Here is a 72089-nt window from a genome sequence, read left to right as displayed (position 1 = left end):
TATTTAAGATATTTTTACACAAAATAGAAAGTAACTCTAATACAACTTAAATTTAATAGGAAAATCAATATATTAGGACATCATAATATAGCTTAACCCTCTAATACAAACATAAAGAAAGAAATGGAGAATAGGCTATGTTTGCATTCTGAAGATAAACAGCCTTATCCAAGTGTATCTTTTATATCTCAGTTTAATACCATCATGAACTGGTTATAATATTCATTCTGAATTACCAATTCTGTAGACATAGGTGTTTCAAGCCTGAAATGTAAACAAAAGTACTGCAACTTTATCTTCTCAATTAGTTTTATTTTTAGGTCCATGGCAGATGTAAATGCTGATGTTTTATTAACATTAATACACATTCAAGACGTTTTCCACAGTTCGTGGAAATCAAATTTTCTAGTATATTTTATGTTCTATTATCAGTACTCGACAGTACAGTCAAAACTGGATAAATGTAATTTCCTATTTGAAAAACAAAATATTGGTGATTATACAAGTTCACCAGCTGATTGACTGAACAGAAATAATCTATTCAGGTTTCTGTGGGAGATACATGCATTTGACAAGTATAACACAGTACACTGTCACATTGTGTGTGTTTACCAGAACTGGACAATTAGTGGTATTTTCTAACCAATTAATTAATAGTTTCATTGCATTTGATCAATTAATTAGTATAATCTTCTTAAAACAATAATACACAGAAACACAAAAAAGATTTACAGCAGTTGCGATCCCTATAGTCAGCAGTGTGAAACAAATGAAAAAAAAAAAAGATGGCTGTACATGCTGCTGACAAATTGTCTTCATTTAGTCAAAGGTTCAAGAAAGAAAAATGGAGTTGATGCTGACAGACAGTTGCATTCTCTCTCCCTCTCTCTCTCTTTGAAAGACAAAAAAACTTAAGGTCTCAGGTGCTACCTTCCCCCTAGTCAGCAGTTCAAGATAAGTGACAGTGGCTGGTTTGTTTTGTTTTGAATTTTGCATAGCTATTTGTGGGCTATCTGTGCTAACCGTCCCTAATTTAGCAATGTAAAACTAGAGGGAAATCAATTAGTCATCACCACCCATTGCCAACTCTTAGGATACTCTTTTACCAATGAATAGTGGGACTGACCATCACATTATAACGCCCCAAGGCTGAAAGGGCGAACATGTTTAGTGTGACGGGGATTCAAACCCAAGACCCTGAATTACGAGTCGAGTGCCTTAACCATCTGGCCATGTAGAGCCTGAGTGTAACAGCGGCACACAGTCATAGTAGCTCAGCCATAAGAAAGTCTAGTGACAACAGAAACTGAACCTGAGATGTTCAAATTACACAACACTAAACACTTTGATTACCTGTAAAACTGAAATAACCAAAAGCAAAAAAAACTGGAAATCTTAATTTTGATTACTCTTGTGACAATCTATATACATCAAAATTTAACCAAACCAACTGTATAAATAATTGAAACCATGGTAATTAGGAACACTCCATTCAATTAATAAGTTAGTTTACACCATGTTAAGTGATATAATTACTGGTCACAGATAACACAGGCCTACAAATTTAAACCTCATTAAAGTTCTGAATTTAATAATAGGTTTTTCATAATTCATCTATGTAGATTTCAAAAACAATACTTGTTTTCTACCATGTTATGATTTTTAACTGCAAAGGAAAACTCTTACTTAGATCAAATTATTATATTTACCACAATGAATGTTTTTTTATTGTCACATTTGGTTTCATGTCATGATAAGTCTTGAGGAATCTATAGCCTGTGATTGTTAACCTTTTAAGCATAACAATGTGACCCGATTTCAATGAAAATGATTCACTTATATAAAAAAGTGCATATAACACTTTGAGAAAAATCTGTACGTGATGAACAAAATTGGATATTTTCAGATTTAGCATATAAGAATTACTGTAGAAAATGTAAAAATTTCAAGAAAATAAAACCATCACAAGTCTGCATAATTGATTAATAAATTAAACTGTCCAGCTCTAATGTTTATATTATGAAAGTTGATACAGTAAAGTAACTGTACATTTTTTACTCTGCTACATAAAAAATTGTACCATTATGTCCACAATAAAAAATAGTATATCTTCATCTCGAGTAATTATCAAAGTACTTCATAACTTGTATAAAATCACTTGCACAAAATGTACAGAAACTATTGAATGTGAAACATTTTTACGTATAGTAGCCCTGCATTAGAATCAGCAGGTTTTAAAACACTCATTTAATGGGACAAACAATAACAATTACAATGAACTTTAAGTTTGTATACAAGTTAAACATTCAAACTTGGATCTGAGGGGGTGAGAAGTATTAATACATATCTCTCAAAAACTGAAAGGTGAATGAGTTTGATTGCCTAATACCAAGCCAGCTACTACTTGAATTACAGTTAAAGGTTAAGCATTAGTGATAAGTTTGCAAAGAACAGAAAATGTAAAAAAACTACATATTTTGAAAATGAGGAAATTCCAACTGTGACAAAAGCATTGGAAAATATATTAACTTGTTTCACTGCAAACATTTGTTTACCACAAGTTTCATTGGTCCTGATATCAAATGAAACATAACATGAAATTGCCTTTAACATCACTTGCACGTAATTTGTGTTTAGTGTTCATGGAAATAACCACAGAGTTATGTTTTCGAACAGACAAATCTGAATTATTTTCAGAAAAATAACACAGGATATAATACAAGCCACCAACAACTTAAACTATGAAGAGAATAACTGCCATTAGAAATTTTCTGCACACTATACTTGTATTAACACAGTTGCTATTACAGTAAATATCAACCCTATAGCATTAAGTATATGGTACCCTGTGGAAAAATATATACTGGACTACCATTCTGGAAACTTCATGAAAATGGTATTTATATAAGGTCTGAGTAAACACATGATGTCTTAAGGCTATTATAGGTACAGAAGATCTTAAAATTATACATCTTTTCAGGGTCACAGTAGGGCATTTTCAAACATGTTTGCAATTCAGTAATGTATAAGGCAAAATCATGGCTCTTTCAGAAATTTCCAATACAGTAGCATCAGATGTAGGTATGACTATCAGATATAGGTTATTTGGTTACACAGACTGGTCAGTTCACTAACTCTATTGAAACAAAATGTTTCAAACGTTCCAGGTACTGTCCGTACAGTTCTACATCATTATGACCTGCACCCTCTACCCACAGAGGCTCCACTGCTCGGGGGCATCGTTCGTACATTGCAAGACCGTGAGAAAACTCTATCACTTCATCTTCTGTTCCATGGATTACAAGCACTGGAGAAGTCACTTTGTGAATCTTTTCAATACTGAAATCAAAAAATGTTACAATTTGGAGTAAATAACTTTCAGATGAACACCAACTTACTATTTCCCAAATATTCAAGTCAATGAACATGTTGTATGGCAAGACAGAAAACTTATTTTTGATGCCATGAAAGTGGCTTAAAAACAAGAGATGTTATATATTTATATGTCCTTTACCATTCACATTTTTTCTCGTCTCAGTTTTTTTTGGAAGCCTCATCTTGCTAGAAGTTAGTAAAATTGTAAATGACAAATTCAATTACATTGTTAGTTTAGGAAGCAGAAAACAAATGATAAATAATTTTATCACAAACTACAGAAAATGAGCACCTAGGATATAACATCTTTAGAGTTTATTTTACACAAAGAATTTAGTGCAAGAACATGAACAGTACATATATAGAACAATAAAGATGTTTTATAACAGCTGTATCAACCACGAAACACTTCCATAATATAACTTACTATTCTGTAAATTCTATGTTAAATAGCAATAATTCTGACAACTAACCAAAACCTTATAGAGAGGGCACAGAAACAATCTGACAAGGGGTTCTTATCTGTTGTCTTTATTAATGGACAAGATTTAAACATTTATAATTATGATAATTATTTATTTTAAATAAAAATCTAGCAACATCAACATTCCCCATGTGATTTCAGAATTAAGAGTGAAATACCCTTGAATGTTAAATTCTGGGGGTGAAGCTTTGAAACCTGAGGACAAAATTATTAATGATAAAAGTGATTCCACTTGTTTGTAGACTAATAGTATGAGATACTCTTAAATATTCACCCTGAAAGTGGTAAAACTCATCAGTTCATGCCACTGAGTGTGTGTCATAATTATGTAATTACAAATGTGAATAGGTATCCTTTAGTCCAACAACCTGTCTCATTCTTGATTTGAAATTTAAGACATGTAACAACTCATGGGAGATTAACTTCCTTACAAATGAGCAGCTTCATAAACTGACTCAAGTCAGTTTCTCTGGATTAGAGACTGAAGGCTGGACTAATCAGACACTGGACCCATTTCCTTCCCTTCACCTCAAAATCATGCTGTTTGTCAGCATCTATTGGAGGAGGTGCAGGACCTCCTTGATCATGTTATTAAACCTGTTACCCATAATTCACCAAGGTATTATTTCCACCTCTTCATAGTTCCCAAGAAAACCAGGCACTAGAGGCCTGTCAACAATTTGTTCCACCTCAATTGCTTTGTTCACCTCACCCATTTCACTGTGGAGTCTTATCCACCCTTCAGCTTGCCAGCAAACATGATAACTGGATGACAAAGGTCTCTGCATGCACAGGAAACAACATATCCCCGAGTTTACTTACTGTAAACTTAGTTCAAGCCAAGTTGTAATATGTAATCTAATATCTGTCTCCAAATGAACAATGTTTGATATTGTATGATATATTCTAGGTACCAGTCTAAGTTAATCAAAATATACCTGCTGAAAAATATATACTAGAATATAAATTTCTACCCTTTGTTCAGATGAATAAATTAAGCTCCTAGTAAGAACTGTTGATTAGGGTTTAGTTTCACTGGTTTATTCATAGTGATTTTTATGTGAACCGATTGTTTAATTAACTTTCTTCTATCATTATAACCACTTTGTTGGTAAGATCTAGTAGTTGAAAATAAATGTTGCTCTGTAGTAGAAAATGAGACTTGTCTTCCTGTGAGAAGGTTCAAAAACAATATGAAAAACTTTTTCCTACTCTTAAAACCAATACATACTCCACTTACACTCATGACTCTCCAAATGCAGGAAGTGACATCATTCATGACATCACTATTGTATTTTCCACTATTTATATAAAAAGCAATACACTTAAAACCCTTGTCCATACTTCCACTGAACACAACATTTTCAAAGACAGAGAGCTGTAAACTAAAGTTAACTTTCTCACTCATTACTAACCAAATGATTAGTACAACATCAAAGCAGTACTTCTGAACTGGGTGAATGGATGTCAAGTCACAAAATCAAGCATTATCATTATAATACATTTCAGAAAGATTGCTTCATGTTAGAGACATAAACCTAATAATCTTCCTGTGTACTTCTTTGAAATAACATGAAAACATTGGATATATTCTAAGGACAAGACATATCACATTGTTTTCTCTTGTTTCTAAAACTAGAAGTCCTGACTTTAACAAATTTTATTCTAGAATAAAAACCCATTACATTTCAAAAGGTTAAGTATGTATCATAAAGTATGTTGGTAGGATTTGACATAGGCCAAAATGTTTACTTACAATTTAAGTCATAGCTTTATTCAACTTAGACACCATGTTGTAACACAGTAACACTTCACTTAATTTTCATTGTTAATTTGATGCTAACTTATTTAGATTATTGTTGGAAACAATACCATTACTTTTATGACATTGGTTCCCAATATCAATGCTTGAGTACATCGGACAACCATAAGAAAACTTATGGTAGAATATTTATCTTATAATAGTTTACTGTTATGAATAGTCATCAAAATTGACTTATTTTATCTATTATTAATCTTCCTTTTATATGCTCTTGCACAAAAGAATACTTTTCAATTTTCATTAATAGTGAAAAACTGCACATACTGTGGCCTCCTAATAGACCTGTGAGGATATACCTTGAATTCTTGACTATATTTTGCAAAAGTGTTTGACATACTATATGAAGCTCCAAGAAAACATAACCTAGAAAAAGTCTAAATGTTCAAAAATTGAAAGTGAGAGATTACTAACTGATCAACTTAAGTGAATCTCAATTTTGAGATTAGTTGGTTAGTTGATTTAGTGTTTTATGGCACAAAGCAGCTAGGCTATCTGTGCCTAGCCTATGGGGAGTAGTCCTCATTCCATCCTGAATGATCCCATTCATAACACAACAAAAACAAGCTGCTAAGACATGGTGATATGTCAAGTCTCATGAGAAAGTTGACACCCTTCAAAGTAAATGGAAGAGAAAGCTTGTCTAATGAGCCTGACAAGTCCAACCAATAAGGGTGATGAGGAAGAAGTAATGTGACACAGAGGGGTTCCATGAAAGAAGTAAATGGAAACCACGAAAAGTAAGCCACACAGCACCACAGATCATGCACAGAAAGCAATCTTGATCCAAGTTGAAAGAAATGTGGGAAATGAATATGGGTGTAAATACAAAAATTCTCTCATGGGTTGCTGCTGTCCTGATAAGGAAGGAAAAATCCATGCATAGCACAATATAAGTACTATAATAAAGAGTGTAGGAAACACCTATCAAGAAAAGGTCAAGTGCTGACAACTTCAACCCAGGAGAAGGAAACAGGTTCTCATGGGAAAATGATGAAAAATGAACATGAAGCCAAAGATTCAAAGGAAGATTAGGAAAGAGAAAAAGGATGGCACTGAGATCCCAAATGGTAAGGACCTGAAAGGACTAGAACAGGAGAGAAAGGTAGGAGGAGATAAGACCTGGCAGAATCTGATAAAATGATGCATATTCAACAAGGATATTATATACATAAAAAATCCTGATCAAACAGCAGGAGAAGAACTGTGAAGGTTGAGGCATAGAAGGGTGTGAGGGACAAAACATCATCCAACACTATTGGTCAACTGTCAATGTGGAAGGCCAGACCGAAATGGAAAGGAGAGAAACAACACACAGTGACACACTATGTCTCCTAGCAAGGGACCAAACAAAAGCCATGTGTGATGCTGGAGAGCGAGAACATCCAAGGTTGATGAAGGAGAGAAGGGCATAGGGATGAGAAGCTAAAAGTGATGACAACAGGAGAGGAAAAGAGAATGAGACAGCTAAAATGGAGCTGTCAAGAGAACACCAAGTGGTGTGAATGAGGGAGAATACTTGTGGGAGGAGATTTATAGGCCCTACCATTTCTTACAGAAAGCATCTACCCCTGAAACTTGAGGATGAGAAACCAGAGACCAGATAAGAAGGGCTGCAGCTTGTTGTTCAGAGGGCTAGCAAATACAACTATGTGCTTGGTATCTGGACAAGAGAATTACTACAAGAAAATTTGAGGGCCTGGAGGCTACACAACAGGTATGATCATGTATGGACTTTATAATAGATCCTCATCAAGATTCAAAGTACCAGGAATATGGAAAGCCAAGAGCTGTATTTGAAGCATGCAAGCTCAGAACAGGAGCTCCAAAGTATAAAAACAAAAGATTCTGAATTTGGAACCTCTGCTTGGTGATGTGCAAGATTACTGCAAAGTTGTTAGAATGCACCACAACCACTCCCCCCTTAGAAACTGGAGTAAATGAGACATTTAAAAAAACAGCTAAGAGCTGACATGAAGCCCAATTTCAAACAATGAATGGCTCCCAAAAATCTCCTGGGTATCAAGATATGCTTCCCAAACCACAAAAGAAGCATTTATAGACAAGGACACAGAAGAGTAGTAGTGTCTCTGTCTAACCACCAAGCTACATTGGTTCAAAGGGAAGGAAAGATAAGTGTGATGAAAGAAATCAAAGATGAAGGTTCATCAATCATGAATTCCAATAGGAAAGAACACAATTCTGATTGAGGAATAGTCTCCAGGGAAGCTCACATTCTCAATATATAGTCTGATTTGCTGGCCAACAATCTGATTAACAGCCCATAAAAAGACAATCTACTGCCTAGACATGTGTTTGTTATTGCTATTTGATAAGTGTTAAGTTACTGCTGATGTTGGAATTGCATTAACCCTATGTTCAAATGTAACAAACATTGTACATGCCTTGAACTTCAACAGTCATTCAACATCACATTATGCATTTGATGTCATCTCTACTTCATGTTACCCTAGACTGCTGACTGTACAAATTTTCAATTTTGAGTAGAGAAAATACAAGAGGAAACTAAAAAGACTATACATAAGCATTCATAGTCAGAGGTTATACAAACACAACTTGCAAAATGATGTACAAAAGTTACAAAAGTATACTTTATACATGAGTATCACTCTTATACAGGATGTTCGGAAAGTCACTGTACACCTATATGTGTATATGATTACAAAACTATACAGTGACTTTCCAAACACCCTGTACTTTGATTATGGCATCTTGAAATAGCTTTAGTAACCCATCTGATATTTTGTGTACAACAGACTTGTACTGCTGAACTAAAAGTTTGTTACATTTCATGAAAATATACAACAAATATTTAAAATTATAGTCAGTAATATTTCTTTAATACAGGGTCAGTCTTAATGGACTAGGCCTATGTATGTTCAATTAATTATTTCTAACATTTGAAATACCACCATTTCATGAACCAAGGTACCGCTACCCCACCATTTTAAGAACCAAGATACCGCTGCACCACCATTTTAAGAACCAAGATACCGCTGCACCACCATTTTAAGAACCAAGATACCGCTGCACCACCATTTCAAGAACCAAGATACCGCTGCACCACCATTTCAAGAACCAAGGTACCGCTGCACCACTATTTCAAGAACCAAGGTACCGCTGCACCACTATTTTAAGAACCAAGATACCACTGCACCACTATTTTAAGAACCAAGGTACCACTGCACCAATATTTTAAAGCTGTTTTCACTCAAGGTAGTTTCTATTCTTCTTATTTTTCTTTATATAATTATTATAGTGCATAACTTCATACTGTTACCCAAATAATTTAAAAGGTTTTTGATGGATATCTCATCATTTCAACTTGAGCCCCGATTGTCATACCATCAAAATAACAAATTAAACTCTTTAAATGCGACACTTATTCCTGAAACTGTCATTTACTATGTACAAAAATATATTCAAATCTGCTCATTACACAATCTAATCTATTTTCTACAATTTTTCACATTCTCTAACTACTATACAAGTTCAGTTTCTTCTCTAAACAGGCTAGATGTCAAGATTCAACCCACAGCATATAATTTACCCTTACCTTGAAACTATCCCACAGGTCCAACTAATGCTTTAAGTATACTTTATATTCTTCTGTGATGTTAAAAAAAACAAAACATGTAGGTTCAAGAATGATAGAGATGAAATAAAAAACCTATAACTCAAAAACTTTACATTTTTGAAAGATGGAACTTTCTTCTTCAAAGTCAGTTATAAGCTTGTTGGGTCATTTGCTTGGCAGTATGGTTTGTACACATTTTAAATGAGTTACAAATGTTAGTGTGAAAGTGTATGAAGAGCTATTCTAAAATTGAAACCAGCCTCCTGTTATTTCACCTTCTATTTTTAACTTGTTCTCTCCCTCAGACAAGTGGTTCTCCTTTGCTCTGAATTTTTGGATTAGTACATGTATTTTATGGACTATCACACCTAGTCTACAGGTAACAGACTTCAGTCTTATCCTTGACACATACCTCATGGCAGTCATGATCCAGTTAACTGTCTGAAATTTATGGTTAATAATTTCACTTACTTCATGCATGACATGCCATTTCATGGTGTCTAGAAATCACATTATTATAATCATACTAAATTTCTCCCACAAGGTACTCGAATGAAAAATTCACATACACAATAACTGTATAAAGGGAAGTAACAGTAATAAAACATTTTATATTTTGGAATGAACTATTAATATGACAACCTAAATTTTAAGAATAATAATGGACATGTTGGTCTATCTCAAGTTTATATTAATGGATAGGACAGCCACATCTTCAAAGTTGGTATTTAAGCATTTTTCAAGCCTTCTCCTGAACTTACTTTATGGAATATACAAATATACTGCATTCAATATGACTGAAGGAAACACATTCCAAAAGGTTAGAAAATAAATGTTTTATCTAAAGATGACTGCCACCCTTTGAAAACATGTATATCTACTACTTCTAACCATTGAGTACGACAAAATATGATGCATGGACGATACAAGTTTACTTATAAACACCTCAGTTAGATCCTCTAACTTGTTTTTAAGAAAGAACAGCTCCACAGATCTTAACTTGTCTTTGCTATTACAATATTTGCATCCTAGTAACCCTCCTCTGAACCCTTTCCAACAATTCAATATCCTACTTAAGGCAGAGAGCCCAAGACTTAACATAATATTCCATATTAAGCCTAACAGTAACTTTAGGCTTACATTCAATATTTCTGTAAATACAAGATTCTATTTGCCCTGCACCAGCAACAGCACACTGCTTGGAAGGTTTAACACACTGATCAACCAGAACAACAAAACATTCTTGTCTATAAAACTGTTATTGATATCAAAAGTATAACAACCCAGATTCAGGACAGTGTAACACCCTCATGACTATTGACTCTCGATTTAAAGCAAATTAACTTTTGATTTTGCAATCATATCCATAAATATAGAACTTCACAAAACTTTGACACTACTTTGATAAATCATAAGATGTTTTCTTCATGAAAAGTTACAAAACTTGAATGCTGTAATCAGATGACAGTGACCACCAAAATTTCCCAATTTGTTTATAAATATACATCAAAATGTTTGATGTTTCAATTATGGACAACTGTTCTAAGTTCTACTTTACATTAATTAAATGGTCATATTTGTTGTTTTTTGTAGTCTTTTGTATTCTTCAATCATTTCTTTGAAACTCTTTACTCTCATGAATTCGACTGAAAAATGTTTGACAAATGTTTTATTGAAATAGAACCATTTATTTCTAATGATATTCCAGTTTTATACAAAGTGATGAAGTTTTAAATCACCATATGTAAATTTTCATCTTGAAGAATACAAGTTTGAGTTACCAAAGTACCCACTTAATTAGATTCTCACTTGGAAACAAACACTTTTGAAGTAACTTTCCTGACACACAATTTTCACTTTGAAACAAACAAACCTAAAACTGCAAACTCTTAAGATGTCTTAAAAGAATAAATAAAAAGGTACACCACGTAAAAAAATATTTGGGTGAAACAAGTCTGTATCTCTAATAACCCACATGCATCATCTTGCATTTATTACAATTAAAACATTACTTACTTACCCAACTCATCAAATTCTCCTAGTCTTTTTTGTAAAGAATCAGAAATCTCTTCACAGTTAGTAACACAAGAAACACTTAATATCATTAGCACATCTAAACAACTCATTGAATATTTCTTCATTTGTGTCATTGATATAAACCAAAATGAACAAACTTATCACGGAGCAATGAGGTGCTTCATTGATAACACTAACCCAGTATAATTGAATTCCATTTGCAATAACTATTTTCTTAAATCCAGGATCCCTCTATCTACTGATCCACCTCATTCCTAATACCTATATGTACATTCTAAATAACAAGCCAGTAATGTTATACATTATTGCATGATTTCTTAAAATATATACACACATATCAAACACTCATCTTTAACTACAAAAGCAGTAATGTTCTCAAAGAATGTCCAGATTAGTATAGCAAAATTTTATCCTTATGAAACCACAACTAACCATTTTATATATTGTTAAATGACTTTGAAAAGCATATTTTAAGATTTTCAAAAAACTTTTCCCACAACTGATGTGAGACAGTCCCAAAATTACTGGAACAAGCTTTATCACCTCTCTTCAAAAAACAACAACCATAAAATTAGTGAACTTTCAGAAGGCACCCACTATTCACTGACTTGTTAAAAATAGTAGCAACTCGTCTACTAAACCAATTATTAACCTCCTCCAGAACCCTTTAAGAGCTATTATCTAACCCAGAGGACTTTTGTTTGTTTGTCCTTCTCGTTTCTTTTTAAGGCTCAGTATTAATACGATCATCGTTTCCATCTAGCAACTGTTCATGACAATGAATAGTGGTTAAATCTTCCTATGTAAAGTAAAGAAAAGTAGGTTTTATACATCAGTCATTTCATAACGACAAGATACAAGACTCATTTCTCAAATCCTTAACACACTAACATTTTGCTACTGTTTATACAGATTATGGTACTAGTGTGGATTTTCAGAAAATATTTGACACGGTACTTCATAAAAGCACAATAAAAAAAAAAATGTCCATAATATACAGGTAAGTAATCATATATGTATGATTATTTATTTTCAGGCACTATTTCAACCTGTACAAACCTTATTCAGGATTATACAGTTATTAAACTTTGGCCTACAGTCAGGGTAACCTGCCAATATCACTTATTTCAGAGAATTCTTAGCAACCTTGCTTTGTAAATCCACAAATTAATGTATGTTTCATTGAATTAAGTTATGGTCCCCCCCCCTTTATCAACCCCTATACTTATCCTTTCCCACACACACACACACACACACACACACACACACACACACACACACTAACAAAAAAAAGCATCTCAATATTAGAACCCTTTATTATGTTACTTGCTCAATAAAGACGTATCTTCCACCCTCGCCAATGTATAGCAAAATGAGATTCTAGCTCCATTTTACCCCACAGTGTTGTATCCATATCCATTCCCAAAGAATCACCTACACTGCAACATCCGTTTCTTTTGTTTCCTTCTCATATTTCTTTATCTGCACAAGCTAGAGTCTGTTAATGTTACTTAACAGAACTTGCTCATTACAGTTAAATTCACTATTAATCTTTCCATCTTCCTTAAAGGTATTATTACCTACTTTAAACCTCGTCTATAAAACCTTCAGTTCCTCTTTAGCCCAAGAAGTGAAAAAAACTACATATAAATTTAGCATCTCCGCCCTCTTCCTATTTTTCAGCCACCTCTCTCACACTTTTTTTTCCTTTACTGTATTGTAAGTTCTCAATCATTGAAATAAAACTTCAGTAAAAATAAGATGAGCATGACTGATTCACTTCTTTTCGTTATTTGTGGTAAATTCTGCATCATTTTGATGACAAAATGAAACAAAAACGTTCACTTGATAGGGACCTTTTGAAAACAAGAAACAACCATGAAAGGTGTGCCAACCTTCTTTCAAAAAGGCTGTTATAAAAAAAAACCTGCACCTTCTTGAAAATACTGGACCCTCAAACATTTTGTTTTCTTACTGGTTTAAAACTCTGGTGCCATTTCCCACAGTTGACACTTCTCTCTCTTCTGAACAGTTTTTATTTTCTCCTTTTATCTGCAAACATCTATAAATAAATTAAGCATATGACAATCCCAAGTTTTCAAATAAAACACATTCCTTATATCCACAACATCTTACAAACAAAGTGCAAGCCCCTCGACCCTACATTACTCTTAACTCTAGAAATCAATAATAAAAGTTGCCTATTAACAACACTGTTAAACATAATGTTTAAAAACTAAATATCAAAGACAAATACTGATGATACAAATCAGTCCACTGTTCTTGAAGATGTATGGTTAGCTCTAGGTTTGACTTCAAAGTTATTTGTTTCAACTAATGACTACATGGTCAGCCTAGAGGTAACCTATAATTTTTTTGTTAAAGTAGAAGGTTTAACTTTATGTTTCACCACCACTATATAGAGAAACAGTTTCAAAGTTGGAGTGATTCCTGGATTAACTATAGCTGACTTGTTCTCAAACATCAACAAAATCCATTATGGACTGCCCTTCTATAATGTATTCTCACAGTCATACAATATCAGGAAAATAGGCACATGGTATTTTCCAACAGCTGATTATATCATAAGCTATACAATCAAACAATGTTAGTAAAGCTCCCAATACATTTTAAAGTAATGGTCAAACCCGTGTAACACATCTTACTTCACAAGAAACGTACACTTCACAGTTACACCAAAGCAAAGTATCACAGTATTCCAAGATAACCCTTTAAGTTTTACATAAATGTTCAAATGCACAATACAGTGTATTTTATCAGCACATTACAGTTTAACATTATTATTAAATTAATATACTTTACCTTGGAAAAGCATCAAAAAACCATGTTCTCTTGGTACTAGGAAAGGCCACTCTCATTCCAGAGGTTAAAGGTGAGTGTAGAATCACTCCACCTACTTCATACCTTGAAGCAAGATCTACAGTTGGTACTGTACCTATGCTCTGCCCATAGAGAATGATATTTTCTGGACTAACACCATATTTTGTTCTCAGTGCATGCCATGCTGCATTAATGTCACTGTACAAATTCTTTTCGTATGGCTTATTGGTACTAATTCCATAACCTGAATAATCATAACTAAAAATATTACAGCTTATTCGAGACCCCAATCCTAAATAAAAGCTACTCATTTGGCCTAAATCAACTGCATTCCCATGACTGAAAAGTATTGTGTATCTTGCATTAGGTGAACAACGTACATACATACATGCTATACGATTTCCCCTTGACGTTCTGGTATAAAATACTTCAAAATTATCTAATTCTTTTTGTGAATACTGCCACTCGGCTCTATCGGAGAGTTTAAGAGCGAACTTTGTTCCACTTTCATCAGGTATAAACGAATACGTTGGTTCTGGTGGAAGAAATGCCAATTTGGCAGCAATACGAGATGGAAAAGGTGGACAACAAAAGAGACAACAGATGTCACTGAAGGACAGCCCATTCATTCTGACTTCTTTTGGATTCACCTAACTCTCAGTCTCTATTTGTAACTTCTTAGCCTACTAGTACTGTTATAATAACAGTTATTCTACAACTTTTCTTCAATTCCAATCCTAAGTTACTGTGCACTGTTATGCATTTTAACATTGTATTACAAAATAATTATAAAGTAACCATACTTCGACTTAACCTCTTTTTTGTATTAAATTTAAATTTTCCACGCACCTTCTCTACCCATAAACCACACGCCCTACTGAAAGTAAAACATACGTATCACGTCATAATAGAAAAACGCACTACAGCGTCGCTCGCCTGTAATTGGCCAATAAAATGTTTGTATGGTAATTTATAACATCTTCTAAATGTCAATCATGTTGTTGTAGGATACGTAATTTCACATAAATCTTTTTTCAGATTAGTTTTTCGAGAGAAACCTTTTAGCCACGTGATGAGCATGCCATGAAAACTACGTTTACTAGTAAACGAGTTGAAGTTTCGAATGATATACAAACGAGTATCACTGTTACTCAGTGTTAGGCGTGACAAAAGAAAATTGTTGATTGATTATGGTGTTAGTTCGACGCTGTACATTTTGATTCTTTTTTCTATGGAGTAATAAAGGAACGAGAAAATTAGCAAGTAGGTGAAATTTCCATTGAGTCAGAGTGACCCAATGAGTCAGTGGAAACTGCGAATTTATATCACAGAACATTTAGATTCCCACAGTAAACGGAGCGCAGTAGCACATTGTGTATTTTCGCACTAAACGCTAAAAGTGAAGCAAATTGAGAAGTTATACGTTTGTGAAATTAGGACTATTATTAGTTTTTGTGGAATTTTCTAAATTTGTATTGCATAGTAGAGGGAGTTAGAATTTAAATAAAGATGTAAAAAAATGGCCTTTACTCTCCAGATAAAAATAACATACTTTTATTTCAACCAACGTTTTACCATTGCGAAATCAACTGATTGATAGGAAAAAATCGAGACGTTAAGTTGTTAAACTGCTAAGTAGAATTAAGATTTGATTAACTTACAATAGTTTAGAAAATTTTACTAAACCACAGAAGAATAACGTAAACTACATAATACGTTGCAAAATACTAATTGTAAAGTACGTGTGTAATTCTACATTTAAATTTACCTACGTTACGAGTCTTAAAAACAATTATTGAACTTCGTTTGATATTTTACTTCTCGAGTCTGTCGCAATGTCCTCTCAGCGACATTTGGAATCTAGTTTTGACTCGCAACTGTTTAAACAAAGAGATGCCCATTAATATTATTATCTGAAACAGTTCTCAGCTGATGGACTACAAAACAAATTTGATGTAGGTGCGAAAAGGCTTAAGACTAGATGCCAATATTTTAGAAAACATTACAAAACAGCAAATATATAATGCAAAATACATAAAACATTACAAAGTGCTAACTATAAAGTAAGATCACGCATATAGACCCAGCATACCAACAATGGAACGGGCTGCGGTACAAGTAAACTTGAAGTTTAGGGGGCTGAGAAACCCTGATCTGAAGAGTGAGATAGAGCTTGGACAATGTATACAACTTGTAGTCGAAGAAATAAAACTTGATTAGTTATCATCGTTAACACTGATTTTTTTTTAATCGAATAACCCAAAAAAGCCTGTCGAGAAGAGATAATACTATTACAATACAACTTTGGAGGTGGAATTATTTTGGTACTAACAAAATAAAGCACATCTGCCAAATATCTTCAGATGTTGTAAACAAAATTTTAAATTTCAATGAAGTGTTAATATGATTGAAAGACAAGCAAGAACAAACAAACAAAAAAGATATAGAAAATTAAACTCTCCAAAGAAAATGTATATACACACACACACACACATATTGAACTGGCAAGTCCAATAACAAACTATCCACACCTCTTTCCACATACACGTAAAAGATTTTTACGTTAAAGCCATTAATGAGGGAATAGGAGAATTGAACATTTTAACACTACTGACATGTCACCTATGAGTGTCTTGCTGCAGGCATCATTTTTTTCCTGCTTTTATCAGTATAAGGATTTTTTTTTGTTTAGTTAGTTTCTGTGTATTCTTAGCATAATTATATGGTACAGAACACCTTTGAAGTTTCCTTTTGTCTTAATTTATTCTCTATAGCAGATCTTATAGCCCAATGAGTATTGTTGTTCATCTTTATTGAAAGGGTCAAAAAATGAAATGCCTTTTGCTGGTTAATGGATGATGTCTGTATATCACAGTTGACATACACTGTAATCAAATGATCAATCATGGTGATGCCATCACAAGAGAAAGGATTTGAAACTTTCTTGCAAGATTAAAACTTTTATTCTTTCAAGTCTGTACAGTTTCTTCATGACTAGCCTGTTAGAGATTCATTTTGAGATGCAACAATCTAATGATAAATTGGATGATTCAATGGAGAAAATCATCCAGTTGTCTATGGAAATATGTTCACTGTTTTGTGTGTGTATTTAAATGAAGATTATTTTCACAGTACATAACCCATTCTCACTCTGCAGGACCATTCTAAGCTACTTTAACTTCACCACTACCTCATAAAGTTAAGAGAATTTATCAGGCCAGATCATTATCATCAACCAATTGAAAAATACTATAAAGGAAGTATTATAAAGTTCAGTTTGATGTAATTTCCAAAATGAATATATGGAGTAATTAACAACAACCTATTCATCTTACTGCACATTTAAGTGGACTAGTTTTAACAACCTCAAGAAAATTTTCCAACAATGAGTTGAAGCAACTATCAGCCATTAATGTCTGTCTTATCAAATATACTTGAGAGTCTCGTGTACTGCAGAAGGATGTTTCTGAAACAAAGTGTAGGAACAGAGTAAAGAGACTTGTTATATAAATCCTCTAGATGTTGGATTAATTGAAATATAATAAATTAGTAGATGCCATACTGAATAAGGACATGTAAATTAGACTGAAGCAAAGTAGATCTACATCTTTAAGGAAATATGTTCACTTGACAATTGAAAATTAATTGATTGCAGCTGTAGATAAATAAGTATATTTCTCATACAAGAATTATTATTATATCAAATGGTAAAGAATCATAAGTTCTCTCTGATGAAGGTTTAAATGGTGAATTAATTATCTGGTTATTAAAGATGAAGAAAATAAACCTCATAGCAGATGATAATTAAAATATTTAAATTGATATATTGCCTGAAACAACAGATAAAAAACCGTTAAGAAAAAAAATGTCTTCCAAAAGTTTGTTACTGTTAAGCAAAAAGTTAAACAATGGGCTATCTGTGCTATGTGCATTACAAGTATCAAATACCGATTTTTAATGTTATGGGGTTGAGGGGAGGTAAGGCTGCTTCCAAAGGATGTAAAAAAGGGCAAGTACCAAACGTGTGGAAAAAATAAATTTTACGTTCAAGATTGTGCTGAATCAATCACTGTTAATAAAACAAGAAGATCATATTCTGAGGATGAGAATATTCCTTTTGTTCCAATTGACATACAGATTGCATTATTTAAAGGAACCAGTCAACAGGTTCTTTGATGGAAAATGTTACAAAATTTAAAGTGACACTAGCCTTATAGCTACCATTATTCTGTCTGATTTGTAGTGAAAGTTGGGAAATATGCTACATAAATGAAGCAAGAAGTGATGTTGCTTTTAAATTAGAAGTTGTGATAATGTTTTAGCAGTAAAAAGTGGTGATGAAACTAGAAATCATCCTCACTGTGGTAAGTTTTTCATCACAACATCATCCTCACTGTGGTAAGCTATTCTACACAACATCATCCTCACTGTGGTAAGTTATTTTACACATCATCCTCACTGTGGTAAGTTATTCTACACAACATCATCCTCACTGTGGTAAGCTATTCTACACATCATCATCCTCACTGTTGTAAGCTATTCTACACATCATCATCCTCACTGTGGTAAGCTATTCTACACAATATCATCTTCACTGTGGTAAGCTTTTCTACACAACATCATCCTCACTGTGGTAAGCTATTCTACACAACATCATCCTCACTGTGGTAAGCTATTCTACACAACATCATCCTCACTGTGGTAAGCTATTCTACACAACATCATCCTCACTGTGGTAAGCTTTTCTACACAACATCATCCTCACTGTGGTAAGCTATTCTACACAACATCATCCTCACTGTGGTAAGCTATTCTACACAACATCATCCTCACTGTGGTAAGCTTTTCTACACAACATCATCCTCACTGTGGTAAGCTTTTCTACACAACATCATCCTCACTGTGGTAAGCTATTCTACACAACATCATCCTCACTGTGGTAAGCTTTTCTACACAACATCATCCTCACTGTGGTAAGCTATTCTACACAACATCATCCTCACTGTGGTAAGCTTTTCTACACAACATCATCATCACTGTGGTAAGCTATTCTACACATCATCATCCTCACTGTGGTAAGCTTTTCTACACAACATCATCCTCACTGTGGTAAGCTTTTCTACACAACATCATCCTCACTGTGCTAAGCTTATCTACACATCATCATCCTCACTGTGGTAAGCTATTCTACACAACATCATCCTCACTGTGGTAAGCTATTCTACACAACATCATCCTCACTGTGCTAAGCTTTTCTACACAACATCATCCTCACTGTGGTAAGCTATTCTACACAACATCATCCTCACTGTGGTAAGTTTTTCTGCACAACATCATCCTCACTGTGGTAAGTTTTTCTACACAACATCATCCTCACTGTGGCAAGCTATTCTACACAACATCATCCTCACTGTGGTAAGCTATTCTACACATCATCATCCTCACTGTGGTAAGTTTTTCTACACATCATCATCCTCACTGTGGTAAGCTTTTTCTACACATCATCATCCTCACTGTGGTAAGCTTTTCTACACAACATCATCCTCACTGTGGTAAGCTATTCTACACAACATCATCCTCACTGTGCTAAGCTTTTCTACACAACATCATCCTCACTGTGGTAAGCTATTGTACACAACATCATCCTCACTGTGGTAAGTTTTTCTACACAACATCATCCTCACTGTGGTAAGTTTTTCTACACATCATCATCCTCACTGTGGTAAGTTTTTCTACACAACATCATCCTCACTGTGGTAAGTTTTTCTACACAACATCATCCTCACTGTGGTAAGTTTTTCTACACAACATCATCCTCACTGCTGCAAGCTATTCTACACAACATCATCCTCACTGTGGTAAGCTTTTCTACACAACATCATCCTCACTGTGGTAAGTTTTTCTACACAACATCATCCTCATTGTGGCAAGCTATTCTACACAACATCATCCTCACTGTGGTAAGCTTTTCTACACAACATCATCCTCGCTGTGGTAAGCTATTCTACACATCATCATCCTCACTGTGGTAAGTTTTTCTACACATCATCATCCTCACTGTGGTAAGCTTTTCTACACAACATCATCCTCACTGTGGCAAGCTATTCTACACATCATCATCCTCACTGTGGTAAGCTATTCTACACAACATCATCCTCACTGTGCTAAGCTTTTCTACACAACATCATCCTCACTGTGGTAAGCTATTCTACACAACATCATCCTCACTGTGGTTAGTTTTTCTACACATCATCCTCACTGTGGTAAGTTTTTCTACACAACATCATCCTCATTGTGGCAAGCTATTCTACACAACATCATCCTCACTGTGGTAAGCTTTTCTACACATCATCATCCTCACTGTGGTAAGCTATTCTACACAACATCATCCTCACTGTGGTAAGTTTTTCTACACATCATCATCCTCACTGTGGTAAGCTTTTCTACACATCATCATCCTCACTGTGGTAAGCTATTCTACACAACATCATCCTCACTGTGCTAAGCTTTTCTACACAACATCATCCTCACTGTGGTAAGTTTTTCTACACATCATCATCCTCACTGTGCTAAGCTATTCTACACATCATCCTCACTGTGGTAAGTTTTTCTACACATCATCATCCTCACTGTGGTATGCTATTCTACACATCATCATCCTCACTGTGGTAAGCTATTCTACACAACATCATCCTCACTGTGGTAAGTTTTTCTACACAACATCATCCTCACTGTTGTACGTTTGTTTGTTTTGGAATTTCGCACAAAGCTACTCGAGGGCTATCTGTGCTAGCCGTCCCTAATTTAGTAGTGTAAGACTAGAGGGAAGGCAGCTAGTCATCACCACCCACCGCCAACTATTGGGCTACTCTTTTACCAACGAAAAGTGGGATTGACCGAACATTATAACGCCCCCACGGCTGGGAGGGCGAGCATGTTTTGGCACGACTAGGGCGCGAACCCGCGACCCTCAGATTACAAAGTGCACACCTTAACGCGCTAGGCCATGCCAGGCCCCCCTCACTGTTGTAAGCTATTCTACACATCATCATCCTCACTGTGGTAAGCTATTCTACACAACATCATCCTCACTGTGGTAAGCTTTTCTACACAACATCATCCTCACTGTGGTAAGCTATTCTACACAACATCATCCTCGCTGTGGTAAGCTATTCTACACAACATCATCCTCACTGTGGTAAGCTTTTCTACACATCATCATCCTCACTGTGGTAAGCTATTCTACACAATATCATCCTCACTGTGGTAAGCTATTCTACACAATATCATCCTCACTGTGGTAAGTTTTTCTACACAACATCATCCTCACTGAGATAAGCTATTCTACACATCATCCTCACTGTGGTAAGCTTTTCTACACATCATCATCCTCACTGTGGTAAGCTATTCTACATAAATATATATATATCACATTGTCTAACCAGATGAAGTTATGTCACATGATAAACACAAAGCATAATGACTAATATTTTCTTGAAAGTTCAAGAAAAGATTTCTTTGATACAAAATATATGTTTGGTGATATTAAAGAAAATTATTGATTGATTTGTGAATCAACCAGTTAAGCACTGTACATCATGACTTTAATAGGAATATTAAAAGTAACATTATGTATATAAGAGAAAATTATCATGCGAGTAGAATTTAAATTAAAATGTGATTGTTTGCAACTAAGCAGAAAGCTAAACAACAGACTATCTCTGCTGTAACCACCATGGATATCAAAACCCTGTTTCTATTGTTGTAAGTTCACAGACGTACCTGTACATTTATGAATTTGTACTTATGATTGGGTAAACTTGTATTAGTTCTAGAATTAAAACTTATAATTGAGTATTAAACTTTTAACTCACATTTTCTACCAAATAACTTAAATTGAACACAATAAGTTTTTCTTTTTTTTATGCACAGCATGCTCTTAAAGTTACAACTCTTCAGTTATTCGTGATCTTTTAATTTTTTCTTCCTCTGAGGGTATATGACAAATTGTTTTGTGATGCTTATGTTGTACATTAATGGACAACATCCTTGTAAGCCAGGTTTACAGGTATCATACACTTCCACTAATTCTGTTACATAGAAAAAGGTCAAATTCCACAAAGCTTGTTTAATGAGGTTTAATCTTTTTTCTAATATCGTACTCATTTCAAGAGAATTAGTATGGACAAGTGTATGATCAGAGTGTATCTCATTTCAAGATATATATATCTGAAGAAAATACTCATTAAGATGAGTAAGGTAAGGATATTTTATAGGATACTGCACTAGGACTTCACAGTATCATATCTTCATTACTGTTGATTTTATCTTTAACGTGTAGACATTTTGCTTGTAACCAATGCTCTTGCCTTAAGCCATATCAAATAGTACTAACAGTTATTACAGTAAACTAACAAGCCAATTAGAATAAGCAAAAGGCAGTAGTATAATACTGCATGTAACAAGTATTTTTGTTGTTCAGTCACTTTTATTTCTACTTTGATGTCCATATTCAAACTTATTTTCTCTTTATAACATCTCCAGAATCTGCTGTCTTGTAAAAAACTTACAATTATATGTTAGAAATCAGTGTGTCTGTATATGAGTCTGAAGTAGGGAGTATAAAGCTAGCTTTCTGTATATGAGTCTGAAGTAGGGAGTATAAAGCTAGCTTTCTGTATATTAGTCTGAAGTAGGGAGTATAAAGCTAGCTTTCTGTATATGAGTCTGAAGTAGGGAGTATAAAGCTAGCTTTCTGTATATGAGTCTGAAGTAGGGAGTATAAAGCTAGCTTTCTGTATAAGAGTCTGAAGTAGGGAGTATAAAGCTAGCTTTCTGTATAAGAGTCTGAAGTAGGGAGTATAAAGCTAGCTTTCTGTATATGAGTTTGAAGTAGGGAGTATAAAGCTAGCTTTCTGTATATTAGTCTGAAGTAGGGAGTATAAAGCTAGCTTTCTGTATATGAGTTTGAAGTAGGGAGTATAAAGCTAGCTTTCTGTATATTAGTCTGAAGTAGGGAGTATAAAGCTAGCTTTCTGTATATTAGTCTGAAGTAGGGAGTATAAAGCTAGCTTTCTGTATATGAGTTTGAAGTAGGGAGTATAAAGCTAGCTTTCTGTATATGAGTTTGAAGTAGGGAGTATAAAGCTAGCTTTCTGTATAAGAGTTTGAAGTAGGGAGTATAAAGCTAGCTTTCTGTATATTAGTCTGAAGTAGGGAGTATAAAGCTAGCTTTCTGTATATGAGTCTGAAGTAGGGAGTATAAAGCTAGCTTTCTATGAGTATAAGAGTTTGAAGCTTTCTGTATTAGTTGAAGTAGTATAAAGCTAGCTTTCTGTATATTAGTCTGAAGTAGGGAGTATAAAGCTAGCTTTCTGTATATGAGTTTGAAGTAGGGGTATAAAGCTAGCTTTCTGTATATTAGTCTGAAGTAGGAGTATAAAGCTAGCTTTCTGTATATTAGTCTAAAGCTAGCTTTCTGATAGTAGGGAGTATAAAGCTAGCTTTCTGTATATTAGTCTGAAGTAGGGAGTATAAAGCTAGCTTTCTGTATATGAGTTTGAAGTAGGGAGTATAAAGCTAGCTTTCTGTATATGAGTTTGAAGTAGGGAGTATAAAGCTAGCTTTCTGTATAAGAGTTTGAAGTAGGGAGTATAAAGCTAGCTTTCTGTATATTAGTCTGAAGTAGGGAGTATAAAGCTAGCTTTCTGTATAAGAGTTTGAAGTAGGGAGTATAAAGCTAGCTTTCTGTATAAGAGTTTGAAGTAGGGAGTATAAAGCTAGCTTTCTGTATATGAGTCTGAAGTAGGGAGTATAAAGCTAGCTTTCTGTATATGAGTCTGAAGTAGGGAGTATAAAGCTAGCTTTCTGTATATGAGTCTGAAGTAGGGAGTATAAAGCTAGCTTTCTGTATATGAGTTTGAAGTAGGGAGTATAAAGCTAGCTTTCTGTATATGAGTTTGAAGTAGGGAGTATAAAGCTAGCTTTCTGTATAAGAGTCTGAAGTAGGGAGTATAAAGCTAGCTTTCTGTATATGAGTTTGAAGTAGGGAGTATAAAGCTAGGTTCATTCTGTTTCATCTTTCTAGTTATCTCTAACAACTTTTGTCACACTGCTGTGATGACATTGTTTGTAGTATTCCTCTTGTTGTTACATACAATGCTAAACAATGAGCTATATGTTTTGTGCTGACCCTGGATATAAAAACCCACTTTTTTGAAGTGTGAGCTATCAGGCTTATCACTGGAAGAGGGCTCAGTTGCTTGTTTTACTATTGGTAATGCTTTCTCACTCTCTTATTAGAAATGTCACATTAATACAGTATGCTAATATTTTATATTTTATGAAGATAAACAGTGTTTGAAAGACGAAAACTAAAAATTCATACAAATGGTGCAAATCCATGTTCATGCTGTTGAAGAAACACCAATTATTTCTATGTTTGGGGAACTGAACCATGGCCTTTACTGCATTACAAAAATTGTTATACATTAATATTAGCATCGACTTAAGTCAAAGACCAACATGACAGCATGTTAAACAAAAGCATTGCACATCCTACATAAACCTGGCATGAATGATTCTTTGTTATTACTGGTCTTCAGCTAAGTACATGATACAGTATTGCTACTTCATGTAGTACATCATTGGCTCTGTTGAAGTAAAGAATCTGTCTGTGGGATGTGAATATTTCTCATGTTTCACTTTCTTTTAGTTTAAAAAACAAACTTTTTTTTCATTAATCTTTTCCACACACTGATGCAAATGTTGAACATAAAGTGTGAAAACACTCGATCATGTAAATGTTATTAAATACCTGAAGACTGTAGTATTTATTTTTGCTAATGAGTGACTAGAGGATGTGGTTGACAGATGCATTCTGGGTGATTTTACTCCAATTTAATAAGTTTATATTGATTGATTCTCTCAGTCTTATCCAAATTCCCATCTGTTATAGATTCCTTGGACACTTAGAGTCGACTTACTTGTCTTATGTTTATATATATATATATATATATTGTTCAACAAAGTTTTTGTTTCAGAATTAAAGTTGTATTCAATCTCTTTCCTAAATTCTGTCAGTTCCGAATTCACTTTAACTCTTGTTATAAATTTTCTGCCTAATCTTTTTGTCAGAGCAGTGGTTATTATTTCTTGTAAGATTGAAGTTTTGGTTGCATAATGACAGAATTTGGATTTACTGAATTTTTCTGTATTTTGTAAATTCCTTTTGCTTCTTAGGATAAAAGAAAACAGTTTCATTGTTAGAACTGCATATTAATTGTATGTAATTATCACCATTATTTTACAGATTTACATCTGTAAATGAAAAACTAACTTACTAAAGGATTAATGGGAACGGGCCCGGCATGGCCAAGCGTGTTAAGGCGTGCAACTTGTAATCTGAGGGTCATGGGTTCGCATCCCCGTCACGCCAAACATGCTTTCCCTTTCAGCCATGGGGGCGTTATAATGTGATGATCAATTCCACTATTCGTTGGTAAGAAAGTAGCCCAAGAGTTGGCAGTGGATGGTGATGACTAGCTGCCTTCCCTCTAGTCTTATAGTGCTAAATTAAGGACGGCTAGCACAGATAGCCCTCGAGTAGCTTTGTGCGAAATTCAAAACACAAACATTAATGGGAACATTTAAGCAAATATGAAACTGGTGTTCTTCCCGACACAGTTATATATCCATGGACATTTCAGTTATATAATAATAACTTAAGTGCTACTACAACTATTATAATGTCTGTAGACATTTATTAGCCAATTATGTTAACACAAAGCTCTTCTATGGGTCTAGTACAATCACAACAATAAATGTATTTGAAAAACATGACTAGAAAATTACCAGCACTGGTGTTTTCATTTAAAGTTCACTAATAACATATACACATTGCAATATTTTTCTTATATATTTTTAAAATGCCTTCATTTTCAAAATAAAAATAAAATGATGCATAAAACATTACAACCATAGAATATTGGGGCAGCTAGAAATACAGAAACATTTCATTCAGGAGGTGAAATAATACAATTTATGATTTTCAGCTCAAGAAGCTATTCATATAGTTGTTACTTGTTTTTCTCAGTTTCTGTTTTCCAGAGGATGTTGGATTTTCTTATAAACTTAAAGGATGCTACTAAGTAATGTTCATTGACAATGCACAACCAGAGATTTTAACTTAATCTATTGGGTTGAGAAATAATTCGTGAGCGTTTTTTCAAGTTAAAAAATATATTCATAAATGAAACGCTTTCGCAAAATATTTCATGTCATTTGGTAGATAATTTTTTGCTCTAATAGATGGTGTGTTTGATTTTCATATGTCTTTAATTTTTGCTTTCATTTTCAGCTCATTAAATGGAATGTCAAGTGGACAAAATTGAGCATTTTCGACACCATTGCTTTTCGCATTTAATTTCTTGCAATTTTGTTTACAACAATGCATACTATATACCTAGGTATTACATGAAATAAAGTATCATAATAAATGTTTTGGGTGTAATGTGTTCATGCATTGAAGTATTGTATAGTCTTGCATGTAATGCTTGAATGAAATTATTTAAAAACGCTCACGAATTATTCCTCAACCTAATAATAGCATGAGTTGTAATGATAATGTTTGAATTTTTGATGAGTGTGACAACTCAGAAGCTTCCAACCCTTGTGATAAAGTCACATGCAGCTATAATGAGAGTTGTGATACAGTGTGCTTGGCTCTCAGGCTGTCTCTTTCCTCAGAGGCTGTTTTTCTCTTCATGCTATCCTTCAACACTTCTTTTCTCAGTGTACGTTACATATTGGTGAAATGCACTACAGACATTCAGCAACAACCAACATGCTTCGTGTGATTGATGGTGACTTATTTGGCTTCTTGAACTTCACTCCTCATTCGTTTTCGTTCCCACAATTGACCAACAAAACATGCCACTGATGTCGAGAAAACCCACTTGTCGAGAAGGTCAAAACGTTGTTCGCTCCTCTATGTAAAAAATTTTCTCAACCCAAACGAGCCGTTTTTACATATAAAACATGTCCGTCTTCTTTCACATTTTCTGTCAAAAGGCAGCAGAAGTAAAATGATGGAAAAAAGTTGAACAAATAAGCACTTCTGTTTTTGAATATATTGTGTAAAAAATTGATGTGATTTTTTTATATCAGTCTCCAAGTCAGTTTTTTAACTGTAAACTTCCTCAAGTTGGTGACTTGTGTACTCCACTCCTGAAGGAACATCTAGTTTTAAAATAAATGTATTTGTAACTGAATTAAATAGCCGAAACATCATTCACTTTAGAAATTGGCACCCCATGTGGCTTTGCTATAAGAAAAATGACACACAAATTGGCACAATCTTCTAGGATTTTTATGAGCAACTAAGGATAAGTTGGTTAGAATGAGAAAAAGCAGAAGTAAGTTAGAGTAAGTAATAACTAATAAATAAACTGATGACACAAGATAACTCAAAGTCAGGTTATGAGTGAATAAAATCAGCAACATAATGTGCTCAAATGTAAATGAAGCAAACGTGCCTGACTCAACTTTACCAGATCTGATTGAAGTAACTATGTGGGAAGAATTATGAGAAACACAGATATATAAACCACAGCACTCTACTATAAATATAGTGAGTAGCAATAAAAGAAACGAAGAAGTGAGCTGGCTGTATAAACAAAATAAGCCCAACAGCTTTAAGTGCTTCAACTGTTGCAAGACAGGCCAAATGGCAAAAAATTGCTATGGAAAAGAAATGAGCAGCTAGCATATTTCAGTTATGGTATTAAAGGCAGAAAACAGAAGAGTTAGAAGAACTTCTAACAGAATGTTCTCAAAATTAAGAGGAACCCAGCATGCAGAGAGCCAAAACACACAATGAATTTTGAAACAGAATTAGAGGTCGTTCCAGCAGTATGAAATAAGGGACTGAGTGACTGTAATGTTAATGAAGTATCAACAGTACTGTGTAGAAATAGAGGTTACAGCATGTTGGTTATTGGTTGACACAAGTACATTCTATTCCTTGCTGAGAAGTGGTTAATAAAAATCTGACAGTGTTAACTAATGCTTGTAAGGAAGTGTCTGAGAGTATTTTAACTCCCATAAGAAGACATCCTAAGTATAGTGTTCAGATTAAAATAGGAAACTTAACGATAGAACACCCATCTTACAGCTGTGGGTAGAAACAAATGGTATAATTGAACAGTATTTGTAAGGGCTTATGATACTAAAAGACCTCTTTTCTGTGAACAGAAATGGAGTTCTTAAGTTTTGAAATGATCTTACTTTCAAACTTCATGTCAAAGCTGAGACAAATTATATTTTATCACTAACTACAGATAAAAGTCAGATCATGAAAGCTAGCATTAGCAAGGCAAAATACTTAAAATATAAAAAACACTGATTCTCCTAACCATAGTGATACACAACAAATTGCAGACAGTGTAAAACCCAATGATAAAAAGATAAAAGTTTGTAAATATTATCCAGTGCCATAAACAGTGAAAGACATTCATGTATTTCTGGGATACTACAGCAGATATATTCTGCATTGTTAGGAAAACCATTAAGAAAGAAGAAACATTTGAGCTGACTGACTAAAAACAGGAGGCATTTGTAAAATTAATAGATGCTTTATTAAAGGCACCATTTCTACATTACATAGATTTCAATAGAGTTTATTCTAAACACAGATGCTTGAGGATTTGCAATAGGAGCAATATTTTCAGAGTTAGGTGAAAATAGGAAAGAACACTATAGTTTATCACAGCATTCTTTTCCATAGTTAAGAAAAGCTAAAATAAACTGTTCAGTTACAGAAAAGCTTTGCCATGGTGCATGGGATTGAAAGTTTCTCATGTTATCTGTATGGTAGGTAGTTCACTATCACAGATGGCTAATAAAATTAAAGGGCCCATCATCTAGTTTAGCAAGATGGTCATAACTGTTACAGGATTACGATTTTGAAGTAACACAATAATCAGGACAAAAGCATTCTTATGTTGGTGCACTAAGTAGGATTAGAACATAAATTACGGAAACTGAATAAATCTAGGGTGTTAACAAAATAAACGAGATAAAATAGAAAATGAAAATGACTTAGAAGCAATATGGGATTTAGATCATGTGTTTAACAAACAAAAGTGAACTAATAAATACATTAAGAGACAGGTATTACAGGGAGATGATACAGAATTAGTGTTATACTCAGATATATTGTGTAGAAAGACCAGTGGTAATCACAGAACATTGCAGATAGCTGTACCACAGAGTTTGAAAACTAAAGTCATGAAAACTGATCATGACATATCATTCACAAAAAGTATAACAAAATAGTAAAAGGTTGTTCTGGTTAAACATGAGAAAATATATTAAAGATTATTGTGAATCATGCAAAGAATGCCAGAAATGAAACACCAGCCTACACTTCTAGAATACCAAGGTTAACTGTGCCTTTCCAGTTAGTGGCTCTGGGTATATTAGGCCCATAATACTGAAACACTTGTGTATTAGTAGATACAGACTACCTGATTAAATTTTCCAAGGCAATCTTCTTACCAAGTCAAAAAGCAGAAACAACTACCAAAGAGTTTGTGTACAACATATTGACTAAATATGGTATACCTGAATACTTACTTATAAATAGATGCATCAACTTTATTTCTGAATCAGTGAGAGAAGTTTGTGAATTCTTAAACGTTAAGCAAATGGAGATCACTGCTTATTACCCAGTTGCTAAGAGTCTGGTGAAAAGGCTTAACAGGACTTTGTCAGGCATGATTGTTCAGTATCATGAGAAAGACCAGAAAACCTTGGATGTGCATATTTCCTTGTTATTATTAGTATAATGAAGTGCTGAAAATGAGTCTACTCAGAAAAGTCTGTTTTTTTTTTTTTAACCTGATAGAGATGTCATGTTACGTATATAGGAGATATTAGCTCCTAGAACATTAAACTACACTATAATTACAAGGCAAAGTTATCATAGTGAATGCAATTATCAAATGGGTTAGTTAACAAATATTCTATTAAAGATGCTGAACACATAGAAAACCAAACTGATAGAAAGATGCAGATTTGTGAAATAATGGTTAGGACACAAAGTACTGTTATACACTCCCATAGTTATAAAAGGAAACATTAAAAAAAAGTGTCAAAATTATAAAGTGGGTTTTTCTAACTTCTTACTTCATTTTGGTCATTGTTTCGTCAACTACACATTAAATTCACAAAGTTTAACTCCATTACTTTCCGTAATTTGTTAACATGCCCTAGCTGTTTACTTTTCCTGTAAATCCTGTATCACTGATGTGTTTAATAACCTTATTAGTTACAGGTACGCTACTCATGTCACTAACTGAAATATTCTTTGTTGTTATAACTTCATCATGCAACATCATCTTCTAGTCTGGTCACATGAACCTTACAACTAGGAGGAGACAAGAGAGGCTTGAACCCCAAGAATGATGAGCAGATAGACAGTAACTTCCATGAAGTGAAAGACAGTGTATTAGAAGCTCTCATCAACATGGTACATCTTTAAGTTGTAACTGAATTAAGTAAGAGAAGATGGTATATGTGTGTTACCACTTACTTTAATTATGTGTATTACTAGTGGAATCATTGTGGTACTGATAACAGGAACTGTAGCTGGACAGAATGTATCATTTCAGTAAGAAATAAGGAGGGTACGGCATTTTATATTTTCTGGAGATAGATGGATAATTGTTGAGAACATGCCATTATTGTAATATGTTCATTTGTTAATCCAATTACAAAAGGAATTAGTAACATTGACACTCCTATGATGAACATGATGTTATATGTGACATATCACGGAACAGTTACCTTGAAAATAATAAAAGTAATACAGATGGATTAATAAAATAAGTATAAGAAACTCGTTGGACAACATCATGATAAGATAGGTGATCTATTTATTAAAACTAAAAGATATAAAATTTAGCATATGGATATTGGAAGAAAACAAAAACATGGTTTGATAAATGCAGGTGAAAGTATTTTTAAATTTATATTTGGAACCATAACTACAGTCGATTTACACGATTCAAATAAGAAAGTGCATCACCAGAGACAAACATCTGGAGAAGTGATTCATCTGATAGGTGAACAAGTGACTATAATGATTTCATTAAATCAGACAATTGAATTTCATGACCAAGAGATAATTAAAGTATCTGAAACATTAGTATATATCACAAACACATGAATCCACACTGTGACTGAATAAAGTGAGCTTCACAAGTAGGGGCCAACATCTTACTTTATAACACTAGAATTAAGAATAATTTACAACAATTAATATTAGTGTTTACTGCACAAAGCAGCGGACCTGAGTTAGCTATGTTAGAACATGCACTTTACATAGCTACAGTTAACTTCATAGTTTCTACCCCCAAGCAAATTAAAATAAGTGTTACATGAAATTGAAAGATCACCCTCACACTTAGTGTCAATATGCTCCCACATAGTGATTTGATTTACATATATTATACACATGATAATGTAAAGACAGCTGCAGAAAGTGATACCTTAAGAATGTTTACAGAGAAAATCCTGGAAAGCAACAGATAGAATGAGTGTTATATGGAACTGTACCTTTATCATTAGCTCTGAGCAATTCTTTAACTGCAGAGAATGAAAACATAGACATATATTTTTTTTTCGAGTGATTAACGCACTTAGAACTACCATAAAACCTATGTTAAGATGTATAGTGGTCCCCATTTGAGTATGTGACCCTAATTCAGGAATTTATTCGGTACCCTTAGTCACTTGTACTCACATGATATTTACAGGGATAAGACATAGGACAGCAGAACTTTGTGAAAAGAGAGTAATTTACCTTGAATCCTTTTATATTCATAAGGCAAGAACCCTAAAAAACATCAGTATTTAATTGTAAGAACTGAATTAGCCTTATCAGTAGTGTGTCCTTAACCTGATATGTATCAGTTTGATTATTAGACAAGAGTAATTAAGCTAAGAATTAGTGTATACCTGAAATTAGCTTGAAATTGCTTTGCACGTGGTCAAGGAATAACCTTACCGTCTATTTCTAATAGTAAAGCTAAGTATACGGGAACTTATTTAAATATAAAAATATCAGATCTGAAGGCTTTTCGGGGTTTTTTTTTTAACTTCGCACAAAGAGCTGTATTTCACAAAGCAGACCTAACATCCTGTGGCTGTAGGCCTACAATCACTAGCAGCAATGAATATTCAGTCTAAAACTCATCAGAGTGTTTGCATGACTTTTAATACAAAATTAATATAATGAGTAGTTGCCATACCTGTTTACCAATGCTGACATCATTACAAATGTAATTTCCAATGTCCCAGACTGGACTTGAGGTGGTAGTGACAGCACTGGTAGAAGGCCACGGTGATGGCTCTGACAATTCTAATTCAACCTGATTGGCTGCAGCAGATTTATCAGGTTCAGCATCATGAATGGGTTTAAAGAACCCATGGAGTGTCTTTTCCTTTTTCAGACTTGACATAGTAAATGATTGTTGATCGCAACTTCTGTTTGTCAACGTCACATTCACAGTACCATTAGTGCCATCTATAGTGAATCATTCACTATAGATGGCGCCAATGGTACAAGGTTAGTGCCATGGTGCTGCCAGCTAGCCATGGTGCCATCCACTGTTTATTTGTAAAGTTAATTCTTGAAATGCAGGTAATCTGAACATACACTGTCCATGATATTTGAATACAGATTATACGCACTATACATATATTTTGCTCTCTCCTGAGTGACTCTATTTTATATGTTGATGACAGGTCTGTAGGCCTACTTTGCTGGGCCTGATAACTTTAAGTTATATATTATATATATAGGCCTATATATTTATTAATGATTAAAAAATAAGAAACACCTCAATGTGCCATTCTGAAATTTGTCAAAAAGGTGGTCTCAAAATGCATAATTCAGCCTTTTCTTTTATAGTTCTATTGAAGCACTCAAACTAAATCCTCCCAATGGCCATTTCTGGCTATGCCCCTCTTGACAGTAGTTTGACTTGTGTTGATTGTGTGGGATTTACCAGCATGAAAGTTCATAAGAATTTCAAAACATGTTTACATATACATCTGATGTGGATATTTTTCAAGAACAAGGAAACCTTGGAGAAAGGTTATTAACAAGAGTCTAGCTAGGTTAAAGTATTCACCGTGTATAACATGCGAGTTTTACTATACTGTACAGTACTTCATCATTCTGCTGTTGCCTGCATGCTGTCTTAAAAAAAAATCATTTTCTTACAACATATGGTTTTTCATCTTTGCATGCATTAGCTGGTATGAGATGTTACTGTTACATATAACCGTTACACCAGTCATACAATGAAACATGTTAATATGTTTATATCATATATTACTGTCACACCAGTCACATGTTAATATGTTTATAAAAATCAATTTTATTGCATAAAATTAAATACACCTCAAAATGTTTCAATAACTTTTTCATATTTCAGTCATTACTCCAGTTTTTGTACTAAAATTGGTTACTGCACACAATTGAAAGTTTCTAAATCTATAGCAACAGATATGTCAGTCATTCAGTTATATTTTTAAAGATGTTTAAATCTTTAAATGTTTACTTTAAATCTGGATGTGTAAATTCATATGCTCAATCAATTCTCACACATTTCTGTGCCATAAAATGTATATACACATAAATGTTCAAATTTAAACAAATTCCACTTAAAGTTGCTACAAAACATTTGCCAGTTTCTTATAATAACTAAATTATCACTGGACTAGCTTTTAAGACTACTCATCTTTTGAAAATTTAGTCTAAAGTGAATCACTTAAAATAAAACCTTTTATTTTCGAAAGTTTTGAAAAATCACAACCTTCAATATTATTATTGCAAAAATGTAACTAATTCTTCCTTTAGTTTTGTTGCCTAGTAAGTTTATCCATTAAAACACCATCAAAGCAAATAACACCATTTAAATACAAAACAAAAGTTCCAAAAACATCAAAATTACTTTTAATAACCTACATTTGGGATGTTTTTGTCATTTAACACATACTACATTTTAGTATTTATGTCAAAACAGAAAATAAGATATTTTATAAATACCGTTTTCTCATTAAAACTCGTGGTTTTAGAATTTCTAAAATATTTTGAAGAGAATGGATTATTGTTGGTTCACCACTACCTGTATAAATAATGCATGTTCAATTTTCTTGAGTTATGACAATTCAAAAATTAAATCATCATCTCAGTTTTTGTGCAAATCTGGTTGACCAGGTATATCCACTCAGTCTACTTCAGGAAATCAAATCATAGATTTTTGCATGACAAGCTCACAAACTTACCAGTGAACCACCTAGGTAATAAAGTCACTCAGTATATGAGCTTTATACAAATTGATAAAAATCGTTATTGCTCACATACTTTGATATCTATATAGTTTTACTTTACATTTAAAAAGAGGACACATATACTATCTTTACCAAATTTTTTTTTTTAAAATGTATTAAAATAAAACTGGTAAACAGTATAAACATGATAAGAATTTGATACTAAAATAAAATTTGGCACAAAGCAGCTCGAGGATTACATCTCATTAAATACAACCAATGCCAAAACACACATCTGTTCATGATACTATAGAATAAAAGAGCCATACCATATTTTAAGATCACTATGCATTTCTCTAAGGACAGTTACATAGAAATTCCATGCATTTCAGATTTCATTTTTCTTCAATAATGGAAATTACTTCTGTCTTTCACAGTGTTAACACAATGGAATCTAGGTACGATTCCCTTTATTCTAAGAATATTTTTACCTTAAAAAACTATTCATTAGCCCCAGAACTTCTCACAATAGAAATGAGGTAGGCTTGGTACACATTTTATTTCTCTTTATAAAAAGTATAAATTTCAATTTTACAAATCTTGCCTCTTAGAAGCCTTTTCTTTTTACGTGATGCAACCAGTTCATTGCGAGTCTGACCTGAGGGCTTGAAACTGAAGTTTCCTGGTGTATACTAATATGATTCATATGTCAGTTTCAACATAAGATATATTCATTAACTTAAATATATGTGAGGCAATACAATAGAACTCTGGCATTAAGGGCACCCTACTGATTGTGTCCAAATGTCTTCTGTAGCAATGTGCCCTAAGATATAAAAAAATGAGCCATGCAAAAGGAAGATTCCATACTGACTGTATTAAATTTCTGCTGTAATTCAGCTAGCTGTAGTAATGACTTGTCACTGTGCAGTAACAGCTATTAACCACTTCAGCAAAGTGGAAAGTCAGTGTGCTTGGCAGCATTATAATGCACTGGACTAAATGTGCTCAACTAATAAAAAAATGTGGCTGGTTCTGCACTACAGGAAGGTTTAAAATAAAATGTTAAAGGTACGAAGTTTGCTTTACACATCGATGAACCAACTGACCTCACTATCCAAAAAATTTGTGCATAGTAGTAAGATTGTTTTTGGTATTAGAACAGCATTTGTAGGATTAGTTCCAGTACCATCTACAACAGTACAATCCATTTATTATACACTGAAAACTGAGTTGAGTAAATAAGATATATTTACAAAACTGTATTAGATTCGTGAGCAATGGGACTGCTTCTATGGTTGGAAGCAAAAACTTTTGTCTGAACCCAAATAAAAGTAGCAGCACCCAACTGTCTGCAAATGAAGTGCATTTGCCTTTCATTAACACTGTGCATTCAACATGCCTTTGGAAAACTTCCATCCAGAATTGGATTCCTCATAACTGGGATTCCACTCTGGTTCTCTAATAGTGGTTTACATAAACAAGAGTATAAATCTACATTTGAAGCACTTAATGTGGAAAATGAATCTGAAAATTGTTATAGAGGACCCCTGCCATTTCAAAAGGCTTCTAAGACTAGATGACTAATCAGAGGGAAAGTCATGCTTAATATTTTACTTAACTGACATGAACATTAAGCTTGTTTTTCAGCATTAAAACCCTGATACAAAGATATCAACTATTAAAATACTGTAGCTACCCTGATACAAAGCACAAAGCCAGAATTTTGAAAGAAATCCTGTATAATAGTATCAACTATTAAAATACTGTAGCTACCCTGATACAAAGCACAAAGCCAGAATTTTGAAAGAAATCCTGTATAATAGTATCAACTATTAAAATACTGTAGCTACCCTGATACAAAGCACAAAGCCAGAATTTTGAAAGAAATCCTCTATAATAGTATCAACTATTAAAATACTGTAGCTACCCTGATACAAAGCACAAAGCCAGAATTTTGAAAGAAATCCTGTATCAACTATTAAAATACAGCTACCCTGATACAAAGCAATAGCCTGTAGCTGTATAATAGTATCAACTATTAAAATACTGTAGCTACCCAAAGCACAAAGCCAGAATTTTGAAAGAAATCCTCTATAATAGTATCAACTATTAAAATACTGTAGCTACCCTGATACAAAGCACAAAGCCAGAATTTTGAAAGAAATCCTCTATAATAGTATCAACTATTAAAATACTGTAGCTACCCTGATACAAAGCACAAAGCCAGAATTTTGAAAGAAATCCTCTATAATAGTATCAACTATTAAAATACTGTAGCTACCCTGATACAAAGCACAAAGCCAGAATTTTGAAAGAAATCCTCTATAATAGTATCAACTATTAAAATACTGTAGCTACCCTGATACAAAGCACAAAGCCAGAATTTTGAAAGAAATCCTCTATAATAGTATCAACTATTAAAATACTGTAGCTACCCTGATACAAAGCACAAAGCCAGAATTTTGAAAGAAATCCTGTATAATAGTATCAACTATTAAAATACTGTAGCTACCCTGATACAAAGCACAAAGCCAGAATTTTGAAAGAAATCCTCTATAATAGTATCAACTATTAAAATACTGTAGCTACCCTGATACAAAGCACAAAGCCAGAATTTTGAAAGAAATCCTCTATAATAGTATCAACTATTAAAATACTGTAGCTACCCTGATACAAAGCACAAAGCCAGAATTTTGAAAGAAATCCTGTATAATAGTATCAACTATTAAAATACTGTAGCTACCCTGATACAAAGCACAAAGCCAGAATTTTGAAAGAAATCCTGTATAATAGTATCAACTATTAAAATACTGTAGCTACCCTGATACAAAGCACAAAGCCAGAATTTTGAAAGAAATCCTGTATAATAGTATCAACTATTAAAATACTGTAGCTACCCTGATACAAAGCACAAAGCCAGAATTTTGAAAGAAATCCTGTATAATAGTATCAACTATTAAAATACTGTAGCTACCCTGATACAAAGCACAAAGCCAGAATTTTGAAAGAAATCCTGTATAATAGTATCAACTATTAAAATACTGTAGCTACCCTGATACAAAGCACAAAGCCAGAATTTTGAAAGAAATCCTGTATAATAGTATCAACTATTAAAATACTGTAGCTACCCTGATACAAAGCACAAAGCCAGAATTTTGAAAGAAATCCTGTATAATAGTATCAACTATTAAAATACTGTAGCTACCCTGATACAAAGCACAAAGCCAGAATTTTGAAAGAAATCCTGTATAATAGTATCAACTATTAAAATACTGTAGCTACCCTGATACAAAGCACAAAGCCAGAATTTTGAAAGAAATCCTGTATAATAGTATCAACTATTAAAATACTGTAGCTACCCTGATACAAAGCACAAAGCCAGAATTTTGAAAGAAATCCTGTATAATAGTATCAACTATTAAAATACTGTAGCTACCCTGATACAAAGCACAAAGCCAGAATTTTGAAAGAAATCCTGTATAATAGTATCAACTATTAAAATACTGTAGCTACCCTGATACAAAGCACAAAGCCAGAATTTTGAAAGAAATCCTGTATAATAGTATCAACTATTAAAATACTGTAGCTACCCTGATACAAAGCACAAAGCCAGAATTTTGAAAGAAATCCTGTATAATAGTATCAACTATTAAAATACTGTAGCTACCCTGATACAAAGCACAAAGCCAGAATTTTGAAAGAAATCCTGTATAATAGTATCAACTATTAAAATACTGTAGCTACCCTGATACAAAGCACAAAGCCAGAATTTTGAAAGAAATCCTCTATAATAGTATCAACTATTTTCATTTTGTGTTTGCTTCACCAATTGTAAAATAATTTGAAAGTGTAAATTTTTCAAGCCACTAATATGAATCTTCAAACTCTCTCTAATGAATTGGTGATACTCAAAACACTGTTTAACAAGCTTTTCAATCTTAATGGAAGTGAAAAGGATTTAGAAAAAAATTGATTATGGGGTCAAATTTAATCAAGAGGTTGGAGCTTATCTAATAAACTGAAAGATGGCCAATATGAATGTGATGGCAGATGTGAAGTTGTTAAAAGAGGATGTAGAATGTTAATTATTGAAGAATCAGATCAAGTAAATAAGACATTAGCTGAAATTTTCTGAAATCTTTCAATGTTTAATCCTCACATCATATTGAGTCAAACAACAAAAGATAATTTTAACAACCTATGTTGCATTTAACTGCTGATAATTTTGATGGAATTGAACAGCAATACAGTAAAGATAATCTAAATGATTGGTGACAAGAAACTTTTTGAGAACAATGGAATTCCAAAAGACACTGTAGAATTTTGAATGGATGTCTTTAAGCACTGCAATTCTAAGAAGTTGCCAACATATGCATTAATTTCTCTGGTCACACCAGTAAGTAACGCTGTTGTTTAAAGGATCTTTTCTTTGATGACTGCTATGAAAACAAAACCAAGAAATAAATTCAAATTAATCTCCTGGATGCAGGTACTAGATCACATCTTTTGGAAAAATCAAGTCTATTATAAGGACTTTGTTGCTACAAATACAATGGTAAGTTAGTTTAAAGCAGATATGGTATATGGTTACAAAACTATTACTCCTACTAGTAGTTTTGCTACCAAAGGAGTGACTCGTCTTATAGGAAGGAGGAAGAAATGAAGACGTATTATTTTTCTTGTAATTTGAGGGAAATTATTTTAATTCTTAGTGTATTTTAATTTGTTTATTATATATTATAATAAATTTAATAACATATGATGTTTTTAAGTTCAATTTTTGTTTTATAACAGAATTTTGTATGGAGTTTAGGAGTTTGCCTTTTTCAACCATTAATTTGGCCATGAATCTCCCCAACCATCTGGCAACAGCTGTAACTAAGATCAGTCTAGAAGTGCAAGAAACACAATTACAACAGTGTCAAATAAGACAACATATTACCTAGTATTCTTTAACTACAGAATACAGTTCTAACAACATTCATCAAGTAAAAATAAAGCATACAACCTGTTAAGCACAAACCAATTTCATGAAACACTACATAAGTTAACATACAAAAAAGTTTATGTTAATGTTTGATATCTTTATATATATTTGAAAAAAATTAGTGCCTTTCTTCCATAATTGGGGTTGGAATGCTAACTTCAAGAGGTAAGTTTTCAACTTACTTACCCCCAAATGGTAGTACCTTAGTTTCTTATTCTTATTTTTATTTCAATTAATTTTTTCTTCTTTGCTTTGGAAAGCAGTCACCTTTCCACAACTGTCTGCAGGCAGTTAAGGGTGATACAGATGTTGGACGTTGTGGGCTTGAGCACCCACATCTTACTCTCCTAATTTCTATATCTATTGCTACTCTTTTAATTCTTATATGATACTGGCAAATGGAGGTTAAGAATGATAGATGGTGTATCCCCACTGCAATGTGGATCCTACTTCTTCAGTCACCTCCAAAACCTAGGGTACATTGTATATCCCACATTAAAGTTTGTAGGATCTTTTTAATTAGTGCAGCATTTTTGTTTATTTTTTAATTTATTATTGTTTTGGTTTGTCTTTAGGTTATAGTAAACACATAAATATATATAAAGAAATTTATATCAATTATTAACATTAACCTTTCCTTACAAATTTGTATGCGACATTTCTCAAGCCATCTTTAAACAAATTCTAAAAATAATACAGGTACAATATAATTTTGTTTTAAAGCTCGCATAAGTGTATAATGTTTTTGTTTGTAAAAAAAAACAAGGTTTCACAATTACAAATTCAATATAAAACTTCTAAAAATTGAATTTGTAACTCATATTCATGCATATATTTGTACAAAAATTAACCCTTTGACTGCAGCTGTTTTAATCAACAATTCAACTTTTGTTAGCTATGAACTGTATACAGCACTCACATTCAACTGCAGGAGGCAGACCATACCCAATACAGTATATCAACAGTCAATAGGTTTATGGTCCCTAGATGAATAGGGAGTACAGAATCTTAGTTTCATCTACTACACATCATATAGAAAAGAATTTCCAGTTACAGAAAATACATTTTTTTCTATTTAATTAGCAATTATTTTAAAAAATATAATGTACACTCATCATGAATCATAGAAAAACATTTTATTTCTGTAAAAAAAAATTTTTCTCATATTTATAAACATTTTTATCTGAAATAAGCTGTCAAAAGTGAAACAAGTGAATGAAACTTGAACTTCCTAATGACATTATTACAAATTTATTTTCAATAAAGATAAAACTGAAAACATACGTAGAGGCCTAATGCATTCTTTAGTTTGCTAAACCCTCTGCTGTGGACTCCAGTTTTTATTGAATGCTCATCAGCACAACAAACCAAAGAAATATAGAAAAGCCTTTTATAAAAATGAACTGCAAGTAAAATATGAATTAGGTTTATTTGAACAATGAGTCTGGTAAACTCCCCCTAGAAAGTTAAATAAAAAGTTTCCCTACAACTATACCGTCTAATGATTCCCATTTTAAATATACGCACTGATTATATTATTCAACATACCAATAACATTTATTACTTGTTATTAATATCTTGATATAGGGTAACTGAGCTTATAAGTTAGATTGACCACACACATACCTTTGTCTCAAAAATGTACTGTTTAACAGAGAAATCTTCAAACTTTCAGATCATATTTTACAGAGTGTATACCTCTATTTATAACCCTCATCTTTTTATTTCATGTGATGTTTTCATATTCTGGCACTTATTTTATGAATCAAATGTTTGCTGTCTTTATAAAATACAAGTCTCAGAATATCCTGACAACAGAACAAACTTCATCCTTCTTCTGCTTTGCTAATTGTTATCTTTATAAAATACAAGTCTCAGAATACCCTGACAACAGAACAAACTTCATCCTTCTTCTGCTTTGCTAATTGTTATCTTTATAAAATACAAGTCTCAGAATACCGACAACAGAACAAACTTCATCCTTCTTCTGCTTTGCTAATTGTTATCTTTATAAAATACAAGTCTCAGAATACCCTGACAACAGAACAAACTTCATCCTTCTTCTGCTTTGCTAATTGTTATCTTTATAAAATACAAGTCTCAGAATATCCTGACAACAGAACAAACTTCATCCTTCTTCTGCTTTGCTAATTGTTATCTTTATAAAATACAAGTCTCAGAATACCCTGACAACAGAACAAACTTCATCCTTCTTCTGCTTTGCTAATTGTTATCTTTATAAAATACAAGTCTCAGAATACCGACAACAGAACAAACTTCATCCTTCTTCTACTTTGCTAATTGTTATCTTTATAAAATACAAGTCTCAGAATACCCTGACAACAGAACAAACTTCATCCTTCTTCTGCTTTGCTAACTGTTACAACTATATTCAAACTGTGCTGCAAGCTTTAAAGACCCCATCACAATTCAGATTCCAAATTGTACAAGTCAAGCTGCTCATTTATCCAAAATTACTTCTATAGCTCTGTCACAAGGGTTAGTCATTACTTGAAAACAAACTGCATTGCACACCTTTATAAATGGTACCCAACAAATTGTGCCACGTTTGTTGCTGCTTATGTACAAAGTTATAAACTCAGTTTCAAACTTGGTGATCCTAAGGAGAACCAAGAACATGAAATGTAATACCAGATTCAGCAACTCTGAAAATCTCCTTCCTGACATTTGACTCTGCCTACCAAAACTGGTCCTGTTAGCTCCAAAACTTGGAAGGAGTGTGAGACAAATACTTAATAATAAATCAATATAGGCTTAACTATTCTGTTCTGTAAGATTAAGTTTATAAAAATATTCTATTTTACCATTTATATACTGATGATTTCATCTTATAAATTGAACAATTTGAGTTGTGAGTAAACTTCATTTCCACAAGTTCAGTTATCTAACAGAACTTGTAACTTGTTCTTCTGCTGAATACATTCCCATAATGACTCCATCTACAACAATATCTGGAAGAGAACCTGAAGAAAAGTACAATGTTTTAACAACAATATTTATACTTTGTATTATAAATAAAAATTGTTTATGGTTCAGTGTTAAAGTATTTCTTTATAAAGTTATTAAAAATTACTTTATGCTTCAAATTTTTTTTTAAGAATGTACACTATGCAAAAAAAGTTTTCCATTAACTATTGGATAAAAAATTTGAGCTGTTCAGATGCTAGATGAGTACACTGTTATTTGGCCATGTTTGCTTATTAACTCATTAATTACTGGTATCACTTTACATAACAGTGGCATATTTAGACATCAATAGGAAGACACACTAGCATAGTCATTCAAACATAGCTTTCTTAATAATCAGGTGATAACTGCCATTCAAAAAAGGGTTCAACACATACTTGTAAAAATCTAAATTTTTTGGATAAAAAGATTATAATTTTCATAGTAGAGGAAGGAACTGCAAAATTTATTTCAGAAAGAATAATCACACTGTGGTAAATCAATTTAGAGTAATTTCTGTATCATATTTATTTCATATGTTAAAAATAAAGTATAAAAAACTGTTTTACTGTAAATGGAATGAACAAAAATAATGAAATAGAGTTTGCTGCAGCTAACTTCATTGCTTTAAAAAACTTGAAACTTAAAAGAATTGTTATTTCAATTAAATGTCTAAAAATATTTTACTCTTTCTGGATTAGTGTACAAATATAGCTACAAAAAATCAAATGCAAGATAATCTATAACTTAGATAGCAAAGACATTTGTGACAAGTGCTGTAACAATTTGTACTTAAGGGTACCAAGAATTCATTGTGTTTAAGATATAAACATGTATTTTTGAAGTCAAAAAACAAATCAAGTAGATGGGTCGAACCAATTTCTTGTATAAGTACGTCCATCTTCTTTTTCAAAAATTATCTGTCTTTTTGTAATGCTAATTATGTTACTTCTAATACTAATTAGAAAAATGCTAATAAGAAAAAGTGTTTATCTTTTGTGTGTAGATGAACGTATTTGCTTAAAGTCCAGTTTTTAAGTTTCTTAAAGAGGATTTAAACAGAATATTGCTATCCTTATTAAGAAATATCTGTATCCAAAACACTCAATAAATAGTAGATTGAAATCCACTTGTATATATTACATAAATATTATATTTTGGCATGATTGTACAAATATGTCTTGTGTCATGAGGCTCGACATATTTTAGTATTCATACTACATGTCGGAATGAATCATGAGTGTGAAACTGCTGAAAACCAAAGAATGTTTTTTTTCATTTTGGTTCTTCCATTTTAGATTAATTTTACATTTGTCCAATTTTCTTTTTTATAACTCTAGTAACTGTTTGAGTAACCTCTTAAACTTCTATGTTGTGTTGTGTTCAACAGAATAATCATGGAAGTTCCATGCCAGCAGCAGTTTTGATCACTGCCAGATCCAATAAAAACCACTAAAAAGGTCATGCCATTGGCATATGGATTTAATCAAAATCATGCACATGGTTCTTTCCATTTGTACAGATATATATATATTAGTTTGTTATAACTTAAAAAAACCAAGCCACAGCAAAAATAAATTACACAAAAAATGCTGCACAAATTGAAAAGATCCCAGAGTACAAACTATAATGTGGGATTATAAAATGTGTCCTAGATTTTGGAGGTGACTGAAGAAGTAGGATCCACATTGCAGTGGGGATACACCATCTATCATTCTTAACCTCCATTTGCCAGTTTCACATAAGAATTAAAAGAGTTGCAATAGATATAGAAATTAGGAGAGCTGAGACGTGGGTGCTCAGGCCCACAACGTCCAACATATTTATCACCCTTCACTGCCTGCACACAGTTGTGGGAAGGTGACTGCTCTCAAAAAATAAAGAAAAACTAATTGAAATAAAAATAAGTAAATACAGTACTACCATCTGGGGGTAAGTAAGTTGAAAACTTACCTCTTGAAGTTGGCATTCCATCCCCCAATATGGTAGAAAGGCACTAACTGATAGCACAGAAAACAAATTATACTAGTATGAGGCATCCTGTCCAATTATCTAAATAAACTAGTAGAGCTCCCAATCATCATTCGTTTATTAAGTCTACTGTTACTATCATGTTATTAACAAACCTTTATATGTGGCAAAACATACATCCACATAAAGTAGTGCCAAGTTGTTAAATGACCTTATTCCTAACTAAAAATTATTAGAAATTTTAAGTAAAATTTCTCGAATTTTAATTTAATACATTCTATTGTAGAATAGTTTAATAATTCTATTTAAAGTTTCATTATTAAATCAATTAACTATTAATTTTTATATCACTATTTCAACATCACTGATCATTCGTATAAATAATCTTGAAATAAATAATATCAACATTATTTATCCGGCAGAATTAGAAACTGAAAATACTTCAATATCTAATGTTACTTAGATTTAAAAATTAAAATAATTGATAAAGATATCAATGTAAATCAGATATTTTAAAATTTGTAATATTTATACATTTTAGTATTTTATCAGTAATGTTGAAATACTGATACAAAAATTAATAGTTAATGTATTTAATAAAGAAACGTTAAATAAAATTATTAAACTATTCTGTAATAAATCTAAGAATTATTAAATAAATATAAAGAAATAAAAATTAGAGAAATTTTACTTAAAATTTCTAACTACTACTTTTCTTAATTCTTAAGTGAGACTGGCAATTGGAGGTTAAAAGTGATAGATGGCATATCCACACCACAATGTGGGTCCTACATCAACAGTCACCTCCAAAACCTGAGGTACATTTTATAATCCTACTTTACAGTTTGTACCCTGGGATCTTTTAAACTAGTGCAGCATTTTTTGTTTAATTTTTTTTGCAGCTTGTTTTTAAGTTATAACAAACTAATATAATTAGTCAGAGAATTGGATTTGCTGTTTTTAATGCAGTCCTTTCTTGTGATTTTGTTTACTTAACTTTACCAAAATGTATTAATTTTTACTAATATATATATATGGGTTTCATCTTCTTTGGCATATTCAATGTATAAATATTCCTCTAGGTTTGAAATACTTGTTTTAGTTGTATCCTTAGTAGTGCTTTCACAGCTTTAAAACTGCTTTGCATCCAGCCTATTTAACACAGATACATAATATTTTCAGTAAACATAAAATAACTAAGTTTTAATTAAATATGTGTAATAAATCTGTGTCTGTAATTATATGGAATCAAGACATTGACTGCTCTGAGTGAAGTGATTTTTGTGTTGAAATTAAAAATACTTTTCTTTATCTGAAAATTTTTAAATTTCATTTTGTAGTCCGTAAGACCTCCTAAATAAATATCCAATATTTTTGTAGAAAACTATATCTCATTTGTTATGTCATATACTAAACTCTTTATGGGGTTGGTCAATTTGACAGACCTCATAACCACAATAGAAATTATGAAATAATTCTAAATTATTTTTTTCTCTGGAATGACTGGAAATTGTAACAACAAACAACTGTTTATCCTGAATACTTTAAAGCTCGTAACATATTTGTATTGATTATATTAATTTTGGAGTCTAGCTATGAATCCTGTCACATAAGCTGTTAAAACACTTGACAGACAAACAAGTCATGTTACCAAGAAGACATTCAAAGTCAAAAGACTGATGGCAGGGTGCTAGTCTCTCATCTTACTTGGAACAACAAACAGACAGGAAAAAAGACTTGTATGTTGGCTCCACTTCAACCAATACCAACACCAAAAACCACAGGCTGAAAATGGGATCTCAAGGACGAGGGAAACAAACTAGATGCTGGGACAGCAAAAGATAAGAATAGAAAGGGAGGACCAAATTTTCTATGACAACCCTCAGAACCAAAGCGTTCACAGTGAAGGACCTCCATACATGGAGAAAGTAGAGGAGCCTGGCCCCCACAGGATCCAAAACCATAACTTGGGCACTGAGAGTGTCTGTTGCCCATAGACAGTACCCCAAGAAGTGATAGCAAACCTCAGCAGTACAAGAGACTGGAACCAGAAAGGAAGAGGAAGGAGGGTGAGACCCAGAAACAAGTTCAATATGGGTGAGAAAAAAGGAGACCAAGGAGAAAGGATGGTACTGAACAGTGCAGACTCAAATCCAAGAGTTAGAGATCAGTTGCATTGAGGAGTCAGTATACAGCCTAACTCATTGTATGATTTGCTCAATAAGAAGGGACACAAATGCACCTGAGACAAAGGGGCATTCCTTCAACACAATAGATCCAAACCACATGCACAAAAGGATAGAAATGTCAGAGTTTAAACTCCAGAGATTCTGAGCTGCATTCAATAAAACTGGAGCAGGAAAAAGGAAAGCTGAAGTACTGGGATCTAAACTCCACAAAGGACAAGTGACTCAAATTGCTGTAAAGATATGCTAAACCATGGTTACCAAAATTACATGGGAGTTAGTCTGTATACTGACTCCTGAACACAACTGGTCTCCAAGTTTATCTGTGTTAACACCAGCATTCAGTGAGAAAGGAAGCACTAGATGCTATTCCATCAGCCCATCACTAAAAAAGTAAGTGTGGAATTATAAGGAACAGAAGACAAAAAAAAATTATAACATGTCTGATTAATTAAGTAAACAAATAGAGAGGACAGACAGGAGAAGAAAACAGGCCACCCCAATCCTCTTCCTAATTTTCATGTACATTTATCTGCACATGGTAGCAGAGGGCATTTAATAAGCAGCACAGAAGACTGCTTAAAGGCAATTAACTTCCTATAGGTCAGAACCATTACTTCCTAAGCCTACAAAGCTTGTCCTAATGTCATTGAAGAGGTAGGAAAATCAACTGTAGTTGTGATGTGGGATTGCGAGATCATAACAAATTAATTTGATTGGGACAAAGGAGAACTGAAGCAATCAAAAAACAGTAAAAGATACGATTTTAAACAACCTGAAAAATTACAAAAGAGGGCTACATAATATTCAACTGAACTAAATGAAAACAACCAGTTGGAAAGCATGAGCTAAAATATCTCCTAGCAGTATAACTGCTAATTAAGAAGTGGTTATGGGCTGCATGAAGAGGACACTCGCAATCACAGTTGTATTTCACACTTATCGATGAGGGTTGCTCCACAACCATTTGCACCATAACATGCAGATGTCTCACGTGAATACATGAGGAGAAGATGGGAGAATTAAGGCTGATAAGAAGTGAACATTTGTGCATATAGAGGGCAGTATAAGTCAAGAAATGCTATTTGCACACAAGACACTGTATCAGAAGTAACACCTGTTTAAAACAACTGTAGACATGAAAATAAATTTGTAACATTAGCACAAAACTATAAAATGGGCTATCTAGTTTTGCTTCCCCCCTCCACAAGTACTAAAACCCTATTTTTAGCATTATAAGCACTCAGATTTACTACCAAGTCACATGCAGAAACAGAGAAATATGAAAAATGAGTCTATACCAAACCTACAGAAGAACAATAACATACAATTCTTCTTAAGGTATTTTAATGAACCAGTTGGACTTTGAAAAATGAAAGAAATACTCAAGTAGCAGAAGAAATAATTTTGCAAAATACAGTTGCCAACTTAGGTTTAACAACCTAAACAAAATCAATATTTTTTGTTTAACAGGTGCATACACGTGTAACATTAAACAGTAAGAAACAGACATAAAAAATGAAGTATGGAATGAAATGTAAGCACGTCATATGAGGCTGTTGCAGTTGTAAAAAGTCTCAGTTTGTTAAAGTGTATTTTGTGAGAAGAGAGATTCATATTTAATATATTCTCTGCAGCTGGGTCATACATTCCCAGTACTCCCAATAGGAACATATGTTTCCCATTATTAATGACTGTCATCACTGGAGGCAGCCATTGTCTCGTTATCTCTTCATCATCAAGCTTGAAGACCACCTGACTCATTTTCACCATCGTCTAAAGCTATCCGAGTCAAGCACATCAAGCACATGTACAAAGTAATTAGGGTTACTACTCATTACTCTAATGATGCAGGCACACATTTGTCACATATTCTGCTCAGGCATCTTGTTAGTTACTGAATGCTCAAGTAGAAAACATTGAGAAAAACAGTACATCAACATTGGATTGAATAGCAATAAACAATTCATTTTACTACCATATGACATGAGCAACTATTTTTAGTGACAATGGGAAACATCTGTCCTAATCACAGTGTGATGGGGGTTGGACCACTGGAAAATAGATCTCCCCGCCACAGTGAAAAGGTTAAGACTAAGTTCAGTGTATTTAGCACTAGCTGTGATCAAGATATTTTGGCACGTTTTGAATGGAAAAGAAAAGATATTTAATCAGATAAAGACAACAGTTCAACAACAATAACTAAAACAAATGTCACTAAATATTATCAAATAACTGAAAACAATTAGAATGTTACATATTAGAATATTTACCAGAATATGCTGGTTCAGAAAAAGGATTTGGTAGAAAAGTCAAAATGGGTTGGTGGGTTGTCTTTCTTCCTATACTTAACTGTTCCAAAGAACTGTAAAATGGAAAACAATTAAATTTCAGGCTTATTCTTCCATCATATATTTATACATTTTTACATTAAAACAGACACCAATACCTGATGTAACAAAACGTCTGAAAATTTATTAATATTTAAACAAATTATTAATTAAACAAGAATTCATTAATACTTAATCAAAAACATTTCTTCCGCCTTACTCAGGTTCTAATCCTACTTGTTGATAGATGAGGTAGGTGAAAGATAGTTTTCAGTCCACGTTACACATGTTTCGACATATAGAGGGCCTTTTATAAAAGAAATCTTAAGATAATGCTGTACAATTTTGATATTTCTGGCTTGTACAGGTTTCTGCCCTATGCAGTTTCTGGCTTAGGCAGGTTTTACTGGATATATATATATATTTTGTCATTAAATGTACTTAAGTTCCAATTAACTCAATCCCCTATTTTATAAAGCCTTTGTAAATGACACTGACAGTTACTCTTAATTATACGATCTTCACATTGGCAATTGATAAATGAATAAGAAAACAACAAGCATAAGAAGACAATATCGTTAAAAAGAATAAAAAACACATACAAGCTGATGTTAAATACACTAGAAAAACAACTAACCAATCTATTACAGAACCAGGAATTTTATTATAGTTACTGAATACATTTATTAAAAGCCTATGACGAACCCAAGTAACATTATAAAATAAAATATTTTTAGTACCATATTTATCATTTTTGTCTCTTTAGATATGAAAGTTAAAATAGCTACCTACAATGTTTCCGTGAGAATGGAGACTCTTCAAACACTGAAAGAAATCCTGCTTACACTGCACTGTACGTTTCATGTTTTAAACAAGGCTATATAAAGTTCATGAAAATAACATGAAAAGTTCAACATTAAATACAAAAACATGAACAAAATAAATCTTGTCACTGTGTTAGTACTTACTCTAAACTTGCAGATGGAGAAATTGTTGGAAGTGACAAAAATACCGACACTTCTTTTGGCAGTGGCTGCAGTCGAAGCACTTCCTGAATCAGTTAAAGGAACACACGAGCATGACTGTGACAATTACGATTCACACAATGACCAAAAGTTTTCTAATTAAACAATACAGTTGTCAAATATAAGTGTGTCACAAAAAATATAAGAGAAAATGAATGAAACAATTATTTCTGAATCAATGTTTTATAAGTTCTTATACAAGTCATTCTTCATAACAGACTGTGTCCATTAACATTTCCTTGTGCATTAGTCTTGAATACATCGTGAGAAAAGTATAAACCAAAAGTAAAACAAATTTGAATGTAGGAATGGAAGTATTGAAAATAAAGGAAACAAGGTAGGAATGGATGGGATAACATTACATCACTTGGTGGTTTTTGACACAGTGCAACTTCAAAGTGGGTATATGACCATCATTCCACCCTTTCCTACTTTGTGTGTTTTTTGTAACTTGGTAGTTTTTAATACTAAATGAAAGATTTATACAGCTAAGCTTTCTTGTTGAAAAACTTTGTTTCAGCAACCAAGTACAGATACTTGTATATAATCTAATTATGTGAACCTAATAAAATGCACGATGATGATGTTTGCTGTTGCAAGTCAGAAAGAAACCTCTAATAGTCATACTATGTTTATGTGAGACATTATGACAATATGAATGATAAATGGTGGGCCAACAATATCACATAAAAAGGGCTGATTTTTTAAATTAAAAAAAAAAAATCTAGATCCAGAGAATATATTATGTATCCCATACTTAATTAACTGAAATAACTGCAAGCCAATCAGGTATCATGCATGCATAAGTAATGCACCCACACACGATATGAGAGCAAGTTGTTATTAGGCAACTTACAGAGTGTACTTGTAACCACAGAATATGATTACTATCATACTATTAAGCTTGTTAGTAGTTTTGCCAAATGCTTATTGTTATTACTTGTTACTTTCAAAGTTATAAGTAAAAACTAAAAAACACTTTTATCCAAGGTAGCATAATTCAATCACATGCATTCATATCTGCATATAGTGAAGGCAGGAAAACATTACGCCTTTTTAACAGTGTAGGCTGTGGTTTTGTGAAGTGTTTACCAACTACCTCAAGTGTCCTGGTGACTTGTTACTCTTCAGTTGGTCTGTTTACTACTCAACAGTGTGTAAAATGCTTTTTTAAGTTTTATTCACATGCTGTTTACAGTATATATGAGATCTTAATTTGTACTACATCTGGTCCATTCCTACTATAAGTACAACTGTACTTATGACTAGAGCTTAAATACCATATATTGCTTTTAACTAAATAAGCTAAACCTTTATTAAAACTGGTCTGCCAGTAAGCTACATATAATTTTTCCATTTTGAATAGCTTGAAGCATGTTTATTACACTATTCTTTTACTTTTTAACCATATAAAGATATATTCTTTGAATCCTTATTACAACAGAATAACATACATATTTAGTAGAATATGTCAGCCAAGTAATGACAGAGAAGAGCATTACGAAATTATTTTCAGACTTTTACAAACTTTTAAGTTCAATATGTTAATGGCCAAAATATATTTCACTACTTTAACTTTTTAACAACTTGATATATAAAAGCTCTGTCAAAAATTTCATGAAATACACTAACTAATTTTTTATCAGATATTGTTTAATATAATTTGAGTCATAGATATACATAAATGTTCCAGTATAATACTATTAATCAGTGTAAACATGAATAGTAATATAAAAAGAAATTAGAATAATTTAACAAAACATAAAAAAATAATATTCTCACAGAAGTTCAAATCAATCCATAAAAATAGTTATAATATTTTGTCTTTCTATTTGTGGGTAAACAGTGCTTGTAAAACACAGTCCTTACCCATACAGCTTTCAGCAATTACATGTACTTTAGAAAGTGAACTTAAAACTCTGTAGAGCTAACAGTTTTTCATTTATTGTTCACTCGTACAGCATAGTTGGCACAGTCTAATAGATGATTCTATGTATCATTTTAATATTTCTAATTTTGTTGTGCAAAAAATTGTGTAATTAAATAATGGCTAAAGACCAATGGAACATATAAACTGAGAAAAAAAATTAAAATTACATTTGATTCAATACTAAATATTAAACCTTCATGATTTGACTAATTATTAGTTGTAATCATCACCTGAAAATGAATGAAGAATTTAAAATTTATTATATTAATGTATTGTACTCTGATGAAGAATTTAAAATTTATTATATTAATGTATTGTACTCTGGTGTTTCCAATATTAAATGCAACCATAGAGACAGCTAACAAATTTGAGTAAATGCATCAGACATAAAAACTTCTTTCTCACCCTACATTCATCCAGGAATGTGTCCATCCCACAAACTGGGGTAGTTCATTTAATTCGTTAAAATAACTCATGAAACAAACGTTTATAAAGAAGGCTAAGGTCAGTTCAAATTTTTTCCAAAATTCTTGACCTTGTATTGGTCATTAAGAAATATTACCTGTACATAATGTTCGAGAGCTTGTCTCCTCTGTTCAATAAACTTTGGACTGGAGTTTCTCATTTTCTTAGGTGGAAAACTTGGTGTTTGGACCAACCTCTTCAACTAAAAATAATACATTTAGTATATGTATATACCATATTTATCACATACAAGATATAATAATAATAATAATAATAATCAAAGATTAGTTGATTGATTGATTTAGTGTTTTATGGCACAAAGCAGCTAGGTTATCTGCACCAAACGTCCAGTAAAAATGTAAAAAATAAAGTAAATGTAGTAAAATACATAAAAGGAAATGAAACAAAACATCATTGAAAAACAGAAAAAGCATAAAAACAATGTTGATACCTAGTCTACAATGTTAAGAGAAAAAGCTGAGTAAGAGAAGTTGTAAGGACTATCTCAAGCAAAATGGTAATGATCATAACCTGCCAGGAAGACTAACAGGTAAGTACAAGAACCACCGTCAGTCACCTGAAGTTGGCCTATCCAGTCCTGGTTCCGGGTTGTGTTGTCATAACAGCCATTATCAAAAGGTAAAATAAGAAAAGTGTTAAAAGACATACAACAAATCTGTAATAACAACTTGCCAGGATGACTAACGGATAGTTTACACAGATAGGTCAAACAGCAGTATTAGTCACCTGAAGTTGGCCTTTCCAGTCTTGGTGTCGAGTTATTTAATGTTCTGGCCATTTTCCAATGTCAAATTGAACTAGAGAGATTGAGACTCTGAAAAGGGAACACAATTAAAAAGGTGTAATGAATAAATATCCAACACTTAAATGAGATTAAAAAGATTAATGGCCATTAAAAAACTAAACACTTTATCAAGGTGGACAGTGTCACCATCACAATAACACTGCAAAATGTTACACACAAACCCTGGGACAGAACATGTTTAAAATAGTGCCGTCGTTGAGAGTCGTAACGATGGCAAGAAAGTAAAATGTGGCTTACAATGATCTGAGTGTTACACAAACTACACATTGGTGCATCAGTTCCAGATAAAAGAAAATGATGAGTTAAAAAAACTGTGACCAATGAGTAGCCTAGTGAGAACAACTTTCTCCTTCCGAACTTTATGGAAGCTAGATGGCCAAAGTCCAATTTTGGGTTTGATTTGAAAAAGTTTGTTGTCACGTTGCTCACTCCAAGTGAACTGCCAGCTGGCACTGAGCCGAGCCTTGAAGACAACACCATACTCCATGTACGGAATAGGCGTAGGAGTGATGGTGCTGAAGCAGACATATTTAGCTGCCATGTCTGCAAGCTCGTTCCCGCGAATACCAACATGACCTGGTATCCAGAAAAACTGGATTGAAGTAGCTGCTAATGAGAAATGGGCCAGTCGGTTTCGAATATCAGCAAGAATAGGATGTGAGCTAACGTGTAGCGATTCCAAGGCCAGCAGAGAACTAAGGGAATCAGTATAAATAGTTTAGTCGGTGTACTGCTCAACTTCAATATGATCCAGGGCAAGAGATATGGCATACAGTTCAGCAGTGAACACAGAAGCTGTAGAGGGGATTCTGCGAGCAACCACCGAACCGCAACAAACCATGGCAGAGCCCACAAAATTACCTGATTTGGAACCATCCATATAAATTCGAATGGAATGATTGTTCGAAATATATTCAGCAAATAAAAGACAGTACATCCAATCGGGGAGTATCTGCCTTTTTCAGATGACTTAAAGAAAGGTCACATTTGGGGGCTGTAATAAACCATGGGGGGACAGGCTGACCAGTGGATTCTGCAATGTTATCCAAGGACAGACCCAATTCATCCAAATTGCACCTCCAAAAGGAGTAATGGCAGATCTTCTGTTTTGAAAAAGTAAGGCCCACTGAGGAAGGAAAACACATCCCCAAGTGGGATGCTTTGGTAAGGAGCGAAGTTTCAAAGAATACAGTAGAGACAGTTGCAAACGCCGAAGGTGCAGAGAAGGTTCGTGAGATTCCATATATAAGCTCTGAACTGGGGAGGTGCAGAAAGCCCCAGTGCAGAATCGAAGTCCTTCATGATAAATGAGGTCCAGCATCTTTAAGGCAGAGGGTCTGGCAGAGCCACAGACCATTGATCCATAGTCGAGTTTTGAACGAATAAGAGCACGATATATCTTTAACATAGAACATCGATCTGCTCCCCAACTGGCGGTAGAGAGGACACAGAGAATGTTCAGTGCTCTTGTGCATTTGACCCGTAGCTGCTTTAAGTGTGGTATAAATGTCAGCTTACGGTCAAAGATAAGCTCCCAAGAACTTGGTCTCAGAGACCACTGGCAGCAAAACTTCACCGACACGGAGTTCAGGATCAGGGTGGATACCCCATTGGCAGCAAAAGTGCATGCAAATGGTTTTAGAGAGAGAAAAGTTAAAGCCGTTCGCCGTAATCCACTTCAGAACACAATTGAGGGCAGTTTGTAGTTGCCGCTCAATATATCTCATGTTCGACAACTGACACGAGATGTGAAAGCTGTCGACATAGAGCCCGTTTGCAACAGTAAGAGGGAGTTGTTCAGTGATGGCATTTATCTTTATACTGAAAAGTGTGACACTCAAAACACAGCCCTGAGGGACCCCAAGTTCCTGTACGAAAGTATGGGAAAGTGTCGAACCCACCCAAACTTGGAATCTCCTGTCCATTAAAAATTTTTAATAAACATGGGTAAATGGCCACGTAACACATATATTTCGAGGTCTCGCAAAATGCCATACCTCCATGTTGTGTCATAAGCCTTCTCAATGTCAAAGAATATTGATACAAGATGTTGGCATTTGAGAAAGGCTTCTATGATTGACGTTTCAAGTTGAATTAGGTGGTTCGTGGTGGAGTGCTGTCACCGGAACCCACACTGGGTGGGTGAGAGGAGGTTGTTTGAATCGAGGAACCAAACAAGATGAGCATTAACTATCCTCTCTAAGGTCTTACAGAGACAGCTTGTCAAAGCAATTGGACAGTAGTTTGAAGGAATCTTGGGATCTTTCCCAGGTTTAGAGAAAGGTAAGATAATAGCCTGGTGCCAGGCATCAGGAAAAACATTCTCCTGCCAGATCCGGTTAAAAACAATTAGAAGAATATCAAAAGAAGCAGGAGAGAGATAGCACAGCATGTCATAGTGTACATCATCAGGTCCAACAGATGTACTGCCAGACTGATGAAGGGCCATTTTCAGTTCCACCAGTGTAAAGGGACGATTATAGTCAAAGAGACAGTTAAAAAAAAAGAGGTGACGCTCTGCCCGAGTCTTGATGGTCAAGGTGGAGGAACAAGCAGAAGTGCTAGATACCCAGCAAAAGCTTTCAGCTAAAGTATCAGCAATGCTCTAGATATCAGCTACCTCTTGGCCATCAGAGAGTAAGATGGAAAAGGGACAGAATTAATCCAAGATTCCTTCTCGCTTTGACGTCTTACCTACCTAGCATGTGCACAAGCCCGTTGGAAAGTGATGAGGTTCAAAAGCATGGGATATCTATGGAAAGTATCTGAGGCCCATTTTTGAGCCTTCCATGCCAAGTGGCAAGCAAGATTCCACCACGGACGAGGATATCATGGAAAACGTGTCGAGGTTTTAGGAATACACTGAGCAGCTGCTTGTATAATACAGTCAGTTACCGCTGCCACACAGTTGTCCATTGATGACTGATTCACGATGGCAGGATCAAGTTCTGCGAGAGTAGTAAAAGTGGACCAGTCTGCCTGATCCAGCTTCCACTGGGGCACGCGGGTAGGGTGGCATCGACCACGGCCAGTCTCTCTCAAAAGTATAGGAAAATGATCACTGCCTAGTGGATTATTGTCAACCCTCCATGAAAAATGGGAAAATAATGAAGGGGAGCAAACTGAGAGATCAATAGCAGTAAAGGACTAACTTGGGGCGTGAAAATAAATGGAAGAACCAACATTGAAAACAGAAAGATTGTGATCAGAGAACATACGCTCCACAGAGTGACCCCTCCTATCAATAACAGCACTTCACCAGAGGGGATGATGTCCATTAAAGTCCCCCAGGATTAGAAATGGAGACGGCAACTGTTCAACGAGAGCATAAAGGTCTGATTGATTATATGTCTCTCCAGGGTACAGGTAGAGAGAACAAACAGTGATGGTATGACCCAAGGAAACACGGATGGCTACGGCCTCCAAGGGTGTGTTGAGTGACAAAGACAGGGTGGGCACATGCTGATCAACCAATAGTGCTACCCCCTCCATCACACAGCCTGTTATTTCTGTACAGAGAAAACTGCCGAATAGTGACTGTATAAGCAAGTTTTAAAAATGTTTCTTGTAAGGAAAGACATACAGGATGGTAGGAAGCAATCAGTGTTTTGATATCATCCAGAGTAGAACGTAAACCTCGACAGTTCCATTGTATCAAGGTGGCCATTTTTAATGACAGGTAGGCAAAGTGGCTGGAGAACCCTTCTGTTTACGACCACGTCATTTTTCCTTACTGTCCTTATTCAGAGGAGGTCTATCAACCTCCATGGATCCTGCCCTGGGTCGATTGAGCAGGTCTTTGTTGTTGGAAGGGGATTCCAGTGACTGAGGACGCAAACGAATCATTGTTTTGCATCGTGGGGTGGGAGAAAAAGATGTATCAGAAGAAATGCCTGTATTTGAAACAGAAGGATGTGGATCTTGAGATTTGTTGGAATGTATGGGAGAAACAAAGATGGGTGTAGAAGTCAATTCATTAACCTTTTTTAACCATGGAGGTCAAAAGGCTTTTCATTTGTTTTGAAAACAATTCTCTTGGAGGCACAAAGAGATTTGTCTGTACTCTCACTGTAGTTGTAGAACGAAGTGCAGCAGCATATGTCTGAGATGGAGTGGCGGACAGCAATTTCCAAGCCTCAGGATAACTAATGTTATGAGTCATTTTCAAATGCTGCACCTTTTCTTCTTCAAACCATTTTAGGCAAGAACGAAAGTAGGAAGGGTGGGAACCATTGCAGTTGACACAATGTGGGTCAGTGTGACATTCATAGGCATCGTGGTCCTTGCCACCACAACGAGCACATGTCAGGAAACCACAACAGGACGTCTTTGAGTGGCCAAACCTCTGACATTGGAAACATCAAAGAGGGTTTGGAATGTACGGCTGTACCCTGCAAATTAGATAACCTGCCTTGATGGTGGCAGGTGCACGTGGTGATGTAAATGTCAAAACGAGGATATTTGTTGGCAGTGTAACTCCGTCTTTGCGAGTGGAGATGCGCCTCACTGCAGAAACTCCTCGAGTGGAGAGACCAGCAAGAATCTCTGACTCAGCGACGTTCTTCAAGTCCCTCTTAACAATAACTCCTCATGATGAATTCAAGGTAGCATGAGGGGTATCCTCAATAGGTACATCCCCAATTGCCTTTGAATTCAAGAGGAGTTCACTGTGTTGGGATGTGGATGTTTCAACCAATATGTCTCCAGATCGAAGCTTCTTTACTGACTTTGGAGAGCCAGCAAGTCCCTCTAGTCCCTTCTGAATAAAAAAGGGGGACATTTGCCCTAAAGGTTTTTCTAAAAGATAATGTAATATAAGAAAATGGGGTACAGGTGTTACAGATGTTGAAGATTGCTGCTCAGTGTCTTCAAGATGTGGTCGTTTACCTATTGACTGTTTTTTCACGATTTTATTTAAATTTTTTGTTGGAGGTTCCATAGAAAAAATGGAAAATTTTGGTACCCACTGACCCCACCCACCATGGAGTTCTACGAGGGGATGCACTACAATGTCATGCAAGGACATTGCAGCAACGCCAGGGTTTTGTGAGTACTATACCCAAACACCAGCATCAGACACAATGTCCACAACACCCGTTGAGAACTTCCAACACTGGTACTTGTTTGACTCTAGCCCAAGTGAACCAGCCAAGTGACTCAAGGAGAGCCATCCAAAGGCTGCCCGTCTACCAGAATTCAAGGCCAAAGTGGTGTTTTAGGGTTGCACCCCTCAACCACCAGGATCCTCTCCTGCCCTTCACGGGTCCCCACGCACGGCAAACACGTGGATGAATGTTTAGATCCCAGAGGAGGTAAACTGAAAGAACAGAACCTTCCCTGGGAGGTCCCCTCACCACATACAGGAATCCACACCGAGGGGTCAAAGATTAGTGCAAATTGTACATAAATAATACATGCAGTCAGAAATTAATAACTCATCAGTACTACTTTATTACAAGTTATAAGATTTATCAGAGAACATAAACAATATTTTGTTTATAAAGTTTAACTAAACATTGTACCTGCTTATGGAGGGCATGAAACGCTCGGTAACGTCTTTCAATCTTTTGACATCTTCCAGACACATACACTTCTATCCTATAAACCTGAAAGTTTACATTTTTATTATAAAAAACAGAACTTGGTAAAATACATTCAATCTTCTACTCAGTTATAATATTAAATAAAGTTTCTTTACTTTTTATTTTAATATATAAGTTTACACACATGTATATCAGTCAGAAACATAAAGAATGTGTTTCTGTAATTTATGGATGCAATAATTACTCACATGATACTTGGTACTGTTTACAATTGATTAATATGAATGCAAAAAAAATTCTTAAAAGTTTTAAAAACACTTATGTCAACAGAAAATCCTAGTTTATCATTATTCATTTCACACGTCAATGTCCTTCAATTTGTTTTAAAATTTCTCAATTATTTTGAATTTCTTCACTTTTACAACATTCATGAAGATCTCAAACTTAAACTGATGCCTCCCCCCAAAAAAAAAATTAATCAGCAACAGGAAACAAGTAGCAGCAACTGGCAGGTATGTTGGTCAGTATCGTTTCACAGCAACAATGATCATAAAGCGTAGACGTCCAATTACTGCATCATTTGAGTTTTCCACTACTGAAAGCAGCCACATCAATAACTGTCAAGTTTGTGAGAGAATGTATCAAAATATTACTTTGTCTTCATACCATCTGCAGATATGCATGTGACCAGCCTACTGAGAGAATGTATCAAAATATTACTTTGTCTTCATACCATCTGCAGATATGCATGTGACCAGCCTACTGAGAGAATGTATCAAAATATTACTTTGTCTTCATACCATCTGCAGATATGCATGTGACCAGCCTACTGAGAGAATGTATCAAAATATTACTTTGTCTTCATACCATCTGCAGATATGCATGTGACCAGCCTACTGAGAGAATGTATCAAAATATTACTTTGTCTTCATACCATCTGCAGATATGCATGTGACCAGCCTACTGAGAGAATGTATCAAAATATTACTTTGTCTTCATACCATCTGCAGATATGCATGTGACCAGCCCACAGCATGTGACCAGCCCACATTACTTTTCATATATTGTACTCCTTAACAAATGCTGAGAAAAACATATTATGGTTCTGTTTAGGAAAAAATGTGAATGTACAGATAGTAAATAAAGATATCAACAATTGTATAAGATAACTGGTAGTAAATGCATATTTGGGAAAACAAAAAGTGAAAGTAGAACATTTCAATAAAACATATACTGTTATAAATGGCACATAACACTAATGTGTAATACTAAACTTCTAGTGTAACAAATGTAATGTAAAACTAAGTTCCCATGAAAAAAATAAGGAACTTGTTGGAAATTCCATAAAAGAAAGCACAAGTGAAAAACATATCTGGAACACCACAGTGCCAATTGAGAATTGAAGCTGGGGTAAATTGTATAGAAGCCAGCTGTGCTAGGAATTGTGTCTGCTTCTATCTGTGGAGAGTTGTTGTATGCTCATTTGAAAGTTATCATGTAACTGCCTAACGCAAAAACATGCGAGGGCAAGTGGGAGTATCATGTTCAGTGAAGAATGAAAATTTGAGGATATGGAGGGCAGTTCAGGTTGGGATAAGCTATTCTGAAAGAGAAAGGTAAAATATTCTATCAGAATTAAAATTAATGAAATAATTTGCAAAATAATTAAACTAAATTAATAATATAAAGATTGTAATATGTTTATAACAGATAATGTCAAATTTTTAAACTCCATGTTGTAGTAAGAGAAACTTTTTTTTATATGTTTAACAATACGTGCATTTGTTTGATATAGTAATATTATTTGCATGTCTGTATGATAAAATAAACCCAAATTTTCAAAACTCCTCATAAGCAACAGATTGTAATGATGATAACCACAAAATAAACTCTAGTTTTCCAAATCTGAGGTTTTAAAGCATCACAGCAAAGCTCTTCTACAGAGAATATTGGTAATTACAAAGACAAAGAAAGTATTTGTCTATATGCATGAATTTTAAAAAGGAACAAACAAATCTTAAATCTTAGATATCTGTTAACATCTGAATGTTAACATTTTCTTAAATTTAAAATGTATTTCCAATAACACCTCCACTGACATTTATAGCTATTATTCAACAGCCAGTGTTTCATCTTAGCCAATCAAAGCATTGGTCTAATTTTTTCTTCCTTGCTCCAATCTTTTATACCCCATTCAGCTGCCTTTGGTGATATTTGTTTCACGATACTCTCCACCTATGTCAATACTTCCTCTGTTCTGATATTGAATATAAGCACCTCATTCAGATAAATTTATCACTCTTTCAAGACTTACACAGTCCTAGTCTCTAACACCAGCTCTTAATGGGTAAGAAAAGCAGAAGAATGTCAGCATAGGCAAGTATTACTGGAAATACATTTTTAATTTAGGAAAATAATAACTTCCAAAGTATACCTATCTCCAGTGCCATCTATAGCTAGAATCCCACAATAACAAGGTGGATGGGCCAATGAGAGTATTATCCACACAGAAAGCATCTGCAGAGATCATGGGTGTACCAAGATAGTGGTACTTAAGTGGAGGAACTGTACTATATCCAAGACAGGTGTGCTCTTCTCTCAGAAATTAGTTCCTGTATTAAGGGTGTAATAATACATTAGTACTCAACCAGATAGATGATGTTCTACTACTTAGAATTAAGGAGTCTTGGTCCCTATATCCCACATTGATGGCTAGGACAACATTACAGACAAATATTAAACACATACTTTGGATTGGATCCCAACTTGTAGCCATAGAGTAATGCATTCTTAGTCAAGAGAATCATGATGAGAAAGTAAGCAACACTGAAACTAACAAACCTTCTCCTCTACTTGAAGAAGGCTGAAAGGCAACAGCTCAGGCTTGGAATGATAGGATCATGTATGGCTTATTCAACCAAAGGAACAGAATTCATCCTGTGTGGAATTATGAACATTCATCTTTACTCCCCAAGCGAGTGTTGAAGGAACCTTCCACTTGTCCTTGGAATTATGAGGAGGACATGGAACAACTATGCTCAACCATGAAGCCAGGATGGGACCACTTAGCATTTGGAATTACAAGATGGTGGTCCTCCTTCCATGAGCAATACACTGAGCCAATATTAATCAAAATGAACCAGATAGCCAAGCATCAAATATGAACCAGCACTACAAGTAGACTTCCACTTTTGACAACATCTGGGAGAAACATGCACTGACCCAGGAAGGAAGGCTCACAACTTCTTCATATCCAAGAGAGGAGTAAATTATTCAAACATTCTGGAGGAAAAGCCTCTGTCCACCACCCCAGTCACTGGAAACTGGGCATGGTAAGGACTCCCTACCTCTATTAGTAGAACCTGGGGGGTAATGCACATTGTAGAGTCCTGAGGATAAAGTGCAATAGGTGAACCAAGATCCCTAAGTTTTTAAAAGCCAACTGACCCCAACTTTTTTAATCCATTTGTCAAAAGGGATGAGCAAGATTCCTTTTAGCTTTACTCATATTAGTCCATGATTGGTGGTCCAGTAGAAAATGGTAAGACTATCTGGCAAGTTTCAAGGTGGTCTGAAGGAACACCTAATTTCAAAGCCTACTGCAACTGGTAGTAAGTATAGTGAAAATTGGTTGATAATGCAGAAATGAAATGATAAAGCATACCTGTCTGGGCAACACAGGGGTGGGATCCAGTAAAAAATGGATGATAGTGGAGAGGAAAAAAGGAGAGCAAGAAATAAAATACTTGCCCCCTCCTTATAATCTGGCAAATGATGTTAAAATGACCACAGGGGGTAGAAAACCCTCAGATGAAGAAAATGTCATACCGTGAAAATAATACGAAAGAAAAGTATTAAGTACACATATCAGCTAGTACGATGTCTACCAACAAGTAGCTCAAGTGGGCAACTACAGCCATAGAAATGTGATGAATCTAATGAGATGTGACACTTGCAGATTCCTTGCCTGAAAAAAAACGTCCAGAATAATCAATATGGATCAACTTGCGAAACAACCTTGTCATGGTAACTGGGGATAAATCACACAAAACTGAAGGATCCAAGTGAATAAAGAGTCAATTTCTAGCACCACACGAACAGCTGGAGTCTGAGCAGTTGTAGAGGTAATAAGCAGATGACAAATGAATTGGTTGGGCCAAAGCAGGTGCTCTGCTATTAAATTCATCACCCCTGAAACATGGCAAGCTAGGAGGCAAATATTAAGACTAGTAGAGAATATCCAAAGTTCAAAAACATAGGTACTGAGAACATTTGCTCCCTTGACAGGAAATCTAAGCTAATACTGTGGAATTGTATGAATGAATTGTGACAATTTTTCCCTTCAACAGATCTAGACCTTGAACCATCGTCTGTTAGACAGCAAAAAAACAGATCTAAAATAATGACGTGGAATGAAGATTCATCTTACTTCCATAGACCCTGGAATTCATGACTGTTAATACACACACTGCCTCCCTGAAGTGAGGCATCTGTGAAGAGCCAAATCTCGGGACAAAGAGAGGACATAAGTTCACTCATGGTAATGTTTGTTTGATCCAACAATTAAAGATCTAAGAAGTTGCTCCTAAGTAAGAAGATTGGATGAACCATTAAAATAAAAACTTCTAACAAAGCCCACATCCCCAAAGAGATGGAACAGCTCAAGCTGCAAGGAAAATAAGGTGAAATGCTTGCTCCAAGCCCAAACACAAAGAGGAGAAGGCCAGATCTCACTAGGTTGGAAAAGAGAAACCTCTCCAGATAATGAGGTATTGACAGGAAGTAAGAACAGCTTCCCTCACTGCCATCAGGAATCCTACCCATGCTGCTTCCTATAAGGTAGAAGAGTGTGGTCTCCTGACTCTACATGGGAGGAAGCAAGCAGAAGCTAGTCATTCACAGAAAGAAGAGTGCAAAGACTCAGAGTGAAGATATTTAGCAACAGTTTGTTGTTCTCCCTTGACAAAACACTAAAACGTAAAGCTTAGTTTGAAACTATTAAAAGCTAGGATAAGGCACATAGTTAACATTGACAGTTAATTTATGACAATAAATTAGATTTCTGGTAGTAAAAATAAACAGCTGATACACAATCTAGACACATCTAGGAAAAGTACTCATTAATAACAAACTAACAAACCCAGAAAATCTCTCATAACAGAGTATGTAATACTAATGAATGTGCAAAATGATTAAATTTGTGAAAAAAAGTAAAAAAATATATCTAACTTACATTAAACTTGAAGTGACTGAGATAACAAAGGAAACATAAATATCTAAATTCCAAAGTCCGAGTACTGATGATGTGAAATGCTCAACTCTTTCATGTGTAAATAAGGGCATGCCTACCACGAGTGTACCAACCAAGTGTGAAGTGTGCAGGTTGAAAAACTCACCACAATTCTCCTGGGAGAACTGGAAGAAAGGACATAATAACAAGGTGCTGAAAAAAAAAAAGAGAGAGAAATCCCAAAAGTCTTTTCATTGGTTGTATTCTTCTTTAGAAACATTGCCACTCTGAAAAGAAGAAAAAAATCATTGGCCAAACAAATGAACCTAGCTCCCCATAAGATAAGGCCTGTACTTCCTCTGCAACTGGTTCTGAACTTGAACTGAGAAGATGTAGCAGTAACATTTTCAACTGGCAAAGAAGTATACATGTTCACACATGGTAGCCCCATGTGAAAAACCACAAATCTAAAAAATGCTGTGTCAATCAAGAAAGTGAAGACTGAGCAGGAATACCAGCTGCACACATATAGGTAGCACACTACTATTTGTGGAGAGTAGTTCCCATGATATATTCATGGCATTGTTTAGAGAGAGAATGAAGATGGATAATTCTCTGTGGGATGAGGTAAGACCATATTGGAAATAATGACTAAACAGCTGAAAGGGTAAGAATATTTAGTAGCAAATAGAACCAAATCTGAGAGCCTAAAATTATAATGCAATCCACCTCCCAAATCACCCAGTCATATTGTTTCAAAGCTGAGAAAAGATAAATTGATAAAGAAAGATAACAACAGTAATATTTCAATCATATATATGTAACGTGAACCTAACGATGACCAAGGAAAGTCGAAACGTTGTTCGCTCCTCTACACAAAAAGTTTTCTCAACCCAAACTAGCCGTTTTTACATATATATTTCCCTACAAGTGGGTTTTCTCATCATTACTGAATATTTCAATCACTAGAACAGTTGGAATAATAAAAAATGATAACATTCAGAGACATTTGCACCATTTGATTATTTTTAGAAGTCATGACTAAGATGAAGAAACCTAAATTAAATCTGTTCACAAGCTCAGCCAAATTAACAGACCCTCTTTTTGTGAAGCCAACCATACTGATGGTTACTAAAATTCAAAATTTACAATGTGTGTGTTCGTGTGATCTGGCAAGCCTTTTATAAACATTACAATCTCTTATGCATAAGTCTTATTTTTAATACATATCTGAGAATTTCTGATAACTGAATATAACACATGAATCAAGATATAAAAACTGTCACATGATCAAATTAGTTACTTTAATGTTACTTCCCATGTACTAAAGTTTCTGAACTAACCTGATTCAGAACTAGCTATGCTTCAACAATGAAAAGAAAAATAAAGTCCTTACACAAGTAATCTATTTACATTTTAAATTTTTTAAAATGTAACTAATCAAGTAGAAGAAACTAAATGATTGAGACAAGATAGAGAGATAATTAGTGTTTGAAATCACAAATAATAGCATAAATTGTTTTATTTTGAGTGAAAATTAGATAATTTGACTGGTTTCAATAAATGTTCATTAATAGGTAATTTTATGAATTCTGATTGTATTTTCAATTCATTCACAAATTTCCACAAGTTGGCAACCTATGAAAAATTATTACCAATAAACTCCATTAGAAAATAGAATCTATGAAGTAAGATTCAGTGTCTGTGTGCCAAATAACTCCTTCTAAACTACACGTTCCACAGACTTCTAAATGGTACCAAACAAATTGTCTCAATGCCAAAATTTATAATAAAAATAAAAATGTTCATCCCATCTTATGAGAAACTTAAAGATTTCCCCAAAAGCCCTTCACCTAAACTTCTAGACTCACCAACTTATAGATGGTGCATACAATTTAGAAATAATCTTAGCACCAAGATTTACTTGTTTGTTTTGTTTGTTTTTGAATTTTGCACAAACCTACTCGAGGGCTATCTGTGCTAGCCGTCCCTAATTTAGCAGTGGAAGACTAGAGGGAAGGCAGCTGGTCATCACCACCCACTGCCAACTCTTGGACTACTCTTTTACCAACAAATAGTGGGATTGACCGTCACATTATAATGCCCCCATGGCTGAAAGGGCGAGCACATTTGGCACGATGGGGATGCAAACCTGCAACCCTCAGATTACGAGTCGCACGCCTTAACACGCTTGGCCATGCCGGGCCTTCCAAGATTTACTCAAAGATAAACTTTTCACCCAATTCCTCATAGAACCCAGTTATTTCCTGAAAACACTTTTACCAGATTTCACAAAGTTGACCTCAAGTTTGGTATTGATTTACATTACAGTATATGTAATTAAGTAGGCTTAATAATTAATATTTATATTTTGGTTAAAGAAATTAAACTTGCATTATAGCAGCAATGATCATTCAACCACAAAATTGTAAAGCATTAGTTAAAGCATGAAATATGCATTACAGCAGCACCATAAAAATATGGGTCACAGGCCCACGAATTTGCTAGTAAATATACAAGTGTGCTAAAATAAGATTATAAAATTACTCACAGTAAAATGACCACCATGTTCCCCTTCTGCTTGGCGAAAACTTGGGATAAAGGCACGAATCATTGTCACTGATAAGTTGTACAAGTTGAAGAAAGAATCCACATACGAGAGTATGTTTAATAACTGAAAAGTTTTGTACGAATTAACAAAGCTCATGGATACCATAAATACAAAAATAAGTACAACAAAATAAATGTGAATTACTTCTTAACCAAAATATGACAATTTCCTTAATGTACTAAAGTTGGTTTACACTTAAAATGGTGCCTCAATTAATAGTTTTATTTTGAGTTTACTTACTGACAGAGCAATTTTATTACAATTTACAGCTTTTACAGCAAGATAATTTTTTAGAACCAATACAATTCAATCACTAGTGCTATCATTATCACGTACAAGTTTACACTAAAGAACATTTTAGTATTTAAACCAACACTCAACGCTATTTAAATTGTAGATTTGACTGTAGTTACTTGTTCATAGAAATATTGGTCCACATGTAGTTTACAGATTATTTACATAAGGCTAAACAAAAAAACACAATACAAAAATGAATAAATGTAAAAAACTATGGAACTTAAATACATTGTTGGATTTTGAATGTTAATTTAAATAATAAAATGTTCTTTACAGTTAAAATGTGTATTTGATTTCAATCACAGCAACGATCGAAATGTCGTACCTATTCTGTAAATTCATCTACTGCAAAAGCTGTGAATTGTAAGAAAGCTGTCTGGATTAATTCATTAAAAGTACACTACTGGCAGGTAGGATGGCTCTTTTTTTTGAAGTTTTAATAAACAACACTTGCACCAATTTATTTTGTTCCAACATATAAATAAGTAATTCATACTAACTTTAAATTATATCCAATAACATCTAGGGGTTGCTCAGGGTACTTCACACTGTACCTTGTAACTTGCATTATATTTGCATATTCAATATATTCAGATGTGCTCTAGAATATTTTAAATAATCCTGGAATATTCAAGAAATGTTTCACATTATCCAGAATTTTAAATAAAATTCCATACATAATTAATCCATGCTGTGACATTTTACTAACTGAATATTTCTCGATTTTCTGTGCAGATGGAAAATCACTTAAGCACATTCTTGTGTATCATTTTATATGACGCCTTTCCGTGTCATGTCAAATGGACGGTGCAAAAATAATTCAACTACCTTTTGATTACGTGTTCAAAAACAACTGAACTTACTAGAAGCAAATTACTTTCAAATACGCAAATGCTGTACGTGTTCTTCTACTATTACAAATTGCTGAAGAAAACAGTTTGTTTAAGCCTAAAGATTGTGATCAAGAAGGTTGTAGCTTTTTGTAATAAGGCTCAAATTCCAGTTCACTCAGAATACTATGTCATTATCAAACTGGATACATCTTTTGAATTTTTGGTGAAGCTAAAGAAAATTTCAGAGTGGAAAACTGAAACGTGGCAAGCTAACGAACCAGAGTTTATCAATAATCCAACTGACCTTTCTGACATCATTCACAGCAATGCCTTAACCCTGATCTGGATCCCAGAAGTCAATGACTTTCTTCTTGCTCAGAGCACAAAGGGGTATCATGGATCCATGAGCAAGGTACATTAGGTTATTTCTCAAAAGGGATCAAGGACTTGGAAAAGAAATGGGAAGAAACCACCATGCAGAGCAGGAATGAAACTGTTAGTTGCTGTGATTTATGTAATAGCAGTGATGATGAAGTTGTTGGTGTAGTACCAATAACAGTGATGAGTACAGATAAGCAATAAGAGAACCATTATTTAAACTGAAAAAGAGGACAAGAAGAAATATTATCACTGTGTTTAGCAGCAGCTCTGGACAGAAACAATCTGAGTAAAGGAAAGGTGACATTTGTCCTTACTGCCACTACTGTGGCACATTTGCTGGAAAAGTGGGGCCACTGATCCTGTAAAGGCAGTCAACATTGGCCACAGAAATGGAGCACATGTGCTGTTGCATTTAAGATTAGAAAATTATATTTGGTGTGCTAGCATATTTTAGAACTTGTGGTGGCATGTATTTACAAAGACTTCATGATCCAAATACTGCAATTTTGGATATACACGCACCAATCCAGTTATGAAACTGTGGCTGATCATAATGAAATAGCAGAAGCCACAGAAGTTAAAGACAGTGTCAGAGAATTTGATACTAACCAACTTCAGGTCAACAAACCTAGAAACGATCACTGAGAGCTCCTTGAACAAGCCATAACATTTCTTGGTGGCAACTCTCCTCATGGAGTGCAAGTTAAAACACCTGGTGCACAACACCATCCATGATGTGTAGCTAAGGCATTATATGCTCTCAAAATCTAGATGTTCACGGGACAGTTTAAGCTCACTGGCCATGAGAAATGAGGAGTGAGATAACTGGCTCTTGTTAGTCTGTCCTCGAGCACGGTCCACCTTGGACACCATTTATTCTCACAATAATCTTACCTTCCTATAAAATCTTGTGAAACATAAAAAGAATTCTGCTCTTTCAAAATCTCCCTAACAAAAATTTGTTAACATCTATGGTATCTCAATAAGGAACTCATAGTTTGCCAATTTTTTGATCCAACTAGATCCAAAGAAACAAAATGAACAAAAGTAAAGAAACTAAATGACAAAAAAAATATGAATGAGCCTCCAAAGTCCATCCAGCTGAATATCAGAAAGTCTGAGAAAATGACAGTTAAAAATTTCATTACAAAGAACCCAACACGCTCCATCATGTGTCTCAAAATTCTATCTGAATTTGTGAAATACGAACCCACGTCATGTGACCTCACAGAAAATGAGAGAGAGGCACTACAGACAGTTCAACACTTAAACACGGTAAATGAAAATGACTAAAGGAGTATAATGTCATCATAACAAAGAAAATAATGAAACAATTCCTTCTTCAAGTTGCACAGGATCACAGAAGATGTGTTCCTATCAGTAAAAGAGTAAAAATAAATGACTAATTACACCAAAACCATATAATTATGTAATTACACTATTGTACATACAATATTTTATAAAACCTAACAAGTATATTTTTATAATCATATAGTACATACTGAACAAGGTCACTGTAGTTTAGAACATCAACACCCTTCCACAACTTCTAAATACAGTCCAAAATGGATGGAAACTTACTTTTAATGCTTGTTTGCACTTTGGAACAAAATTAGATTTCTAGAAGTTTTAATCATAAATGCCATCTGCACATTCTTATATAACTGTTAAAAAGCTTCAGTTTATTAACTGCTAAACAATTACAAGAATCAAAAGCTCATTTCAACAACAAGTGTCTTTTTCTTATAGCAAAGCCACATAGGGCTATCTGCCAAGTCCACCAAGGGCAATCGAATCCCTGACTTTAGCATCGTAAATCCTTAGACTTACCAGTGTACTAGCAAAGAGCTTCAACAACAAACCATAACTATCAAATGTTTTACACACTGTTTTACTATTTGGCATCAGCTTTTTAATAATCAAACTAATTAACGATGCTATAAAATATGATACAGGGCACTTCATAAAGTGATGAAAAATATAATTCAAGATTTGATGGCCATGATAATGGAAAATTGAAATTTGTCCACAATCACAGGTGTTGACATGAACATATAAAAATACAACATTCAGGAGGTGTGAATTTTGTGACGAGTGATCTCAATAACCTGGCATTCTATAATAAAGTCAACAATTTCCATTGTTTGTCATATCCACACACCTATCCTCCTATATTTTAAGAAAACTTCAACCTAATTAAACACAAAAAATAATGAAGCAAACTCTCTTTCATATTGTTTGAAGATTAAAGGCAGAAGACTTTCAAAACATCTTCCTCTAAACTTGCATCTCCACAACAGGCAGTTGTCATCCATTCTGCAGAGTTTCATCAACAATCAAGCAAACTATTTAACAAGATCATAAATATAATCAACAAAACTTGTCAAATATGAAGTCTACACCTACATATGGGTTTCCAAAACTTAATACACCTACATGAATTATCCATAAATAGAATACAGTCCACATTTTCCAGTCTTTTCATTCTACCACTTGAACAGCCAAGTTATAAAAAGAATGTATAAACATGTTTTTAAACAACCGAAACTAATTCTCTCACTATACTTGAGGGTCTGGAGAGACTAACTCTAAACTACCTCTCAAATGCTTAAATTCAAACTACGTATTACTCCTGCGACACTTTTATACCATGCTCGCAGTACAGACTCCAACTACTACTCATGAGGCCTATCAGTCTTATAAGGTTACTGTAACTTGCTGGCTCTTAAGTTGATATTTTCTCTAACAGACAACTACAAATTGAATTTACTATTTTCTACCACAGGTAAACAACCACCCATGGATTTCACGTTTTATGAAAAACTATGTTTCCAACATACTCTACAAGTTCTATCAACTGTAGATGTAGGTAAGTGGAATTTTTAAATATAGTATTCAACAAGCATGAAAAAAGTCTTGGGTTCACGTATAAGCAAATGAAATCACTTTTTTCTTTGTTAACACACCAGCAAAAGTTACACAGCAAACTACAGCTTTTCTTACAACAAACAAGTTTTTTAAAAATCATAAAAATCAATCAAACCCATTACTTGCCTCTTGAAAACATGGAAATTTATATTGGCTTGATGGCTTAAGAGTAGCAAATCAAAAAATCATTCTTTTGGACAGCACTGGTTTCAAGTAAGCCTCTCTCCTGAAACTTGCATAATTTATTAAACATGTGAATGTTGTTTTTAATTTTAGACTAAACATTACATTGGTAGCTTCATGTTTTGTTGGACCTTACAATACGTGGAAGATGGTGCAATACAGTGTTGCTATCGTAGTTTGTAATAACTAATATTATTAGTAGTAACACACACAACTAGATATTTTAATTTTACTACTGTTACTAGTAGTAATGATTGGTACTACGAGTGCTACAATACTCGTGTAACCCAAAATTCAGCCATGAAAGTTAGAATTTGTCACAACGAAATTGAATTTGAAGTTAGATCTGCCATGTTGGAAGTTTGGGGCTTTGTTTGCAATGTTTACTTTCCACTTTATCCAAGATTCAAAGTTAGTATAAGTTAAGTATCAATTGCTTTCATACTTACATTTAACAAACTGTTGTTCCAATCATACCGTTACACCCTCAAGTCATTGACTCACATTTGCTTTAATTAAACATTTATGCTCCAGATGACGCTGCTCAAGGAGTTAACTTGATAAATTTCGAATCCTAATTTAAAATGTAAAGACAATGCAAAAACAAAAAAACGCAAGCGAGAAAAAGAATATATCTACCAACTTAAACAGAAATTATAAAGTAATTGTTAGTTTCTGTCTACAAAGTAAAAAATAGCATCTCTATTGTGTCTGTATTGGCCTCAGTACTTGGATTGGTAATGTAATGTAAACAAACAAAAACTTATGGTGATCTTCATTCTAATTACAATTACCACCCATTATGTAAATACAGCTATTACCTAACCCTTGTATAAACCCAACTACTAAAAGTTTTTTTTGCAAAATGACATTTGAGAGTATAATCTTTAATTATT

General features: G+C 34.0%; 2 protein-coding genes across 6 annotated transcripts in view; both read right to left on the bottom strand.

Annotated features, from left to right (window-relative positions):
* LOC143249873 (alpha/beta hydrolase domain-containing protein 17B-like) overlaps positions 1–15446 on the bottom strand; it is a 17562-nt gene extending 2116 nt beyond the window's left edge. The window contains exons 1-3 of one of the 2 annotated variants that reach the window (XM_076500456.1): positions 14137–15446; positions 13289–13375; positions 1–3339 (exon numbers count right to left, since the gene is read on the bottom strand). The exon at positions 1–3339 is cut by the window's left edge and continues 2116 nt beyond it. In XM_076500456.1, the coding sequence (XP_076356571.1) occupies positions 3123–3339; positions 13289–13375; positions 14137–14783 (951 nt within the window). In that variant the 5' untranslated portion in view covers positions 14784–15446 and the 3' untranslated portion in view covers positions 1–3122. The remainder of the gene's footprint in view (positions 3340–13288; positions 13376–14136) is intronic. The other variant, XM_076500457.1, reaches the window with a different exon arrangement.
* Positions 15447–37159: 21713 nt separating this feature from the next.
* Positions 37160–71719, bottom strand: LOC143249874 (sorting nexin-24-like). 4 transcript variants are annotated; one of them, XR_013028021.1, is made up of 9 exons: positions 71643–71719; positions 66512–66634; positions 58710–58793; positions 52459–52563; positions 49910–49992; positions 48885–48976; positions 42313–42471; positions 40407–40470; positions 37160–38939 (listed from the first exon to the last, which is right to left on the bottom strand). XR_013028021.1 is itself a non-coding variant. In XM_076500459.1 (7 exons), exons 2-6 carry the CDS (start codon positions 66572–66574, stop codon positions 48899–48901), a joined length of 444 nt encoding a protein of 147 aa, XP_076356574.1. In that variant the 5' UTR covers positions 66575–66634; positions 71643–71719; the 3' UTR covers positions 40605–42471; positions 48885–48898. The 4 variants fall into 4 exon arrangements, 2 of the variants coding, with proteins under 2 accessions (XP_076356574.1, XP_076356573.1); XR_013028020.1 differs by having other exon boundaries at positions 37161–40470; XM_076500459.1 differs by lacking the exons at positions 37160–38939; positions 40407–40470 and having other exon boundaries at positions 40605–42471; positions 49910–50023.
* Between the last annotated feature and the right edge of the window lie 370 nt (positions 71720–72089).

The sequence above is a fragment of the Tachypleus tridentatus genome, chromosome 4 (assembly GCF_004210375.1).
Source record: "Tachypleus tridentatus isolate NWPU-2018 chromosome 4, ASM421037v1, whole genome shotgun sequence".
Lineage (NCBI taxonomy): Eukaryota > Metazoa > Arthropoda > Merostomata > Xiphosura > Limulidae > Tachypleus > Tachypleus tridentatus.
Note: the sequence above shows the minus strand (reverse complement) of the source record. Positions and strands in the feature narration are given on the sequence as shown.

Coding starts and splice junctions, on each gene's coding strand:
- LOC143249874 (XM_076500458.1), bottom strand. CDS start 66,574: ATGATTCGTGCCTTTATCCCAAGTTTTCGCCAAGCAGAAGGGGAACAT. Junction 52,564..58,709: donor TTCATGCCCTCCATAAGCAG/GTACAATGTTTA, acceptor TATTATTTTTAG/TTGAAGAGGTTGGTCCAAAC. Junction 42,472..48,884: donor TTCTGAACCAGCATATTCTG/GTAAATATTCTA, acceptor ACTTTTCTTCAG/GTTCTCTTCCAGATATTGTT.